Source organism: Panthera pardus, unplaced genomic scaffold, assembly GCF_024362965.1.
Source record: "Panthera pardus isolate Hobbes unplaced genomic scaffold, ASM2436296v1 HiC_scaffold_13, whole genome shotgun sequence".
Taxonomy (NCBI): domain Eukaryota; kingdom Metazoa; phylum Chordata; class Mammalia; order Carnivora; family Felidae; genus Panthera; species Panthera pardus.
The window spans coordinates 148,705,189-148,777,277 of record NW_026526688.1 but is presented as its reverse complement, the minus strand read 5'-3'; the positions used below and the strand labels follow the sequence as shown (position 1 = coordinate 148,777,277).

The 72,089-nt window shown below is 36.9% G+C and overlaps 2 protein-coding genes across 6 annotated transcripts in view; both read right to left on the bottom strand.

The window, feature by feature from the left end:
• Positions 1–11,776: 11,776 nt before the first annotated feature.
• On the bottom strand, positions 11,777–64,121 carry LOC109278146 (sulfotransferase 1 family member D1-like). 4 transcript variants are annotated; one of them, XM_019468208.2, is made up of 8 exons: positions 63,747–64,121; positions 42,007–42,164; positions 32,197–32,322; positions 31,292–31,389; positions 19,244–19,370; positions 17,783–17,877; positions 16,048–16,228; positions 11,777–12,607 (listed from the first exon to the last, which is right to left on the bottom strand). In XM_019468208.2, exons 2-8 carry the CDS (start codon positions 42,152–42,154, stop codon positions 12,495–12,497), a joined length of 888 nt encoding a protein of 295 aa, XP_019323753.1. In that variant the 5' UTR covers positions 42,155–42,164; positions 63,747–64,121; the 3' UTR covers positions 11,777–12,494. The 4 variants fall into 4 exon arrangements, with proteins under 4 accessions (XP_019323753.1, XP_019323745.1, XP_019323735.1 ...); XM_019468200.2 differs by lacking the exon at positions 63,747–64,121 and adding an exon at positions 53,694–53,819; XM_019468190.2 differs by lacking the exon at positions 63,747–64,121 and adding an exon at positions 50,235–50,885.
• Positions 64,122–68,323: 4,202 nt separating this feature from the next.
• LOC109278135 (sulfotransferase 1E1) overlaps positions 68,324–72,089 on the bottom strand; it is a 22,746-nt gene continuing 18,980 nt past the window's right edge. For both annotated transcript variants that reach the window (XM_019468167.2, XM_019468175.2), the window contains 2 exons: positions 71,123–71,303; positions 68,324–69,199 (listed from right to left, as the gene is read on the bottom strand). In XM_019468167.2, the coding sequence (XP_019323712.1) occupies positions 69,087–69,199; positions 71,123–71,303 (294 nt within the window). In that variant the 3' untranslated portion in view covers positions 68,324–69,086. The remainder of the gene's footprint in view (positions 69,200–71,122; positions 71,304–72,089) is intronic.

Genomic DNA, 72,089 nt, shown 5'->3' with positions numbered 1-72,089 from the left:
TCATGAAATTATATATATATATATTTCTTTTATAGGGTGTAATAATGACATTTTCATTTCACTTTTGATAAAATTAAAGTGATCTTATACGTTGTAGTTATTGAACTTTCCAAAGATCAGATTAGCTTGAGATCTGGGAGACCCTTTTGGGTTTGTATATATCTAAAGAAATAAAGAGCTTAATGTCATGTTATCTGGATATACAGTATTTTAATTGACATAGAAAGTTGAATATACACCCTATAAATATCTGAATGTACTCAGAAAATAAAGACATTCCATCAAGAAGTAAATATGGAATGGTGATTCAAATTTCGGTAAATATAGGTGGCTCGTGTATTTGCTCTTCTTGGTATCATTTTTAACTTTTCCTGAAGAGCTGTAACTCTCTGGGACAGCCAGACTACACCAAATATCTGTGAAGGGGAGAAGTATAGAAAGTGTAGATTGGTGAATTACAACTCAAACCCTCACCTTATGCACATTGTCTGTGTGTCCTTTGTCCAGGATGTAATTACCTCTGTTTTGTTGTATCATGACTTTAGTTTTAAATCCCCTTCACTATCTGGTCTGCACCATTTTCAGCCAATCATGTTAGAGATTTAGGGCTGAAAGTCAGAAGTGAAGATACTTTCTAACCTAGTCTCTGCCCCTTTCTATCAGGAGAGCCTGGAAGCATTTTTAATTTTTCCAGTGCCAATTTTATAATTTATGAAGCACTAACTTTGGTTAGGATGAGGTAGGGTTGTGTAGCAAAGCAGAATTGACTAGATTCAAATACCAGTTCTATTGGACATTGGGGAAGCTACATACTATCTTTGTATTTCAGTCATGTCTTATGTAAAAAGGGGATAATACTGAGCTAAATTCATAAAGACGATGTGCAAATTTCAAAAAGCATTTGTGAAACACTTAGTACCATGCTCCAGTGGTAGTCAGCACTAATGCAAGTATGAACTTATTATTTCTCCTGTGTTCACTTCCTAATACAATAGCAGGATAGGCTGGAGCAATGAATATGGCCTCTGAGCAGTGCCTAGACAGAAATGAGCTATTTTACTGAATTTTTAATAAACCAGATGCAGTTATGCTCAGTTTTGTCCACAACAGGAATAACTTTATTCCCATGGAACTGCCAACCATAGCTGGCTTCCCCCTCAATGATGCTACATCTCCTTTGCTTTAGAGGACAGTTCCTAGAAATTATGTTTTATGTTTTCCATTGTGTTGTCTCAGAAAGCTCCGTGGGACACCCAGTATTGCTACTATGTACCTATATTTGCAACTAAAGTGTCAGTGTGTGTTTGAATTCTTCCCCTTCTCTGGTTTTCTTATTGTCTTCTTTCTTAAAAAAAAAAAAATTTTTTTAACATTTAGTTATTTTTGAGACAGAGAGAGACAGAGCATGAACGGGGGGAGGGCCAGAGAGAGAGGGAGACACAGAATCCGAAGCAGCTCCAGGCTCTGAGCTGTCAGCACAGAAACTGATGCGGGGCTCCAACTCACCAAGCGCGAGATCATGACCTGAGCCGAAGTCTGACACTCAACCGACTGAGCCCCCCAGGCGCCCCTTTACTGTCTTCTTTTATCAGCCCAACCCCCAAAACTCACACGCCATAGGCATCCACAGGAACCATTGCTCCCTACGCTGTTCACATTTGCTCTTACCAAATTTGTTCCCAGGAATTTTGAAACCCCCATAGTGCTTGGGACATAGAAACTCTTAGTAAAGACACTGCTATAAAAACTGTAACTTCTGTTTTATAGATAATTCATTTGCTCTCCGAAGAAAAATCTACCATGGATTGCTGAGTTAAAATATGGTCTTGATTTATCAGGTCTGTTAAAACCTTTCACAGATCTCTGACAAGGTGATGTAAGTGGAGCATGCTTATCAATGCAAGTTATTTGACCCTCAGAACTATACAGGTTCTATACAAGTATACAAGAATACAAGAATACAAGTATACAGGTTCTATACAGAACTATACAAGAATAACAGATGTTATTCTTTTTGGACATTGTCTTAAATGAGGAGTGTTTGTGGTCTGAAAGTGGAACAGAGCATATGGCATCATAATTATTAGTAAGAATTCATACTCGTTAGAACTTGGGCTTAATATAAAACCGTTTCTTTTCTTTTCCCAGTTTCGTTCCCATTGCATACTAATGGAGTGTGGTTTCATGGACACATTTTTGGGAGTGTTGTTTGCTGTAAAAGAACCACCACAATCCACCACCAAACTCCACAGTGCCGAAGCCACGGCTGCTTCACATCGCACTTCTAAAGTTTTGCATGGTCCCTGTTTTTCAGTTTTTTGGCCAAGAATGCATAAAATCTTTTACTTGGTGCCATTTTGTAGTAGCCTCCAGTCACCAGCAGCTGTTTGGAATCAGAAGGAGAAAATGAAAACACAAACCAGGGTTTTTAACTGTGGCAAAAGAATGTTCAAAGAACCCTCTCTATGATAAAACAGAATTTATTGCTACAAGTATTGCAGAGCTAATGAAATCAGGAAAACCCCACAATGAAAGATGTTTCTCTCTGGTAAGACTGTGAGTTGATAATGTTAATAACACCCCATTAGAATTTGTTACCATAAGCCTTCACCATGTGGGTCTGTGATCAAATGTGCATGATCTATATAGACCTGCAAAGTATTAAAGCTGCAATAATATTATCCCAAGTTAGTAGTGGCCACTGATGCCTGAGAAATGCAAATACAAATATTCTCTGATGAATACTGTTCTAAATATGGGTCTTTCAGGATTGCAATATATAAAGTTCACACAATTATTACCTCCCAATAAAATTCCACAGTACAGGAGGAAATAATCCACTACGAAAAAGAGATTGTGGAAACAAAGTTAATGGGATATAGGTTTTTCAACATATTAAGGGTTGGTTTTATCACAGAGAGTTTAAATTAACTATGATAAAATATTTTAAGAAATAAAATAGCAATGCAAATTAAACTATCAAAATGATTATGCAGCTATAAGAAAATACTAAACAAAATTTAAAAAATTAAAATCATAGAAATAAAAAAATCAATAGATGGGCAAGCAACAAAAGAGTAAAACTGAACAACACTAAAAAAGTGAACAGGTCTAAAAAAGAACCAAAGCAAGAGACAATGCGAAAGGAAAGAGGAAGAGAACACATATGTAGAAAATAAGATAAAATGGGAAATTCTAGCATATGTGTAATAAAAGTTCAAGAATGAGAAAACAGAAAGAATAGGGGAGATCAGTTCTTTAAAGAAATTATGGATGAGAATTTCTAGAAATGATGAAATACGTGACTTCCCAGGTTCAAGATACACAACATATTGCATTTTTTTAAAAATTCCAATTATAAAGCTGCAAATATCAAAATAAAGAAAATATCTTAATTTTATTAATGTTTATTTGTTTTTGAGAGAGACAGAGTGCCAGTGAGGGAGGGGCAGAGTGAGGGAGACACAGAATCGGAAGCAGGCTCCGGGCTCCAAGCTGTCAGCACGGAGCCCAATGGAACCCGAGATCATGACCTGAGAGGAAGTGGAATGCTTAAGCGACTGAGCCAGGCAGGCGCCCTGAAGAAAATATCTTAAAAGCAAGAAAAGAGATGATGTGTAAAGAAATAACAATTGGAATGCCAGTCAAATTCACGAGCAACAATAAAAACTCGAGGCTGTAGAATAATATGCTGAAGCACTATGAGAAAATATTTGTGCAATTTGAATTGTGCGTGACAAAATAATTCTTTAGGAGCAAAGCCAAATTAAAAACATTTTATGTCTTTAATTAAAAGCTAAGACTTTACCACCAGTGGAACTTCACTACAAGAAAAGAATAAAAGAAAAAAAATATATATATAAGAAAAAGAATTAAAGAATAAAATTCGAGAAGAAAGAAAGCAATCCTGGTAGAAAGTTCTGAGGTTCAAGAAGGAATGTTGAGAAAGCATGATAGTAAATATAAACAAATTCTAATTGTATAAAACTAAAAAAAATGTGAATCATAGGATTAATAATATATGGGACAACTTAAATACAAAATTAGCATATTACTTGAAGAGATGAGTAGACTGTTATATAGGATTCTAAGTTCCTTCTATTAATCAGAATTCAAGTTTTTGATTATTTTTTATATCTTGTTAATTAAACATGAAAAATTTTGTGAGAAGTTAGTAAAATAATAATAATGATAATAAAGCTTCTAAGCCAGTAGAAGTGGAAGCAAGAATAGGGAAAAATCAACCCAAAAGGAGCAAGAAATGAGGAAAAAAGAGAAAGGAGACAGGGAGGGAGGAGGAGAAAGAGGATAAATATAAAGTATAAAATAAAATAGCAGAAATAAATCCAAATGTATCTGCAACTGTAGTAAAAAAAAAAGGATTAAATTTATCATCAAAATACAGATGATACTTGTCATGTTGAGAACTGGGAATTATATATAAGTAATGAATCACTAAATTCTACTCCTGGAAACAATATTACACTATATGTTAACAATCTAGAATTTGAATAAAAATTTGAAGAAGAAAAAATAATAAATAATAAAATAGTGAAAAAAACAGATTACTAGATCAGGAAAAAAAATTCAGTAAAAGTCTTTTCCAAGAAAATACCTAAAACATAAAGAAAGAGTAAGACTAAAAGTAAAAGGAAGCTAAAGATATACTTGCAAAATGCTAATCAGAAAAAAAAAATTTAGGCACCTTAAGATCAGCTAAAACAGACTTTAAGACCCCTACCATTTCTAAAGAAAAGCAAGTCATTGAATAGTGATATAAATTTTATTTTAAAATTGCAAGTTACTGGACACAGACCTTACTCCCTCTACAAAAATTAACTCAAAATGGATCACAGATCTAAATGTAAAATGCAAAATGGTAAAACTGCTAGAATATAGCATGGGAGTAAATCTAGATGACCTTAGGCATGGTGACAATTTTTAGGTATGACACCAAAGGCACAATCCATGAAAGAAAGAATTGATAAACTAAAATTTACTAAAATTAAAAATAGAACTACCCTACAACCCAGCAATAGCACTAGCAGGAATTTATCCAAAGGATTCAGGAGTGCTGATTCATGCGGACACATGTACCCCAACGTTTATAGCAGCGCTTTCAACAACAGCCAAATTATGGAAAGAGCCTAACTGTCCATCAACTGATGGATGGATAAAGAAAAATGTGGTTTATATATACAATGGAATACTACTTAGCAATGAGAAAGAATGAAATCATGTCATTTGCAGCAACGTAGATGGAACTGTAAGGTATTATGCTAAGTGAAATAAGTCAGTCAGAGAAGGACAGATACCATATGTTTTCACTCATATATGGAACTTGAGAAACTTAACAGAAGACCATGGGGGAGGGGAAGGGGGAAAATTACAAATAGTTACAAATAGAGAAGGAGGGAGGCAAACCATGATACTCTTAAACACAGAGAATAAACTCAGGGTTAATGGGAGGTAGGGGGGAGAGGGGAAAATGAGTGATGGGAATTGAGGAGGGTGCTTGTTAGGATGAGCCCTGGGTATTGTATGTAAGCAATGAATCATGGGAATCTACTCCCAAAACCAAGAACACACTGTATACACTGTATGTTAGCCAGTTTGACATTAAATTATATTTTAAAAAATTTTAAAAATTTTGCTCTTTGAAATACTGTCAAAAGAATGAAAAGACAAACCACACACTGGAAGAAAATATTTACAAAAGACACATCTAATAAAGGACTATTCTCCAAAATATACCAAAAATCTCTTAAAACTCAAAAATAAGTAAACAAACAACACACACACACAAAAATGGGCCAAAGGCCTTAGCATACACCTCACCAAAGAAATTATACAAGTAGCAAATAAGTATATGAAAAGATGCTCCACATCCTATGTCATCAGGGAAATACAACTTAAAACATCAGTGAGATGCCACTAAAAATGATTAGAATGACCAAAATCTGGAACATTAAGACGTCAAATCCTGGCAACAGGAACTCTTGTTCATTGCTGGTGAGAATGTAAAACAGCACAGCCACTCTAGAAGACAACTTGGCAGTTACTTAGAAACCTAAACATACTCTTATTATATGACCCACTAATCCACCCTCCATGGCATTTTCCCAAAAAAAGTTGAATATTTATGCCTTCACAAAAACATGCACAGGGATGTTTATAGCAGCTTTATTCATAATAACCCAAAGTTGGAAACAACTAAGATATCCTTTGGTAGGTGAATGGATAATTAAACTCTAAACAATAGAATATTATTCATCCATCAAAAGAAATGGGCTACCAAGCCACAGAAAGACATGGAGGAAAATTAAATGCTTATTACCTAGTGAAGCGAGGTAATCAGAAAAGGCTACATACCATATGATTCTAATAATATGACGTTCTGAAAATGGTAAAATTATTGAGACAGTAAAAAGATTGGTGGTTGGCAGAGGTTAGTGGGGAAGAAGGGATGAATAGGCAAAACAGGATATTTAGGGTAGCAAAACTACTCTCTGTGATAATGGATACATTAATATGTGTTTACATATAACTATATACATCAATTATGTATGTTTATATATTTTATATATAAATATTATACCAAGTTTGTATATAAAATACAGTCCATTTTTTCTTATCTTAAAAAAGTAAATCTGGCTGTGATTATATTCGTTAAAAATTTTCAGGAATTCTCCCATACATTTTGTTGAAGTTATAAACCCTTTTATTATAAATGGGGTCTTTCTTATAGTCCTTGGTTGAGATAAAAAATTTAATATTTTTCCACTTTCTTCAGCATACTATCTGTGGGTTTTTTTTTTTTCCATTTTGAAAAATAGAAACACAGGACATACTAATGGACAGGATTCATAAGGTTAGTTTATTTTTGGTTTAAACTGTTCAAGGAGTCACATGTAATTCTATACTTGCTCAAAAGATAAAACATTTTACCTCCCTAAAGAATTGGAAGCAATGAAAGATAAGTTTCCATTTCCCTCTTTGGATGCCGTAGTCTTGGCATATATAAAATGGAATTCTCTCTCTCTCTCTCTTCCTCTCTCCTTCTCTTCCTAGCTTACTAATTTTTAAAAACTATCTTAACCATTTCTTTCTTTGTCTTATTTAATGTTTAATATGGAAATTCTGATCTACATCTATTACTGTTTGATTCTAAGAATTCTCGCCACATCTTCCTGGTCCGTATCTTTTGACATATAGACCAGTGATAGTTAATTGTTTAGAGAGTTGTAACTTATAAAATTCTAAAGAAAAATGCCCCTCTTGGGGCACCTGGATGGGTCAGTCCATTAAACCTCCAACTTCAGCTCTGGTCATCACCTCTCTGCTTGTGAGTTCAAGCCCCAAGTGGGGCTCTGTGCTGACAGCATACAGCCTGGAGTCTGCTTCAAATTCTGTGTCTCCCTCCCTCTCTGCCCCTCACCCACTTGTACTCTGTCTCTCCCTGTCTCAAAAATAAACAAACATTAAAAAATATTTTTAAAAAAGAAAAATGCACCTCTTTCCTTCTAGAGATGAAAACAGTGCTGACAGGCAATATGTACTCTGTCTCTCACAGCTGAAAGAAATATCTTATCAGAATTTCTGAGATATTTAATGTCTGAACAAGACAATGTAACACTTAATATGCAGTCCCATGTCTCTCTTTGATTTATTCAGTTGTAAGCTCCCCAAAGACAAGAGCCATGTGCTCAGCATTTGTTTGTTTCTAACATGAATAGTGTAGTGATAGAAACATAGATCCATGTGTTCATGAATTGGTTGATGGAAACCAGGGAAAACCAAGCATAGGAAAGTGTGGTTTAAAGAAATAGTCCCATTTAATGATTCCTTAAAGTTCTGTTTATATATATGGTTTTAATTTTTCTGAATATTGCCATTCTGAATAAAATATGTATGAATTTAAATCATATATGTTTTTATTTATATTCTCCTTCAATGGGAACAGCTCCACTTTTTCCCTTTATTTCTTTGGGCTCTGCATAAGCAATAAACATCCTAAAATATTACCTAGGTTGGTACACACACATATTATTATAACATTGCATAATATAATAATATGGCATTATACTTTTATAGTTAATATAATTATTAACATTATTATATCATAGTATAATATATAATATTATATGGTTACTGAATTTATAAAACAGTTCACACTTTATAAAATTATTTAATCAACTAGAATAGGTCTGTTTATAATTACGTATCAGGAGGTTATTAGTTTGCTAAATTAATAGCATAAGGAAAGTGACTACATCTTTCACTGCAACATAAAAGCAACCACCCACAGTCTTAGTCTTGAGTATGTATTCTTTTTCATTTTACTTTTAAAAGTGTCATGTGAGTGTGTCTAGAATAGTATCAGAGCAACTGTCTTATTTGTTTCAGGTGAATGTAAGATACTCAAAGTATAAATACCACATTTAAAAAAAAATTTATTCACTTATTTTGAGAGAAAGAAAGAGCACAAGCATGAGCAGGGGAGGGGCAGAGAGAGAGGGGCAGAGAGAAGCCCAAGCAGGCTCTGCACTGTCAGCTCAGAGCCCAACATGGGGCTCAAACCCCATGAACTGTGAGGTCATGCCCTGACCTGAAGTCAAGAGTCAGATGCTTAATCGACTGAGCCACTCAGGCACCCCACTACCACATTTTAAAATAAAACCTAGGAACGTGCATGCCAAGTTCAATTACTCAACTGCTAATTTCAATAAATTGAGATCTCCTCTCTTCAAATTAGAGCTCTTGAGAGTTATTATAATATAGAATAATTGAGAGTTGAAAAGGACCTGGTTGATGAAATTATAGTATAGTATTTATCAATAAGAAAACGCTTCACATCATTTGAAGATAAAATGGTTTACATCAAATGTAGATTTTAGGTAAGTGCATTTGAACTCTTCCATTTCAATTGAGTGCTAAAGATAGACAGTATTTACTACCTTTATGCCCAAAGTGTTATTTTTATACTAAGTCAAGAATTACAAGTGCACTGCTAATGTTTTCTGAATCAAAATACTGGCAACGTGGTCTGAAAATTCCCTGTATATCCATGACAAAAAGCAGGCAAAGTATCTGAAATGAGAGACATTATGAAAATTCAGCTTATGTAGTTACTGTAGTTCATGGCGTGGTTTTCCTTATCAGAGCATTCATGCCATGTTTATAGTTTCAGTGCTGCACTGAATAGGAATTATGTTTTGTCTACATTTGCATATCGACTATATTTTTTAGAAATCTGAAGTGTGTCCGATTCTCTGCTGTTTTTCTCCAAAAATAAAATGAAACAAAATTCCGTGGATGCCAATGTATTTTTATTTTTCTTAATGTTTTATTTATTTTTGAGAAAGAGAGAAGGTGAGCAGGGAGGGGCAGAAAGAGAGGGGGACACAGACTATGAAGCAGGCTCCAGGTTCCAGGCTATCAGCACAAAGCCTGATGTGGGGCTCGAACTCACAAACTGTGAGATCACGACCTGAGCCAAAGTTGGACGCCTAACCAACTGAGCTACCCAGGCGCCCCTGGATGCTAACATATTTTAAGCCAAAGATAATATCTTGATTCATTCAAAATACAATTTTAAATCTTCATTGAATAAAGGGAGCACAGAACATAGAGGATATTGGCAGAAATTTGAAATGACCACTTGTTCATTTCAATGACATGTATTGGAAAACCGATGTTGGTCATTTGTATTATAGAACAAATCTCATTACTTCTTAAATGTGTGATTTGGGGAAAATCATTTAAATTCTTTGTGATTTTCTCTATCTTTAAAATAGTCATAATTGGGGCCCCTGGGTGGCTCAGTTGGTTAAGCGGCCGACTTCAGCTCAGGTCACGATCTTGTGGTCCGTGAGTTCGAGCCCCGTGTCGGGCTCTGGGCTGATGGCTCAGAGCCTGGAGCCTGCTTCCGATTCTGTGTCTCCCTCTCTCTCTGCCCTCCCCCGTTCATGCTCTGTCTCTCTCTGTCACAAAAAGAAATAACCGTTAAAAAAAAATAAAAAAAATAAAATAGTCATAATTATTAAGACTATAATGTGAAGAAAGGTGAGAGGCACTTCAAGATCTAAGGTAAGTCAAAATAGAAAATAAATATGGATTAAAAGAAGTTTGAAACCTCAGTTTGTGGCATCTAAAACATATTATTTATTATTAAATCGCTACTATGTGTATATATCACAGTAAAAAAAGTTAAAAATAAAATCCAAGAATAGCTATTACTTATTCCTACTTGAGGTTTTTTGAAGCAACGCAGTTTTTCTTATTGTTTCACAATGCATGAAATTTGAGAACTTCTGTTATTTTCCTCATCAGAGAAGATATTCAGTGATCTTGGTAAGTTTACATCTGAAATAGCTGGTAGTCATGAAGTGTGATTAACACACAATGGCAGGGATTTGAAAACATGAAAGAGGGAGAATACAGAATAAGTCAGAGAGGAATGTGAGGATAAGAGTTAATAAAAAAGGATCAGAAACCAAACTGGCCTTTCTTTATGCCTTCACAGAATATTTGTTATGTGTGTACTGATAGTTTACTGACTATGAAAATTGGGAAAAATTAGAATACCTATTTTAAAGAATTGAATGAAGATCAATATGTAAGTGATGAATCATTAAATTCTATTCCTGAAACTAATATTACACTATATGTTATCTAACTATAATTTAGATAAAAACTTGAAACAAAAAATTAAATTAAATAACAATAAAAAATAAAGAATTGAATGAAGATCAGTTAAAGTATAGCCACGTAAATTGTATAGCACAGTGCTTGTTACGTAGTAAGCTGTCAGTAAATATCAACTACTGGTATTGTAGCTATTTCTTATGTTCTTACAATTATTTCTCTGTATTTCCTTCCTTTTTTAATGTTAATTTTCTTATTTATTTATTTATTTATTTATTTTTAATTTACACTCAAGTTAGTTAGCATATAGTGCAATAATGATTTCAGGAGTGGAATTCAGTGATTCATCTCCTACACATAACACCCAGTGTTCATCCCAACAAGTGTCTTCCTGTGGCCCCTTGTCCCATCTCCCCACCTACAACCCCTCCAGCAACGCTTAGCTTGTTCTTTATATTTGAGTCTCTTATTTTGTCCCTCTCCCTGTTTTCATATTATTTTTGCTTCCCTTCCCTTATGTTCATCTGTTTTGTACCTTAAATTCCACATATGTGTGAAGTTATATGATATTTGTCTTTGACTAATTTTGCTTAACAAAATAACCTCTAGTTCCATCCACCTTGTTGCAAATGGCAAGATTTCATTCTTTTTGATTTCCAAGTAATATTCCATTGTGTGTGTGTGTATGTGTGTGTGTATGTATATGTATATACACATCTTCTTTATCCATTCATCAGTTGATAGACATTTGGACTCTTTCCATATTTTGGCTATTGTCAATAGTGCTTCTATAAACATTGGGGTGCATGTGGCCCCTTTGAAAAAGCACACCCGTATCCCTTGGATAAATACCTAGTGGTGCAATTGCTGGGTCGTAGGGTGGTTCTATTTTTAATTTTTTGAGGAACCTTCATACTGTTTTCCAGAGTGGCTGAACCAGTTTGCATTCCCACCAGTAGTGCAGAAGGGTTCCTCTTTCTCTGCATCCTCACCAACATCTGTTGTTGCCTAAGTTGTCAACTTTAGCCATTCTGACCGGTGTGAGGTCATACCTCATCGTGTATTTTTTTCTTAGTGCTAATCTGGCTTAAATTTCTTTGAACTCATATAAACTATAACAGGAGACTACTACTGATTGATATACTATCCAAAATTTAATCCATAGTAAACCATTTTAGAGTAATACATTTCAGTGAACTCTCTGCACAAAAATGTCATTAAGCTTATATTACACTGGTATCATTCTAAGCATGTAACAAAGAGAAATTAAAGCCTTTTTAAGGTGAATATTTTGGTTCTAATCCATCCATCTTGAAGACTGTCCTAAATATCTTCTTTGCAAGTCCAATGACCCAGAACTTGAATTAAAAAAAAAGCAATGAGGCATCACCCAGGTCAGTCAGTTAGCACCCAACTCTTGATTGCAACTCAAGTCATGATTGTACAGTTCATGAGTTCAAGCCCCCCATCAGGCTCTGTGCTGACAGTATGGAGCTTTCTTGGGATTCTCTGTCTCCTTCTGTCTCTGCCCCTCCCTGTTTGCTATCTATTTCTCTCTCTCTCAAAATAAATAAATAAACTTAAAAAAATAAAGCAGGTATGTTTATAGGTTTAAACTTCATTTTATTATTTTGTCTTTAAGAGTAGTAAGAACATTAATTAATTAAATCATAGAGACTATTGATTTTTTATATGTAGACTCCAAAATTCTTTGAATATTCTATTACAAAACACTATTAGTAAGTAAAGAAATATTTCATGCAGAATTTTTTTCACTAAATGTTTGAAGGGATTTTTTTTTCTAATTTAAGGGTTAGGTAAAGGAGTTGGAGAAAGAACAGTATTTCTTAAATCTCTGAACGAAACGACAGTGTAGACCCTTTCATTTTCTTATCATATTCTTTTTCAAATCTCTCATACTGGGCTACAGTGAAGTGATTTTTCCAATCTCCCAAAATACCTGAAAAGAAAGATAAAATGACAAATTTGAGACATCTATAAAATTTCCTTCTTAGATCAGTTTTAATTTGAATTACCATATATATATATATATATATATATATATATATATATATATATATTTAATTTAAATTCAAGTTAGTTAGCATATAGTGTAATAGTTATTTCAGGAGTTAAATTCAGTGATTCATCACTTTCATATAACACCCAGTACTAGTCCCAACAAGTGCTCCCCTCAAAGTCCATCACCCATTTAGCCAATAACCCCACCCACCTCCCTTCCAGAAACCCTCAGTTTGTTCTCTGCATTTAAGAGTCTCTGATGGTTTTCCTCTCTCTGTTTTTATCTTATTTTTCTTTCCTTCCCCTATGTTCATATTTTTTGTTTCTTAAATTCCAAATATGAGTGAAATCATGTGATATTTGTCTTTCTCTGATTTATTTCACTTATTTCACTTATTGCACTCTTTTGTATCCTTTGGATAAATATCTGGTAGTGAAGTTGCTGGGTCATAAGCTAGTTTTATTTTTATTTTTGAGGACCCTCCATACTGTTTTCCAGAGTGGCTGCACAGTTTGCATTCCCACCAACAGCATAAGAGTGTTCCCTTTCTTCACATCCTTGTCAACATCTGCTGTTTCCCGAGTTGTTCATTTTAGCCATTCTGACAGGGCTGGTTTTGATTTGTATTTCCCTGATGGTGAGTGATGTTGAGGATCTTTTCATGTGTCTGTTAGCCATCTGGATGTCTTCTTTAGGAAAGGATCTATTCATGTCTTCTGCCTATTTCTTCACTGGATTATTTCTTTTTTGGGTGTTGAGTTTAAGAAGTTGTTTACAGATTTTGGATACTAATCCTTAATCAGATATGTCATTTGCAAATATATTTTCACATTATGTGGGTCGCCTTTTAGTTTTGTTGATTGTTTCTTTCACTGTGCAGAAGCTTTTTATCTTGACGAAGTCCTAATAGGTCATTTTTGCTTTTGTTTCCCTTGCCTATGGCGACATGTCGAGAAGAAGTGGCTCTGGCTGCGGTCAAAGATGTTTCTGCCTATTTTCTCCTCTAAGAATTTGATGGTTTCCTGTCTCACATATAGGTCTTTCATCCATTTTGAATTAAGTTTTGTGTATGGTGTAAGAAAGTGGTCCAGTTTCATTCTTCTGCATGTCACTGTCCAGTTTTCCCAACACCATTTGCTAAAGAGACTGTCTTTCTTCCATCGGATATTCTTTATGGCTTTGTTGAAGATTAGTTGGCCATATATTTGTGGGTCCATCTTTGGGTTCTCTGTTCTATTACATTGACCTATGTTTTTGTACCAATACCATATTGTCTTGATAATTACAGCTTTGTAATACAGCTTAAAGTTCAGAATTGTGATGCCTCCAGCATTCAGGGTCTTTTGTGGTTCCATACAAATTTGAGAATTGTTTGTTCTAGCTCTGTGAGGAATGTCGGTGTTATTTTCAAAAGGATTGCATTGAATGTGCATATTGCTTTAGGTAGTATCGACATTTTAACAATATTTATTCTTCTGATCCAGGAGTATAGAATGTTTTTCCATTTCTTTGTGTCTTCTTCAATTTCTTTCATAAGCTTTCTATAGTTTTCAGTGTAAAAAGCTTTTACCTCTTTGGTTAGGTTTATTCCTAGGTATTTCATGTGGTTTTTTGATGCAATTGTAAATGTAATCAATTCCTTGATTTCTCTTTCTGCTGCTTCATTACTGGTGTATAGAAATGCAACAGATTTCTGTATGTGGATTTTGTACCCTGAGACTTTGCTGAATTCATATGCCAGGTTCCAGCAGTTTTTTGGTGGAGTTTTTCAAGGTTCTCCACATAGAGTATCATGTCGTCTGCAAAGAGTGAAAGTTTGACTTCTTCCTTGCCAATGTAGATGCCTTTTTTATATGTCTTTTTGTTGCCCGATTTCTGAGGCTAGGACTTCCAATACTATGTTGAACAACAGTGGTCAGAGTGGACACCCCTGTCATGTTCCTAACCTTAGGGTGAAAGCTCTCAGTTTTTCCCCATAGAGGATAATATTAGCTCTGGGTCTTTTGTATATGGCCTTTATGATGTTGAGGTATGTTCCTTCTATCTCTACTTGGTTGAGGGTTTTTATCAAGAAAGGATGCTGTATTTTGTCAAATGATTTTTCTGCATCTATTGAGAGAATCATATGATTCTTATCCTTTCTTTTATTAATTTGGTGTATCAGGTTGATTTATTTGCAAATATTGAACCAGCCCTGCAGCCCAGGAATAAATACCACTTGGTCACAGTGAATAATTCTCTTAATGGACTGCTGAATTTGATTTGCTACTATCTTGTTGAGAATTTTTACATCCATTTCATTAGGGATATTGGCTTCTAATTCTCCTTTTCAGTGGGGTCTTTGTCTGGTTTTGTAATCAAGACAATTGGTTTCACAGAATGAGTTTGGAAGTTTTCTTTCTACATCTATTTTTTGGAATTGTTTGAGGAAAATATATACTATTTCTTCTTAAATGTCTGGTGGAATTTTCCTAGGAAGCCATTGGCCCAGGATTCTCGTTTGTTGGGAGATTTTTGATTACTGATTCAATGTCTTTGCTGGTTATGGGTCTGTTCAAATTTTCTATTTCTTCTTATTTCAATTTTGGCAGTTTCTATATTTCTAGGAATTTGTCCATATCTTCCAAATTGCCCAGTTTGTTGGCATATAATTTTTCATATTATTATTCTCACAATTGTATTCTGTGGTGTTGGTTGCAATCTCTCCTCTTTAATTCATGATATATCTATTTGGGTCCTTTCTCTTTTCTTCTGGATAAGTCTAGCCAGGATGTTATCAATTTTGTTAATTCTACCACACTTGTATTTTTAAATCTTTAATTTTAGAACTCCATAACTCCATCCCTCACTCCCAAACTCCCAGGCCTCCTTAGTTTTCCAAAATACCTATGGGTTTTTCCAGTATCTTATATAAAGAAATAATCTCTCAAATAGCTTCAAGAAATGTCACTGAAAGAAAATTCAATGTCTCACAATCTTTATTCTTTGCCCTCAAGAGCTTTGTTAACAAAAAATGATGTCTAACATCATTTAAGCTGGCTACTGACCACAGAAAAAATTGTAAGGCATGTGAAAAATATCTAGAGAGTTCACACAAATGAAAGGCATTCTTCTGACATAGCAATGGATGCCAAGACTCATGTTTATCAATGTATAGGCTCTTGAGTAACCATTTCTCATTAGAAGGTCTGTCTTACATGATAGGCTTACAGGAATTACAGAGTTTATTTGCCACGTATTTCCCCTAAGTTTTTGTTGCTGTTGTTCCTAATTTTTTTCTTGTCAGCATACTCAATCTCTTTCCATCTCCTACAGTATTGCTCTTAGCTCTCCACCTATCTATAATGTAATTAGCAAACTAGTATATGATTTCTCACCCTTTCTCATGAAGGGAGAAATGGAATGATCCATACGAACTCCTGCTACAGTGGTATAATTTGTAAATGGATTCTGCTTCATCACATCAAAAGAGCTGTAATAGAGGATTTTATCCACAGTTTCTTCTGGCAGATCTTTGTCTAGAAACTTTAATAATTTCTGAATTTCACGCTTTGGATCCTAAAAAATTATAAAATAAAAGAATTATCTCAGGTAGACATAGTCATGCAATAGGCAATGTATTTAATATGGTTCTACATATCTCAATGCGATCGAGAAAATGATTTTACATTTTTATGTGTATGGTTTACTTTGCTTTCCAAAGTACATGTCCTATTCTTGGTTATGCCAGGCAATCACCCGCTACAAAGAAGATTAAATTCTGTTTCAAAAAATGCAAAAAAATTTGGGTTAATATTCAACCTTTCACACTCAAAAATAAAATTAACCAGTAGAATAACAAATGGTAATAAAGCAAGCTACTATTATCCTAAGGTATAATTTTCAAAATTTTGATCTCCTTTTTTAAAGTGTATCTAACATCAAGAATAGATTGCCTATCAAAAATTTAGAGAAGAATTAATATCTATCCTTCTCAAACTCTTCCAAAAAAGTAGAAGAGGGAGTAACACTTCCAAACCAATTTCACAAGGTTAGCATCACCCAAATGCCAAAAAAAGATAAGAACAGCACAGGAAAATAACAGACTAACATCTCTGGTGAATATCAATGCAAAAATACTGAACAAAATACTAGCAAACAAAATTCAAAAGCACATTGAAAGGTTTGTATACCATGATCAAGTGGATTTATTGCAGTGATGGAAAAGTAGTTTGACATTAGCAAATCAATGTGATACACCACATTAACAAAATGAAAGATAAAAATCATATGATCATTTAAAAAGATATGGTAGTAGATGCTATGAAAAAAATCAACAGCAAAAGAGACTTTTTAAAAGTTTATTTATTTATTTTAAAAGAGAGAGGGAGCAAACATGCAGAGTAGAGAGAGAGAGAGGCAGAGACAGAATCCCATGCAGGCTCCATGCTGTTAGCACAGAGCCCAACACAGGGCTCAATCCCATGAACCGTGAAATCATGACCTGAACTGAAATCAAGAGTCAGACACTTAACCGACTAAGCCATCCAGGTGCCCTGCAAAAGAGACTTTAATAGATAAGACAAGGTGAAGTATTTGACATTATGGACATGAAAGAACTCTCTGGAGAGTTAACATTTAACTTAAGACATGAAGAATGAGGAAAAGTTAATTTGAAAATAGTGAGGAAAAATATTTCAGGCAAGCTCACTTAGTAAGAAAAACAAAGGTGATACCAGAAGAGGTTGGAGAGAGATAGGGACTAAATAATGCTGAACTCAAAATTATCTTAATGATTTTGTATTTCATGTAAGGACAGAAACCACTGAGAGATTTGAAGAAGGGAGTGGGCATACTCTGAGTTTTCAAGAGGATCATTTTCTCTCGGTGGACAATAGAAGCAAAATGAGGTACTCCAAATAAGTCAATATAGTTGTCTGATCTAGCGCAGGAGGCAGTAGTGGTAGAAAAATAGGGGATTGAGTAAAATATCAATTTTCAAGGTATAATTAATAGGATAGTGGATTGATCATATTTATAGATCAAGAAGAAAGGAAAATATGATATAAAAAAAGATGAACCTTAGTTTTCGTTAAAAAGTAAAAGAGAAATTGTACTGTAGTTGCCTCTCACCTCTTTCATGTCTTCATAGAATAGGTAAAGAATACGATAATCATTCCTCTTCTCCCACCAGCCCTTCACGTGATCATACCACGCACCAAAAGCCACTAAATTGAAAGATACAATGTTTGGAAAATTAAAACCATTTGCATAGAGAACTGTTACATATTATTCCAAGTCATCATTATCAATACAAAAGCACTTATCAGTTCAAGAAATTGGGCTAATAGGGTAATTACTTCTGTTTTCACTAAATTTACAATTTACTTGGAAAGGAGTGGCAGGGAACTTTATAGAAGAAGAGAGGGAGAGAAAATGATAGGGGTGGAGAGGTTAAGAAAGGGCTCTGGAGAAAGAAGAATGTATTTGGATCTAAGAGGAAAAATTGGGCTTTGATAATAGTAAGAATGAGTAGACATTATATGGACAGAGAATCATCCAAGCAGTAGCAGGAGTAAAAATTTGCAAGACACCATTGAGATGGACTTGCCTTGAAAAGAGAGTTTTTATAGAAGAATGTTTGTATGAGAACTATATGTAGAGCTACTATTATTGGCATAAGTATGTTTCCCTGAAAGACGATACACAGGTAGAGAAACAGAGCCTTAAGGATAAAATCTTTACTCAAGAATTTTCAGTCTAGGTAATAAAAATAAGGGACTGGTAGAGAAAAGAGAGCCTAAGAAATACGTGTAAAATTGAAACAATACAATGGCTGCACAGCAAGGGATGAAAACACTTAATCGTCACTAAGCACTAATGAAACAAGACTAATAACTGAAAAATCTGTGTTACATATTCCCTAAAAGTTCTTAAAGGGAAGAGATGACTATGTATTCGGCTTCTTCTATAGTCTTTCTAATTCATTAGTAGAGTGCTGGGCACATATTAGGTTTATAATAACAGATTTATATTTGAACTTTCTATCTTCTTGCAAAAAGACTTTTCACTATGGGGAGCCTGGGTGACTCAGTCAGTTGAGCCTCTGACTTCGGCTCAGGTCATGATTTCACGGCTCGACAGTTCAAGCCCCCAGTCGGGCTCTGTGCTGACAGCTCGGAGCCTGAACCCTGCTTCAGATTCTGTGTTTCCCTCTTTCCCTACACCTCCCTTGCTCACACTCTGTCTCTCTCTCTCTCTCTCTTAAAAATAAACATTAAAGGGGCCCCTGGGTGGCTCAGTCGGTTGGGCATCCGACTTCAGTTCGGGTCATGATCTCACAGTTTGTGAGTTCGAGCCCCGTGTCGGGCTCTGTACTGACAGCTTGGAGCCTGGAGTCTGCTTTGGATTCTGTGTCTTCCTCTCTGTTCCTCCTCCACTCACACTCTGTCTCTCTATCTTTCTCTCAAAAATAATAAAGATTTAAAAAAATTAAAAAATGAATAAAAAATAAACATTAAAAAAATTATTAAAAAAAAAAAAAAAAGACTTTTCACTATAGAACACCTTGAGTAAAGTAAGAGTTGAACCCACCCTTTCCAGTCATGAATTTATCCAGGAACTCTTCCCAGGTGCCAGGCTCTGGATGCAGTTTTGCCATCTGGTAGAAATAATAGTAAGACACAGCCACATCTTTAGCGTTTCGTGCCACGTAGACCATCTGTGGAGAGATATGGCAAATCATCATTTCACTTATATTTTTTAATATTTTGTAAACTTGCTTGTCTTGCGAGAATGCTTATTTTCTCCTATCAATGTCCTGATCTCAGCATTTATATATATATCCTGACATGGAATATTCACAACTATGTATTGTTTAACACAAAGATTTGGGCCTTCACACCCTGTTTCTCCTTAGCTTTTGAAAAGAACATCTCTTAAAACATAGAAAATCAAATATAATAAGAATTATAGTAAATGTTATATTAGCAAAAATGAGCTAATATTGTTCTCAAATTTAAAATATTATTCTATATCACTTACTAAAACATGTAAAAAGAAACAGAAATTATAAAACTTATAGAAAGCTAAAGTAAAATTTTTAAAACTGAAAAAATGCCCTATTTTTAATTGAAAATAAATTTTTTATAAGGATACATTTAATCAATAATGATTAAACATTCTTCATTTTGTTCGTGACCATGGATACATAACAATTATTGCTGTTTATAGTGATTTGCTGTGAGATTAAAATTTATTTTATGTATAGAGTCCTAAAGTCTACTTGAAAAAAGAAATTTTGAACATATTCTCCAAAAGAAATGACATTATTACGTCTCAGTGTTAATTGGATTTTCAGGGAAGTCCACTGAAATCCATAATCCTACTTTTCCCCTGAAGTACATCTAACAATCCTGAGGTCCCAGCCACCCATGCAGTAAACATAACTCTAAGGGAAAATGCATTCAGGAAGAAATCTCATTTTCTCTAATTAGAATCAGCTTCCTTCTTCTCTTCCAATTGATAGGAAAAAGAAATGGGAAGTTTTATAATCCCAAGTCACTGATAGTAGTTCTCATATTCTGGGGCAAGGAGAGAGAGAGAGTAAAAAGAGGTTTTTCAAAAGATTGAGTATAGAGTTCTAAGAGTTGAGACTATTGCTGATCCAATTTCTTGAGATAAACATTTCCAATAACTTCCTATTTCAATAGCAGGAGTATATGGTAACAAATCAATCATTTTATTCTATCATCATGTAAGTTCTTTTTTTTTTTCTTTTTTTTTTTCTTTTTTATTTTTTTTATTTTTTTTTTATTTTTTAATATATGAAATTTACTGTCAAATTGGTTTCCATACAACACCCAGTGCTCATCCCAAAAGGTGCCCTCCTCAATACCCATCACCCACCCTGCCCTCCCTCCCACCCTGCCCTCCCTCCCACCCCCCATCAACCCTCAATTTGTTCTCAGTTTTTAACAGTCTCTTATGCTTTGGCTCTCTCCCACTCTAACCTCTTTTTTTTTTTTTTTTTTTTTTCCTTCCCCTCCCCCATGGGTTTCTGTTATGTTTCTCAGGATCCACATAAGAGTGAAACCATATGGTATCTGTCTTTCTCTGTATGGCTTATTTCACTTAGCATCACACTCTCCAGTTCCATCCATGTTGCTACAAAAGGCCATATTTCATTTTTTCTCATTGCCACGTAGTATTCCATTGTGTATATAAACCACAATTTCTTTATCCATTCATCAGTTGATGGACATTTAGGCTCTTTCTATAATTTGGCTATTGTTGAGAGTGCCGCTATAAACATTGGGGTACAGGTGCCCCTATGCATCAGTACTCCTGTATCCCTTGGATAAATTCCTAGCAGTGCTATTGCTGGGTCATAGGGTAGGTCTATTTTTAATTTTCTGAGGAACCTCCACACTGCTTTCCAGAGCGGCTGCACCAATTTGCATTCCCACCAACAGTGCAAGAGGGTTCCTGTTTCTCCACATCCTCTCCAGCATCTATAGTCTCCTGATTTCTTCATTTTGGCCACTCTGACTGGCATGAGGTGATATCTGAGTGTGGTTTTGATTTGTATTTCCCTGATAAGGAGCGACGTTGAACATCTTTTCATGTGCCTGTTGGCCATCCGGATGTCTTCTTTAGAGAAGTGTCTATTCATGTTTTCTGCCCATTTCTTCACTGGGTTATTTGTTTTTCGGGTGTGGAGTTTGATGAGCTCTTTATAGATTTTGGATACTAGCCCTTTGTCCGATGTGTCATTTGCAAATATCTTTTCCCATTCCGTTGGTTGCCTTTTAGTTTTGTTGGTTGTTTCCTTTGCTGTGCAGAAGCTTTTTATCTTCATAAGGTCCCAGTAATTCACTTTTGCTTTTAATTCCCTTGCCTTTGGGGATGTGCCGAGTAAGAGATTGCTACGGCTGAGGTCAGAGAGGTCTTTTCCTGCTTTCTCCTCTAAGGTTTTGATGGTTTCCTGTCTCACATTCAGGTCCTTTATCCATTTTGAGTTTATTTTTGTGAATGGTGTGAGAAAGTGGTCTAGTTTCAACCTTCTGCATGTTGCTGTCCAGTTCTCCCAGCACCATTTGTTAAAGAGACTGTCTTTTTTCCATTGGATGTTCTTTCCTGCTTTGTCAAAGATGAGTTGGCCATACGTTTGTGGGTCTAGTTCTGGGGTTTCTATTCTATTCCATTGGTCTATGTGTCTGTTTTTATGCCAATACCATGCTGACTTGATGATGACAGCTTTGTAGTAGAGGCTAAAGTCTGGGATTGTGATGCCTCCTGCTTTGGTCTTCTTCTTCAAAATTACTTTGGCTATTCGGGGCCTTTTGTGGTTCCATATGAATTTTAGGATTGCTTGTTCTAGTTTCGAGAAGAATGCTGGTGCAATTTTGATTGGGATTGCATTGAATGTGTAGATAGCTTTGGGTAGTATTGACATTTTGACAATATTTATTCTTCCAATCCATGAGCACGGAATGTCTTTCCATTTCTTTATATCTTCTTCAATTACCTGCATAAGCTTTCTATAGTTTTCAGCATACAGATCTTTTACATCTTTGGTTAGATTTATTCCTAGGTATTTTATGCTTCTTGGTGCAATTGTGAATGGGATCAGTTTCTTCATTTGTCTTTCTGTTGCTTCATTGTTAGTGTATAAGAATGCAACTGATTTCTGCACATTGATTTTGTATCCTGCAACTTTGCTGAATTCATGTATCAGTTCTAGCAGACTTTTGGTGGAGTCTATCGGATTTTCCATGTATAATATCATGTCATCTGCAAAAAGCGAAAGCTTGACTTCATCTTTGCCAATTTTGATGCCTTTGATTTCCTTTTGTTGTCTGATTGCTGATGCTAGAACTTCCAGCACTATATTAAACAACAGCGGTGACAGTGGGCATCCCTGTCGTGTTCCTGATCTCAGGGAAAAAGCTCTCAGTTTTTCGCCGTTGAGGATGATGTTAGCTGTGGGCTTTTCATAAATGGCCTTTATGATCTTTAAGTATGTTCCTTCTATCCCGACTTTCTCAAGGGTTTTTATTAAGAAAGGGTGCTGGATTTTGTCAAAGGCCTTTTCTGCATCGATTGACAGGATCATATGGTTCTTCTCTTTTTTTTTGTTAATGTGATGTATCACGTTGATCGATTTGCGAATGTTGAACCAGCCCTGCATCCCAGGAATGAATCCCACTTGATCATGGTGAATAATTCTTTTTATATGCTGTTGAATTCGATTTGCTAGTATCTTATTAAGAATTTTTGCATCCATATTCATCAGGGATATTGGCCTGTAGTTCTCTTTTTTTACTGGGTCTCTGTCTGGTTTAGGAATCAAAGTAATACTGGCTTCATAGAATGAGTCTGGAAGTTTTCCTTCCCTTTCTATTTCTTGGAATAGCTTGAGAAGGATAGGTATTATCTCTGCTTTAAATGTCTGGTAGAACTCCCCTGGGAAGCCATCTGGTCCTGGACTCTTATTTGTTGGGAGATTTTTGATAACCGATTCAATTTCTTCGCTGGTTATGGGTCTGTTCAAGCTTTCTATTTCCTCCTGATTGAGTTTTGGAAGAGTGTGGGTGTTTAGAAATTTGTCCATTTCTTCCAGGTTGTCCAATTTGCTGGCATATAATTTTTCATAGTATTCCCTGATAATTGTTTGTATCTCTGAGGGATTGGTTGTAATCATTCCATTTTCATTCATGATTTTATCTATTTGGGTCATCTCCCTTTTCTTTTTGAGAAGCCTGGCTAGAGGTTTGTCAATTTTGTTTATTTTTTCAAAAAACCAACTCTTGGTTTCGTTGATCTGCTCTACAGTTTTTTTAGATTCTATATTGTTTATTTCTGCTCTGATCTTTATGATTTCTCTTCTTCTGCTGGGTTTAGGCTGCCTTTGCTGTTCTGCTTCTATTTCCTTTAGGTGTGCTGTTAGATTTTGTATTTGGGATTTTTCTTGTTTCTTGAGATAGGCCTGGATTGCAATGTATTTTCCTCTCAGGACTGCCTTCGCTGCATCCCAAAGCGTTTGGATTGTTGTATTTTCATTTTCGTTTGTTTCCATGTATATTTTAATTTCTTCTCTAATTGCCTGGTTGACCCACTCATTCGTTAGTAGGGTGTTCTTTAACCTCCATGCTTTTGGAGGTTTTCCAGACTTTTTCCTGTGGTTGATTTCAAGCTTCATAGCATTGTGGTCTGAAAGTATGCATGGTATAATTTCAATTCTTGTAAACTTATGAAGGGCTGTTTTGTGACCCAGTATATGATCTATCTTGGAGACTGTTCCATGTGCACTCGAGAAGAAAGTCTATTCTGTTGCTTTGGGATGCAGAGTTCTAAATATATCTGTCAAGTCCATCTGATCCAATGTATCATTCAGGGCCCTTGTTTCTTTATTGACTGTGTGTCTAGATGATCTATCCATTTCTGTAAGTGGGGTGTTAAAGTCCCCTGCAATGACCACATTCTTATCCATAAGGTTGCTTATGTTTATGAGTAATTGTTTTATATATCTGGGGGCTCGGGTATTTGGCGCATAGACATTTATAATAGTTAGCTCTTCCTGGTGGATAGACCCTGTGATTATTATATAATGCCCTTCTTCATCTCTTGTTACAGCCTTTAATTTAAAGTCTAGTTTGTCTGATATAAGTATGGCTACTCCAGCTTTCTTTTGGCTTCCAGGAGCATGATAAATAGTTCTCCATCCCCTCACTCTCAATCTAAAGGTGTCCTCAGATCTAAAATGAGTCTCTTGTAGACAGCAAATAGATGGGTCTTATTTTTTTATCCATTCTGATACCCTATGTCTTTTAGTTGGCGCATTTAATCCATTTACATTCAGTGTTATTATAGAAAGATATGGGTTTAGAGTCATTGTGATGTCTGTATGTTTTATGCTTGTAGTGATGTCTCTGGTACTTTGTCTCACAGGATCCCCCTTAGGATCTCTTGTAGGGCTGGTTTCGTGGTGACAAATTCCTTCAGTTTTTGTTTGTTTGGGAAGACCTTTATCTCTCCTTCTATTCTAAATGACAGACTTGCTGGATAAAGGATTCTCGGCTGCATATTTTTTCTGTTTAGCACACTGTAGATATCGTGCCAAGCCTTTCTGGCCTGCCAAGTTTCAAAGGAGAGATCAGTCACGAGTCTTATAGGTCTCCCTTTATATGTGAGGGCACGTTTATCCCTTGCTGCTTTCAGAATTTTCTCTTTATCCTTGTATTTTGCCAGTTTCACTATGATATGTCGTGCAGAAGATCGATTCAAGTTATGTCTGAAGGGAGTTCTCTGTGCCTCTTGGATTTCAATGCCTTTTTCCTTCCCCAGTTCAGGGAAGTTCTCAGCTATAATTTGTTCAAGTACCCCTTCAGCACCTTTCCCTCTCTCTTCCTCCTCTGGGATACCAATTATGCGTATATTATTTTTTTTTTAGTGTATCACTTAGTTCTCTAATTTTCCCCTCATACTCCTGGATTTTTTTATCTCTCTTTCTTTCAGCTTCCTCTTTCTCCATAACTTTATCTTCTAGTTCACCTATTCTCTCCTCTGCCTCTTCAAGCCGAGCCACCGTGGATTCCATTTTGTTTTGCATTTCATTTAAAGCGTTTTTCAACTCCTCGTGACTGTTCCTTAGTCCCTCGATCTTTGTGGCAAGAGATTCTCTGCTGTCCTGTATACTGTTTTCAAGCCCAGCGATTAATTTTATGACTATTATTCTAAATTCACTTTCTGTTATATTATTTAAATCCTTTTTGATCAGTTCATTAGCTGTTGTTATTTCCTGGAGATTCTTCTGAGGGGAATTCTTCCGTTTGGTCATTTTGGAGAGTCCCTTGCATGGTGAGGACCTGCAGTGCACTTCCCCTGTGCTGTGGTGTATAACTGGAGTTAGTGGGCGGGGCCGCAGTCCGACCCGATGTCTGCCCCCAGCCCACTGCTGGGGCCACAGTCAGACTGGTGTGTGCCTTCTCTTCCCCTCTCCTAGGGGCGGGATTCACTGTGGGGTGGCGTGTCCCGTCTGGGCTACTTGCACACTGCCAGGCTTGTGTTGCTGGGGATCTGGCGTATTAGCTGGGGTGGGTAGGCAAGGTGCACGGGGGGTGGAGGGGCAGGCTTAGCTCGCTTCTCCTTAGGTGATCCACTTCAGGAGGAGCCCTGTGGCAGCGGGAGGGAGTCAGATCCGCTGCCGGAGGTTTGGCTCCGCAGAAGCACAGAGTTGGGTGTTTGCGCGGAGCGAGCAAGTTCCCTGGCAGGAACTGGTTCCCTTTGGGATTTTGGCTGGGGGATGGGCGGGGGAGATGGCGCTGGTGAGCGCCTTTGTTCCCTGCCAAGCTGAGCTCTGCCGTCCGGGGGCTCAGCAGCTCTCCCTCCCTTTGTCCTCCAGCCTTCCCGCTTTCCGAGCAGAGCTGTTAACTTATGACCTCCCAGAGGCTAAGTCGCGCTTGCTATCGGAACACAGTCTGTCCGGCCCCTCCACTTTTGCCAGCCAGACTCGGGGGCTCTGCTTGGCCGGCGAGCCGCCCCTCCGCCCCGGCTCCCTCCCGCCAGTCCGTGGAGCGCGCACCGCCTCGCCGCCCTTCCTACCCTCTTCTGTGGGCCTCTAGTCTGCGCTTGACTCCGGAGACTCCCTTCTGCTAATCCTCTGGCGGTTTTCTGGGTTCTTTAGGCAGGTGTAGGTGGAATCTAAGTGATCGGCAGGACGCGTTGTGAGCCCCGCGTCCTCCTACGCCGCCATCTTCCGGAACCTCTACACTTATTTTTAATGTGAAGTATCTTTGCACTCGAGATCTCAGCAGAGGGTCCAGTAGCGTCACCTGCGTCCAAGTGCCGACCTGGCGTCTTCGGCTGCTGTCTCCAAGTCTGCCTCACTGTCAAACTGCTTAGGAAGGGCTTTGGTGCCCTTTATTCGAGGTGAAACGATCCACTGAAGACAGGAGGCCTACACCTGCCGCACAGCACAGACTGGTCATCATGTAAGTTCTTTAGTGCGGACTGTTTCCACTTCCCACAGTGTAGATACAAGGCTATCCTGAAGATATGCCCCAATTCTCTTAATAGCAAGACCATGTGTTTCTGGGAACATCTAAGGATTTTTACCTTTGGAATTAAGATGATAAACTATATCCTTGCTTTCTTATCATTTTTTGTTTTAATTAGAGTTTGAATAAAAAAGAAAGTCACACATAAGTGCATGTACAGACTTATTTGTATAAGCTCAATAGTATTCATAAGAATTAAACAAAATATCATGCTCTTAGATGGCAGAGAATGTCTTATTTGTGTTTGCATTTATAATGACAATTACAATATTGGTACATACACAGTAGCACTTCCATAAATGTTTACTGATTATATGCTTATTGAAGAATTTTGCTTACAGGTAGCTGAATCAGAACTGCAAGGAGAAATTAAAAATTTATAGTCAGATTTCAACATCCTTCTCTCTATAACTGATAGAAAAATATGAAAAGATGAGAAATGTGATTCTACATATATTAAAAGAATGTTAAAGGAATATCATGAGCAACTTCATTACAAAAATTTGACAGCTTATTTTTAAAAATTTTTTTGAAGTTTATTTATTTATTTTGAGAGACATAGAGAGCTAGTTGGAGAGGGGCAGAGAGAGAGGGAGAGAGAGAATCCCAAGAAGACTCTGCACTGTCAATGCAGAGCCCAACACGGGGCTCGAATCCATAAACTGTGAGATCAAGACCTGAGCCAAAACCAAGAGTTGGACACTTAACCAACTGAGCTACACAGGTGCCCCCCAAATTTGACAGTTTAAATGACATGGACCAATTCCTTACAATGCATAAACTACCAAAGATCATGTAAAGAAAAGTATATAATCTGAATAATACTAAATCTATGAAATACATTCAATTTGCAGTTAAAAATCCTTCCAGAAGAAGAAAATTCCAGGCTTAGATCGCTTCACTGGTGAATTGTACAAAATATTAAGAATGAAATAGTACCAATTCCAACCAAACACTTCCAGTAAATTGGAAAAGAATAAATACCTTTCAATTCATCTTATTAGTCCCTATAGTACCAAAGGAAGGGGTTATTCCCTAATGATAAAGACATTACAATGCAAAGGAAAGTAGAGTTCAATTATCTCCCAAAGATACAAATTATTTTTTAAAAATTAGTAAGTTGTACTCAATAATATGACAACACCAAATTAATACATATCATAAATGAATACAATCAATAATTAAATATAAGATATGCAAGGTTGTTTTAACATTTAAAAAATCAATTGGTGTAATTAATCACAGTAACAGACTAAAATAATGGAAAACTGTATGATTGGTCTTTTTTTTATGTTTATTTTTGAAAGAGATAGACACAGTATGAGCAGGGGAGTGGAAGAGAGAGAGGAAGACAAAGAATCCAAGGCAGGCTCCAGGATCTGAGCTGTCAGCACAGAGACCTACACAGGGCTCGAACCCATGAACCAGGAGATCATGACCTGACTGAAGCTGGATGCTTAACCAACTGAGCCACCCAGGTGCCCTCATATGATTTGTCTTAATGGGTACAGAAAAAAATCATTAGACAAAATCTAGCATGCATTCCTGATAAAAACTCAGCAAAGTAAATAGAACAGAACTTCCTCAGCCAGGTAAAGGGCGTATACAAAAGAACCTACAGGTGACGTCATCATACTTCGAAATGAATTTTCTCTAAGATCAAGAGCAAGACAAGTGCATCTGCTCTCACCACTCCTATTCAGTATTGTATTAGAGGTTCTATCCAGTTCAATAAGGCAAAATTAATAATAATAATAATAATAATAAGCAAAAAGCATTCATAAAGAAGAAGTAAGAATATTTTGTATTTTTTATTTACTAACAGCATGAGCATCTACATAGAACAATGAATGGGATCTACAAAAAAATCTATTAGATCTATTAAGTGAATTTAATAAGGTTTCAGGATAAAGGATTTATGCCCATATACCAGTAACAAACATTCATAAAATAATGCTAGTGTGTGTTTGTGTGTGTGTGCATGAGGAAGACAGAGAGAGAGAGAGAGAATTACTTTTATATGAGAAAATTTTAAAAAGAACATCTTTCTTATAGGTATTAGATATTTAGGTCTAAATGTGATAACTGAAACAATAAAGCCAATACAATTAAACAGAAGAGAAAATATCTTCATAACTTTGGGGAAGGCATTCTCTTAAACAAATATACACACAACAAAAAATAAAAAATAAAGAAAAAAACTGATATATTGACCAACGTCAAAATTAAGAACTTCTTTAAGACATTATTAAGGAAAGAAAAAAAATAGAGTGAATTAGGATATAAAAAAATTCAATGATCTCATCCAAGGACTTGTATCCAGAATATATGGAGAATTTCTACTTTAATAACAAAAAAAAAGAAGCACTTATCGGAAGAAAAAGGCCAAGGAACTTGAACAGATACCTCAGGAAAGAAGATATTTAAGCTATGTAAAGGTGTTTCACCTAATTAGTCATTAGGGAAATATGAATAAAACCACAATGAGATGCCACCATACATCTACTAGTAGGGCTAAAATTAAATATTTTTAGGTATATTTTAGGTTGGTGAGGATGTAGAGTAACTTTAACTCTTGCACTACTGGTCAAAGTGTGGATTGGTCCATATGTTTGAAAATATCTATTGAAGCTGGTTACATGTATACACTAGATCCAGCAATTCCATCCCAAGATATAACACCAAGGAGAAATGTGTACACACATGTGTAATGAAAACTTTTGTAAGAATGTGAATTGAAGCGTGCCTGGGGGGCTCGGTAGGTTAAGCATTGGACGTCAGCTCAGGTCATAATCTCCCAGTGAATGAGTTTGAGCTCCGCGTTGAGATCTCTGCTAACAGCTTAGAGCCTGGGGCCTGCTTTGGGTTTGGTGTCTCCCTCTCTCTGCCCTTCCCCTGCTTGCACTCTGTCTCATTCTCTCTCAAAAATAAATAAACATTAAAAAATAATAATAATCTGCATTGAAGGAGTGACTGAGTCTTGATTTTGGCTCAGGTCATGATCTCCCCAGTTGTGAGTTCAAGCCCCATGTTGGGCTCTGTGCTGACAGCGTGGAGCCTGCTTGGGATTCTCTCTGTCTCTCTGCTCCACCCCCCACTTGCTCACTTTCTCTCAATAAATAAATAAATAAACAAACTTTAAAAAAAAAGGATGTGCATTGAAGTACTATTTAATTACTGACAACTAACAACCACCAATAATACTGTGGGTAAGTAGGTTGTGAAATACTCACATAGATGTAATGGAATGCCTTATATCAGTGGTTCTCAAACATTAGCATGACTCTAATTCACCTGGAAGTCTTATTAAAACTCATATTTCTAGACCTCATCCCTATAGTCTTTGATTCAGTAGGTCTGAATTGGGCCTGAGATTTGCTTCTCTAACACGTTCCTTTTGTTCAAGGTACCACATTTTGTGACATATGATATAGCAGGCTACATTAAAGAAAACAAAACAAAAACAAGATAACAAGCATGATAAGAATTGAACTCACAAATATGGTGTTAAATGAAATAAGTTAAATATTCAAGATTACATACTTTCTTATTACAGACAAAACAGGCAAACTAATTTATGGTGAAAACATTTAGGATAGTAGTTATCGTTGAATACAGGGATTGTTGCCCAGAATGTCAAGAAACAGAGTTTTTGGGGTGTTAGTAATGTTCAATTTCTTGATTTGGATGCTGGTTTCATGGATATGCTCACTTTGTAAAAATTCATCAAGCAGTATGCCTAGGATTTATGTACTTTTCTAAATGTTATAATTGAGGGGTGCCTGGGTGGCTCAGTTGGTTAGGCTTCCGACTTCAGCTCAGGTCATGATCTCACAGTCCGTGAGTTTGAGCCCCGTGTCAGGCTCTGTGCTGACAGCTCAGAGCCTGGAGCCTGCTTAGGATTCTGTGTTTCCCACTCTCCCTGCCCCTCCCCTGCTCATGCTCTGTCTCACTCTGTCTCAAAAGTAAATAAAAACATTAAAAAAAATTTTTTTTAATGTTATACTTGAATTTAAAATGTTATACTTGAATTTAAAAAAGGAAGTTTAACTGAATCCACATCCATATATGTGTGTGTGTATGTATATATATATATATATATATATATATATATACATATATAAGTATATATGTGTGTATATATATAATTATAAATCCATATTTGTAAATTATAATTATATTGAATTCATGAATAAGCAGTTATTGGGTTATTTAAATATTTAAATATTAAATAGTTGTTTGAGTATTTACATATTAGATATTTATTTTAAGTATTTATTTAAATACTTAAATATAAAATATTTAAAAGTAGGTAGTGAGTGAAGGGATTTAGACAGAAAAACAGGCATTTTAGAGAACAGAAAACCTGAGAGAGTCTCAGTGCTTGGGCGCTAAGTCTACATCTATTTATCTATGGCACTGGTGTCCTCTGGTGTCTTTTTCAATCTTTGGGGTATAGGGATCACATTATTATTTTTGCAATTATTTATCCAGAGATTGCAATCGCCCACCGTAATTTCTGCATGATTAGTAAAAGAAATTTCAACACAAATAAGGATTTGTTTTCTTTAAAATTTGCTACCTTGCAGTTATTCTTCCAAAATGAAGAAGGGAGAAGTTGAACAGGTAGGTGTGTTTTCACTAATCGAGGAGACTGCTTTTTTTTCAAATCCTCCACACCTACAAGCACAAAAGTTAAACTATATTATAAATGTGGAATCATAAAGGTTAATGGCAATGTAATCTAAGATTTTGTAGACATTAACCCCACTCACTATATGGCTTGAAATGATCATATGGCTATATGACTTCATATAAAATCTATAATGAGATCAAAACTGATAAATTCTGGCTACTTATGTGTTTTATTTCACATGTATTACAGTCAATAACTGTCTGTAATATCCTCAGATACAGTACCTTGATGAGGTGGAAACAGCAACAGGTCCATGTCAAGATATCCAAATTTTTCCTTCATTTATCTTTCTCTTTTTCTTATTTACAATATGGGGAAATGGAACTAGAAGATTTCAAATTCCTTTTCCAGCTTTCTTATATTCAAATTATAAGATTAAATTGAACCTTGAGGCTCATAACTAACACAATTTTAATAATGCATTACCATCCATTGTTCTGTTCCTTGAATCTGTAAACATCAGCTAACAAGAAGTAGACATGATTTTATATTGAATCAAACACTGAATTTTCTGTATATAATGATTGTACAACATTTAAACGTTGAAGACTTCCACCTGTGCTATTAAGAAAAAAGTATTCTCATCAAAATCTCCTCTAATACAGATATTATCTTTGGGTGCAAGAGGAGTATAATATTGGTATAGCCGCATTCTTACTCTTCTATTATAGACACTTATGAGTCAACTGTCCAAGTTCTGTCTATATCCATTCTATCATGACTCCTTCAGACACCACAAAACAATAGGGGGATTTATTGCTATGGGGAAAAGAAACATTAAGGGAAAATACCATTATCCAGTCCAGGAATTATCAATTCCATGAACGGCACTCGTTTGTATATTGCGTTCTGCTTGCATTTCTCCACATCCCCATTATTATAGATCAAATCCAATATTTCACTGATCCAGGTTGTCCCTAAGGGGGAAAAAAATCAAACAACTTTACACTTTTCTGTCAAAAACAGTATAAGAGAGTCAATAGAGGTAGAGGAAACAGAAAGGTGCTCTTCATTCCCATTCCCTTTCTCTCTTCTCCCTTTTATAGGAGACAGCACCATCTACTTGAACATATGTATATGTATTGTGTATATGTGTGTGTGATGTGTGAGAGAGAGTAAATATGACTAAAATAATTATAAAGTAAGTCATGAAAAGTAAGTAAAACATGGATAATGCAAAAGACAGGAGGTAAGTTATGTAGCAAACCCTCCTGAGTGGAATGGAGAGGGAAGTGGCCAATTTCGATTTGTACGTTTCTTATTAATATCAAAAGATATTACTAGGCTTTGGGACTGAAGAATACTTGAGGTAAAAATGTTCAACATTTGGTGGAGGTGTGAAGAGAGGATACAAAGAGAACTTTGTGAATTGTGTCTGTGGTGACTAGTGTGCTACTCATAAATAGAAGACAATACATCTTCACTGAGCAGAGTAGATCGAGTCACTCAGATCTTTATGAGACTACAGATGGTCCCCTACTTATCATGGTTTGACTTATGATTTTTTTTTTTTTTTAGTTTATGATGGTGTGAAACTCAGAGGCATTCAGTAGAAACCCAACATTGAATTTAAAATTTTGATCTCCTGGTCTAGTGGTCAGCAATACGATGCTCTCAGATATCTACAGATACTGTCCAGATGCTGGACAGTGCAGCTTCAACTCCCAGTCTGAATGGGGGTAAAAAACAGATTCCCTTACAACCAGTCTGTACCTAGGCAACCATTCCATTTTTCACTTCCGGTACAGTACTCAATAGATTACATGAGAAATTCAGCACTTTATTACAAAGTAGGTCTTGTGTTGGATGATTTTGTCCAGTTGCGGGCTTTGTAAGTGTTCTGAGCACATTTTTTTTTATTTTATTTTATTTTATTTTATGGACAGAGAGAGACAGAGCATGAACTGGGGAGGGGCAGAGAGAGAGGGAGACACAGAATCGGAAACAGGCTCCAGGCTCCGAGCCATCAGCCCAGAGCCTGACGCGGGGCTCGAACTCACGGACCGCGAGATCGTGACCTGGCTGAAGTCGGACGCTTAACCGACTGCGCCACCCAAGCGCCCCTGTTCTGAGCACATTTAATGTAGGCTAGGGTAAGCTATGATGTTTAGTGGTTTAGGGGTTTAAAATACATTTTCAACTTATGATGCATTTATAGGAAGGTAAAATTATCACAAGTCTGTATGTAAGGATATTTAATCATCTAAAGCATTCAATGATCAGTTTCTTGAGGCTGTGCTAAAAAAGCAAATACGGAGCACCTGCGTAGCTCAGTCAGTTAAGCGTTGGATTCTTAATTTTGGCTCAGGTCATGATCTCATGGTTCATGAGATCAAGCACTGGATCAAGCTCTGCATTGACAGCCTGGAGCCTGCTTGAGATTCTCCCTCTCTCTCTCTCTCTCTCTCTCTCTCTCTCTGTCTCTCTTTGTCCCTCCCCTGCTCATGCACACATGCTCTCTCTTAAAATAAATACATTTTTTTAGAAAGTAAATATAAGTTTGGAGAAAAATATCTTCTTAACTGTTCTCATCCCTTTCCTCTTTACCAAATGTGCAATAAATGATAGTCTTTAAATTGAATAATCATGGTTAGAAACTAAAAATTACATTAAATGATCTATGCACTGCATAGACATTGGAAGTTTGACCTGCGCTGTAGCAGGATTCTCAGACAGAGAATCGTGACACCGAGGCATTTCTTTCCAGGAAGCAACTTTATTCGTGCCCGCATGGCTCAGTTGGGTTTGTACCCAAAGAACTGAGCCCCCAAATGCCACGTGGTGTAGTGTTTTGTATATTTTTTGCTTCTTTGTCTCCCATATATGGTAACACACTAACATACAGTCTGATGAAGTGATCTCATGCTACAAGGTTGTGAGCGATGTTGTCACCTACGTGTATAGTCAGGTTGTCTTCAGTTTTTTGTTTTTTTTTTTCTTTCTTTCCTTAGGTAGGGAACCCTACCACATTCCCCCCTTTGATGCTCAGATCCCTCTATTTTGGGTCAAAGAGCATCACCTTGGTTTAGAGGTTTATATTTCCGTAACATCATTACATGAGTGGCCGTCTTTTTTAAAATCGTGGCCTCAGTGAGACGGGAGACAGACTGTACAACCAGAGGAGTTAAGCAAGGTAGGAGTAAGCAACTTCCCAGAATTAAGACGATAATTTTTATGAGAGTTTTGAATCCCTGGAAGTTGAAAACCATCCTCCAAATAACTCCCTGGAATTTTAACTGTTCTGGGTCTGGATGGGGACATGAGCCATCCTTCTCATTTGATTTGTGATCTCCTCTATGACTTTTTCCTCCTTATCTGTCTGTAGGCAGCAGATGCTTAGGTCAAACTTTTTACAAACACCTCCCTCAGAAGCAAGCAGGTAATTTAAGTCCGAGCAATATTTGATAGATAACATTGCACATTTTGGTTTGCTGCTTGGCTAGTAAGTTAAGAGCTCTGGGAGTTTTACTGGTTATAATTTTTATAACTGCCTGTAGTCTGATTATGTGGTTTGGCATGTAAATGGGAGGGCAGTAGCCCCAGGACACATCCTCTCCCTAGTGGCACGGCCATAATAGTGGATTATTGCTTGGGAGGCATTTATTATATTTTTAATCGCCTATTTGTAAGGCACACCACTTCATTTGAGTCGCCCTGTCCCCATACACTTTGACCCCCAAATGTTTCCCTCTGGCAAGTGGGAGCAGGAAGAAAGATGGATGAATAGTTTCCAGCACATATGACCATGCCCAGATTGAGGGAAGTACTATATATAGGCTGTCCTTCCACATATCTAGTATAGTCCACCTGGGGCCCACCATTTGATGGCTGCATGACATTGTCCCAGGTCTCTCAGAGATAAGAGAAGTTAGACAAGGGGTGGGGATCTGGCTCAAGGTGATCTGGGGCCCCCCACTACTGGGTTTTTCAGGCAGTTGAGTTATAAAAGCTTTGGCCTAGGCATGTGAAGTATTGAACAGAGATGACGATGAACTTTTTCCCCACTAAGCAAGACAGTTTTTTTTTTCCCAATAATTGAGCTTTTGAAGAGCCAAACCCCGACAGTAGGACTGGGGTATTTTGTTTTACTCTAAGGTTTGTGGGGATCTACTTTTCTAGTCTCTTATGGCCATTGTTTTCCCATGTTGGTACCAAAAAAGTATCTTAAGCACAAAAGGAAGGTGAGTGCTAACAGAAACTCTCACCACATTTCCAGCCAGCCACACCAGACTCAGCTGATCCTACAGCACAGAGTAGAGCAAGAATCACAATAATAGTGAGAAAGCATGACAGTGCATCAGAGTAAGGAAACAGATATAGAAAATAAGGACAGTCTTTTGTTCCACTGGACTGTCAATTCCTCAAGCTTCTGCCATGTGTAGATTAGTCAGCTTCCAGAGTGCCTAAGCAGGGCTGCAGTCTCCCAGAGCCTCTGGAGTTGCAGATTGCTTCTTCTGTATGGTCAGCTTGCATGCCATTGATGGATCAGGAATGCACTCCCAGTTTCGAGATGCTGGCTTCACTCTGCTGCAGTGAATGCAGAGACCCACTTTGGCCACCTTTACTGCAGTAGGGGTGGACAAAATGACAGTGAACGGGACCCTCCAGGGAGCTTTTAGGGGGTGGACAGTTTATTTCTTTATCTATATTGCATCTCCCGGTTTAAAGGGGTGAGCGTCTGTGGTCAGATTCACAGGTAATCGCTCCCTGACCCAGTGGAGTAAGGTGGTTAGGGTACAGCCAAGGGCTCGCAACTGTTGCCTTAGATTGGGTTAGATTGTCTACCTCATTTAGATCCCTCTGTATGCACTGGATAATGGGGAGAGGGTGCCCATAAGGGATTTTATAAGGGGAAAACCCCATCTGGTTCTTCAGCCTCCCATTTGTAGCTGCAGTCTGCCTCCTGAACGTCCCTTATCTCTCCCTGCCTAATGTTAACCCTTTCCCTATTTATTTCTTCCCTGGAATAGGGCCTGTAACTGGTGTTAGAAAATAAGGATGATGACTGCTCTGGCTTCTTCAAGCTGATAAGGGATGGTTTAGGGGTTCAGCAGTTAGAGTCTACCCAAGGGTCAGTCGATTGGCCCACAGTATAGTTCTACAGGAAGGATGGCAGGCATGAGGTGGCATAAACATTAGTAGACATAACGAGAAAAACACGCAGTAAAGATTATACTGACCTACAAAATGACATCTTAAGATAATGTCCCCAGTTCCAAAACCTGTCAAACAATGTAGGAGAGACCCTGACTTTGTAAACAATTTATGTCAGGGAATATCTTATAACCCAGGTGATGGAAAAGCAGGAGCAGTAAGTGATCAATGGTGGATCTATTTCCAAGAGTTTGGTCCTAATTTACTCAAAATATTTTTTTAAAGCATCTAATGCTTGTGAGGTGTTATTTAGAGTTTTGCCACGTATAAGCAGACAGTTTGCTTTACTTTGAGGTGTAAAACTTTTCCAAGATCCAGAAGTTCTACTAGAGAAAGAGTCAAGGCCACCATTTACCATTATTAATTTACAAATGTTTAGGTAAGCCAAACCTGGGTATTATTTACAAAGCAGAATTTTTATTACTTTTTGTGCCTTTTTTCTCCTGCAGGGGAAGGCCTTTACCCAGTTAGTAAAAATATCAACCCTTACCAACAGATGTAGGAATTCCTTTGACCTTGGCAATGAGTGAAACCTAATTGTCAGTGTTTTGTGGATAGCCTCCAGTTCCTTGATTGCCTGGGAGAGCAAGTTTGTGGTTGAGAGGATTGTTTGTAAGACATACTTCACAGGCTGATACTACTTGGTAAACTGTCCTTTACAAATTTTTTCCAGCAAATATCCTTTGGGCCTTTTGATAAGTCCCTCCCTCACTGAAAGGCCTGGTGCTGTGTTTAGCTCTGTGAGCTGCCCTGCTCTGTTTGTAACCATTCCAAGGGCTGGAGACAGTGTCTATGATTCAGACCCCATTTTATTTTCTTGGGAGAGTCGGTAGGGTTGAGTCTCCTTTAATAATTGATATAGCATGCAACCTATTTTCCTGTCCCCTGGTGTCTATAGCCTACAATATCCAGTAATTCCCCAAAACTCACATAACTGTTTATGTGTTCTGAAGTTAGTACACTATAGTCTGTAGTTTAGTTATAAACTTCAGCAAGGGAGTTCCAAGCAAGGGAGTAAGGCTCTCTGGTATTATCAAGAAAGAATGAAAAAAAAATTAGTTTTCCCCATATGTATCCCAGAGGCTGAGAGAAAATTTTAGTTATGTTTTCTGGAGATGCCTCTAATCATCATGGTGCATTTGGATAGTGGGCCTGGAGTGGAAAGGAGGACAGAAGAGGTAGCTTTGGTGTCAAGAAGGAAATCGAGGGGCACCTGGGTGGCGCAGTCGGTTAAGCGTCCGACTTCAGCCAGGTCACGATCTCGCGGTCCGTGAGTTCGAGCCCTGCGTCGGGCTCTGGGCTGATGGCTCGGAGCCTGGAGCCTGTTTCCGATTCTGTGTCTCCCTCTCCCTCTGCCCCTCCCCCGTTCATGCTCTGTCTCTCTCTGTCCCCAAAATGAATTAAAAATGTTGAAAAAAAAAATTTAAAAAAAAAAAAAAAAAAGAAGGAAATCGACTAGTTTTCCTTCTATATTCAGAGTTACCCAACATTCTGGGTTTCTGATAGACAGTTGGTTTAGGGGAGCCACCATGAAGAGCCCCAGGCCCCATCAGTCCCTTCCAGGGACATTGGTTATGTGAGCCCTCATAGATAGAGGTCCCCGAGAGAATTCAGATCTCCAGTGATTGTCCCACATAAGGGGCATGGCTTATGGGGTTTTCGTTTTGATTGTCCCCTCTGAGGACATTCTCATTTTCAGTGCTCTGAACAGCCATATAAATGGCACTTGGTGCCAGGACCTCGGGAAGTTCAGTCTGACATAGTATGTAAGGCCACAACTAAGGCCTGGGATTGGTGTTTTCTGTTCTGTTTTGTTTTGTTTTAAGCCTCTTTTTCTGTTTTTTTATTCTCCTCTTGATCTTGGTTGTAATGTGCCCAATTGGCAGCTCATAAGAGCTCCTCCAGGGTGCCTTCCTGATCAACAGTCAGTTTCTGCAGTTTTCTCCGAATATCTGGGGCCAATCTAGTGACAAATTTGTCTTTTAGAAACGTCTCAGTCTCCGCGGTGTTAGAGCCTCCCTTAACCCTTCCAGGAAGGCCACCAGGGTTTTATTTTGTGTCTGTAAGATAGTGGCTAATTTATCATAATTTAAAGGTTTAACCTTAGACCTCCCAACCAAAAAAAAATTTTTTTTTAAGATTTTTTCTTCACAAACCTTTTACAACTGTCCTTTGCTTTTAGATTTTGACCTAAGCCCTTTTCTTTCCAAACCACCAGTCTCATTTAACAAAATTACTTTTTTTTTTACCTTCAACAAAAAATGTATTTTTATTCTTTATATATTTTTATACATCTATTCTTTTACATATAGAGTTGTCTTCCTTATTTTCATCAGCCTTAACTACATTTAGTAGAATTTTAACTCTTAGAAGCCTTATTCACCAGTGAAAACTAAGTAGTAACCAGTAATGCAGGCTGCCCCCCAGATGGTACAGAAACAGGAGGGGGATGTGGTGGGAAGGCAGAAGAGGTGAGGGGCTAGCAGAAGGCAGAAAAAGAAAATTCCTAGATTTAAATCTTGTCAGCTCAGACAAGGGAGCAGCCTCCAGGTTTCTTTTGTTTTCCACCAGTGGAATTAGGCAGTCAATGTCAGTACGAGAAGACAGGGAATTTCCCCAAAACAAAGGAGTTTTGGCAGCTGCCTGGGAATATTTCTTAAAGTCCCCGTTCTAAGTAGAATAACCAGAGACTGTTGGCTCTAATTATCATAGTCATTGACCCAGGAAACGAAGGAGACACAAGTCCCCATACATAGTCACATGGTGACTCCAACCTGCCGCCCCAGCACCCAAAGCCTTAGAGTTGGAGCTTCATTCCTCCTCCCTTGCGGAACTACTAGGGCAAGTCTGGGAGGTGATCAGGCTCCCTTTCTGCCTCTTAGGGGCCGGTCTGCCAAAATGAACCCCAGGTTCTTACCAGTCTGATGGGTAGAGTTCCCCCAACTGGTTCCTGGACCTCACGGGTTCGGTTGTGCTCACACGGGGTCCTCGCCCTGGAGCGCCCGGCTAGGTTAATCTCCTGTGGATCGAGGTGCTCGCTGATGCCAGGCGAGCTCACCTCTCCTGGCGCTCCAAGATTAGCATCCTGGGCAGCAAGGGAGGTGGAAATGCACCCTCTCCGAATCCCAGATGAGAGCCCCCAAGAAATGTAGCAGGGTTCTCGCACAGAGAGTCTTGACGCTGAGGCTTTTCTTTCCAGGAAGCAACTTTATTAGTGCCTGAATGGCTCAGTTGGGTTCTTACACGAAGAACAGCCCCCAAACGCCACGTGGGGTAGTTTTTTGTATATTTTTTACTTCTTTGTCTGCCATATATGGTAACACACTAACATGCAGTCTGATTAAGTGGTATCCTGTTACAAGGTCGGGAGGGATTCTTGTCATGTACTCCTATAGCCAGGTTGCCTTCAGGTTTTTTTGTTTTGTTTTTTCTTTCCTTAGGGAGGGGACCCTACCACAGCACAAGGATGCACCTTTGGGTTGGTTCCATAATTGAGAGTACTTTCGGCCTCCTTTTTAGTTCTTTCTTATAGACAATTCTTTCTGCTTCTTGTCCCTGAATCATGGGTATGAGACTATCTCTCTCATCCTTCTAACATAGACAATTACAGTGTTAAGAAAAATGTGAGTCAAATTAATACTATCCTTGAAAATTTTGTTGCCTGATCTGGGTTAGGCTTAAGCAAAGATTCATGGGGAAGAAGAGACCTGAATTCCAAAATATAACACATTTTATTTCCTGTCAATGGATGATTCAAACTGTGGCCATTGAGATCTGATGGAAAGTACCATTTTTGCTATGCTTAAAATTGGAAATGTTTATTTTCCATATATTTTTTTTAAAGCACATGATTTGCCTCATGTAAGGAATAAGTTAGCTCGGCTTCTCAAAATTTACAGGGAACTGATATATTAATAACATTAAGACACATTTTCAACAGCTTGTAAAGGGAAAAAAAATCAAAGACAAAACGTGACCACAGAGTATTCAATTACTTTACATGTAGCCAGCTAGCCACCTAGCTTTCACTACGTCAAAAGAAATCCAGCTTCAAAAAGCACTTTCACAAATGAAGCACTGTATAATGGTGCTTTCCAAAGATCATCCGAATGGTTTTCTGCTTGTGAATATATTTTTTTAAATAGCAAAAACAAAAGATCATGTACATTTTTAGTAATTGCCCTACCTTTTCTAAACTTGCGCCTCAACCAGGAAATGCAAAGTAGTTTTCGTTCCAAACAATTTGGGTCTGCTAAATTGCTTAGAGAGCAATGTAAGTAGTAAGAAGAAAGAAAAAACTAGCTTTTGCCAAAATAGGCTTGTTTTCTATTCCTACAAAGGTCTGTATTGTACATTTGTTTGTTTTCTGATAAGAGCTCCTTGTTCTCATGCAGTGTTTATAATTTTGGCATTAGAATCTCCAAAAACTCAGGTGTTTCCTCCCAGGCTTTTTTATATAGGCCTATGAAGTAATTTCAACATTTATAAAATAAAAAGAGAATTAGTAGTCAATGTAATTATTAAAACCTTCTCTTTCTCAATTCCTTTCAGAAATGAAGCAGAAAGGGGTGCCAGGGTGGCTCAGTCAGTTAAGCAACTAACTCTTGATTTGGGCTTAGGTCATGATCTCACAGTTTGTGGGTTCAAGCCCTGTGTCAGACTCTGTGCTGACATCAGCAAAGAGCCTGCTTGGGATTCTCTCTCTGCTCCTCCCTCACAAAAAAATAAATAGATAAAGTTATATAAAAAAAAAAAGAAATGGAGCAGAAATATAAAGGAAAGTTGACATTAGAGAATTTAGCAATTGGAACACTTGATTGATTATGGGCTCAAGTAAATTAAGTGGATAAAAGGCAATAAAAACTCATTCTCTGATATTTCTCTGTATATCTATCACTGGATGAATTGGAAGACTGTCATAAAAACATCTGGAGAAATAAAAATTAGTGATTCTTATTGAGTCATCTTAAGTTCTTTTTTCTGAGATCAGAGAAGGTCAGCAGCTTTTAACGCTGAGGTCAGCAGCTGTTTAACATTATAGCAAAACATTTCTAAATGTGTTTAAAATAATAATAAAGTGTTTAAAATAATAAAATATTTTACCAAATATGTTTAAAATACTACAATGAATAATATAAACATTAAAATGCATAGAAGGAATATAAATATGTAAATAATCTAATGTACCTAAATCATTCTAGATACGCAGTTTTCATCATTTTTGTTTGGATTTAAAAAGGAAAATAAGACAATGGCATTAATTTTCCCTCAGATTAGCCCCTACTCAGTGGCAGATCTTTTAGAATCGAAAGTGAGTTTTCTCTGATTTCAGACAAAACTGTCCCAGCAACTGCTGCTGTGTTCCCTTCACTAGTGATGAGATCAGTGGGCTTACACATACAGATCGATAACCAATCAGTGAGTACAAACAAATAAAAAGATCTTACCGGATTTGGGGTAGGTTGCGATCAGAAGGTCATCTGGTCTGGCCTCAAATGACTCCACCTGGGACCACTCCTCAGCAATGCTCCAGAAGAGGGGGACACCCTGAACATCCACTAACTCCCTCCTAAAGACATCCAGCTCCTTGTCCATTTTTCAGAAACTAGATTTTAAACAAAAAGGAGCATGTTAAGAAGTATTTGTTTTAATAGCGGTAATCAAAGTAAAATAAATTGATATTTGATTAAATAAATTAGTATTTCATTACTATAGATCCAGCAGCTTTAGATCGCATTACTGTGCCTTATGAATCAGTGGAAGAAACAAAGTATTATAAAAACTCATAGGTCTTACACTATGTATCTCATATGTGCTGTTTATACATTAAATACCATCAACATGTCCATTGGACAATTGAGGCCGAGATCTGTGGGATAGATAGTAAAAGTACTGGGCTTTGGAGTAAAGGGGGGAGAGTAACCACACCACCCACAGGACTCTGACCTGAACTGAAATCAAGAGTCCGATGCTTAATTGACTGAGCCACCCAGGCTGTAAACTAGAAACTGAAGAGTGGCCTTAGGTAGTACTTCCCTCCTTTAAATTACTAGATGAGACTGGCAAATGATTCCATCTAAATTATATTTAACAGACCACAAGAATGAAAGTATGTATAGAGGGAGGGCAGGGAAGAAGAAGGGAATGATAACAAAAGACTGGGTGAAAGAAACAAGCTTGGGGTAGGTGTAGCACTGGAGATACATCGCTCCAATGCACTTTGTAACACCAGTGACATCATGTATAGTTTTATATTCTCAGCATGGTTCTAATAAAAGTACTTTTATCTCTCTTTAGCTATCATATATAAGTGGAAGAGCTTGAAATATATCCTAAGCACTACTCTGAAACACATTGTTGTTTCCCCAATTTAGCATGAGCCTAAGGGGTTATTTTTCTTTGTTTAAAGTGCTAGAAAAACAGAGACTATGTAACAAGCGTGGGTTTATCAGGCTTCCTGAGCCCTCGGGCAGCTGCTGAACTTCTCTTCAAGAATTAAAATCAGAAGTCTCCGGACCCTGAGTCAAAGGATATAATTAAACCTGTTCCTTTTCTCATGTGCAATTTCTTATCTTTTTTTCCTTTTCAAATCCTCCTCACTCCACCCCTACCCTGCCTCATGCAAATACTTTTTATTTTAAAAGATTATAAAGTTATAGAGTACAAAGTCAATATATAAAACACTTTTGTGTTTCTATATGCTAACAAACTATCAAAAACAAATTAAGAAGACAATCCGTTTATAATTGCATCAAAAATAATAAAATATCTAGGAATAAATTTAACCGAAGAGTAAAAGAACTGTACACTGAAAACTATTAGACATTAATGAAATAAATTTAAGAAGACACAAATAAATGGAAAGATATTTTGTGTTCATGGATTGTAAAAGTTAATATTGTTAAAATGTCCATACTACCCAGAGTAATCCCAGCTATGTTCTCCACTCTGTCAAAGTGTAACAAAGGACAAAGTGTACAAGTTCTTGCTTGGCTAGCTACCAGGTTTTTGTTTGATTTCTAGAACAAAGTGTTATTATTTTGTTACTTGTTTTATTTTGATTTTCACTACCCTTGTACATACTAACATAAAGGACAATGTTGAGAGAGCAAAATTAATTAATTCAAAAGTATCAATTGGATATTATTGTTTAATATCTGGGACACACTGCACTGGAGAATCTAACTACTATAAAAACTTTCAGCTATCTTCATGGTGCTTCGAAGAGAGTGGGAAAGAAAGATACTGATCAAACAATCATACCAATAAATTGAAATTTTCGTTGATGGTAAGTGCTATGAAGCAGAGATATATTCCATAAATAGAGGGAAACTGACAGAATCAAGCTGCTTAGAAATGTTTCCCCTGAGAAAGGAGCAAGTGTTAATTTTGAGAAGAGAACTTTCCAACCAGGAAAGAGCACGTCGTGCAAAGACCCTAAAATGGGAGAGAGAAGGCTAGAGTGTTAATGAGGTTGGAGTGTGTAAATACTTTGCCAAATTATGTTGTAAGAAACTAGAGACTTCAGTATTTTTTCTGCGTGATTGTGTCTGGGATATAACTGCGTTTCTGTCTGTTCTCCACCAGAATAGGAGAATCCACTGAGCCACCATTATGCACAGAGTTAACAATAGTTCTGACCTAGTTTGAAAGGATGGTAATGTGTTAGTGGTTCTGAGATGTTCCTGAGCATCATGGGGGAGGAGTATATATTTAAATATTATTATTATTATTTTAAATGCTTATCTTTGAGAGAAAGAAAGAGAGTGAGAACTGGGGAGGGGGACAGAGGATCCAAAGTGGGCTCTGTGTTAAGAGTAAGTAAACATTATTATTTTTTTATTATTATTTTGCTTTTACCAAAAGTCTTAGGATTTATAAATACCCTAAAGTTCCAATACAATAGATAGTATTAAGTTGATTCTTGTGTTTGCTATACCTCAAAAGTAAATTTATGACAGCACTGGGTTATGATTTGATGGTATTGGTACTACTATATTTCCTGTCATTATTTGCAAATTTTTGTGGATATCTGCCCATGAAAAGAAAGAATAAGAAATGTAAAGTTTTAAAAGTTCATAGTTAGTCATTGTCCACCCTCCTCTGTTGCTAAATAACAAATTCTGATTTTTAAAAAAATAGTATCTGCTGGGAAGTACTGGGTACCTTTGGTACTATTTATAGTCAAGGGCCAGGGCAGAGAAAATGCTATGTGTTCACAATACTTTTACCTCTTTCCAAGCACAGAGAGTATTTTTTAGTCTCCCTTGAAGTTAGATTGGGAAGATGTGACTAAGTTTTGGTTACTGGGCTGTGGGTGACGTAAAACTTTTCCTTGACTCTCCAGTCCTTTCTTCCATGGCCAAGGAGCCTTTCTAGTCTGTGTGTTCAGATGCCTAGTCCTGCCATGATTGAGGTGACCTTCCCACCTTTCTTTAGACCATGACAGGAAAAAATAATTCTTCATTATGTTAAGCCATTGATATTTTAGTGTTGTGGGTTTTTGTTTTGTTTTGTTTTGTTATGGTTGTTGTTGTTTTCCTATAGTATTTTAGCAGGAATCTCATACAGAGAGTCATGACACCCAGGGTTTTCTTTCCAGGAAGCAACTTTATTCCTGCCGGCACCACTCAGTTGGGTTCCATACCCAAAGAACTGAGCCCAGAATGCTAGGTGGCATAGTTTTTTGTGTATTTTTTACTTTTTTGTCTCCCATATATGGTAACACACAAACTTGTAGTCTGATTAAGTGATCTCATGTTACAAGGTCGTGAGGGATGTTGTCAGGTAACAAGGTTGCCTTGAGGATTTTTTTTCCTTTCCTTAGGGAGGGGACCCTACCACAGTCCCCCCTTTGGTGCTCAGACCCCTCTATTTAGGGTCAAAGGGCATCATCTTGGTTTAGAGGTTTATATACACTGTCCTCCCACATATCTAGTATAGTCCCCCTGGGGCCTGCCATTTGATAGCTGTGTTGACATTGTCCCAGGTCTCTCAGAGATGAGAGAAGTTAGACAAAGGTTGGGGAATCTGGCTCAAGGTGATCTGGGATCTCCCACTATTGGGTTTTTCGGGCAGTTGATTTATAAAAGCTTTGGCTTAGGCATGTTAAGTATTGAACAGAGACAATGATGAACTTTTTCCCCACTAGGCAAGACAGTTTTTTTCCCCAATAATTGAGCTTTTAAGAAGCCAAACCCCGACAGTAGGACTGGGGTATTTTGTTTTACTCTAAGGTTTGTGGGGATCTACTTTTCTAGTCTCTTATGGCCATTGTTTTCCCATGTTGGTCCAACCAACAAAGTATCCTATCCACAAAAGGAAGGTGAGTGTTCACGGAAATCTCTCATCACATTTTTAGCCAGGCCGGGTCAGCCTCTGCTGATCCTATGGCAAAGAACAGAGCAAGAATCATAATAAAGAAACTAGGTGTGACAGTGCATCACAGTAAGGAAACATATAGAAAATAAGGACAGTCTTTTGTTCCACTGGACTGTCAATTCCTCAAGCTTCTGCCATGTGTAGATTAGTCAGCTTCCAGAGTGACTAAAGCAGGGCTGCAGTCTCCCAGAGCCTCTGGAGTTGCAGATTGCTTCTTCTGTATGGTCAGCTTGCATGGCATTGATGGATCAGGAATGCACTCCCAGTTTCGAGATGCTGGCTTCACTCTGCTGTAGTGAATGCAGAGACCCACTTTGCCTACCTTACTGCAGTAAGGGTGGACAAAATGACAGTGAACGGGACCCTCCAGGGAGCTTTTAGGGGGTGGACAGTTTATTTCTTTATCTATATTGCATCTCCCGGTTTAAAGGGGTGAGCGTCTGTGGTCAGATTCACAGGTAATCGCTCCCTGACCCAGTGGAGTAAGGTGGTTAGGGTACAGCCAAGGGCTCCCAACTGTTGCCTTAGATTGGGTTAGATTGTCTACCTCATTTAGATCCCTCCGTATGCACTGGATAATGGGGAGAGGGTGCCTATAAGGGATTTTATAAGGGGAAAACCCCATCTGGTTCTTCGCCTCCCATTTGTAGCTGCAGTCTGCCTCCTGAACGTCCCTTATCTCTCCCTGCCTAATGTTAACCCTTTCCCTATTTATTTCTTCCCTGGAATAGGGCCTGTAACTGCTGTTAGAAAATAGGGATGATGACTGCTCTGGCTTCTTCAAGCTGATAAGGGATGGTGTAGGGGTTCAGCAGTTAGAGTCTACTCAAGGGTCGGTTGAGTGGCCCACAGCATGGTTTTACAGGAAGGCTGACAGGCATGAGGTGGCAAAAACATTAGTAGACATAACGAGAAAAACACACAGTAAAGATTATACTGACCTACAAAATGGCATCTTAAGATAATGTCCCCAGTTCCCACACCTGTCAAATAATCTAGGAGAGACCCTGACTTTGTAAACAACATATGACAGGGAATCAATCTCTTAACCCAGGTGATGGAGAAGTGGTGGCAGTAAGTAATCAATGGTGGCTCTATTTCTAAGAGTTTGGCCCTAACTTAATTTAAAAAAATTTAAGGCATCTAATGCTTATCAGGTGTTATTAAGAGTTTTGCTGAGTATAAGCAGACAGTCTGCTTTATTTTGATGTGTAAAACTTCTTTAAAACCCAGGAGTTCTACTAGAGAAAGAGTCAAGGCAGCCATTTACCATTATTAATTTGTAAATTTTTAGATAAGCTAAACCTGGGTATTATTTTATAAAGCAGAATTTTTATTACTTTATGTGCCTTTTCTGTCTTGTAGGGGAAGGCCTTTACCCAGTTAGTAAAAACATTAACCCGCACAAACAGATGTTGGAATTTTTTTTTTTTTTTTTTTTTTTTTACTTTGGCAGATGAGTGAAACCTAATTGTTAGTCTTTACTGGATAGTCTCCAGTTCCTTGATTTTCTGGGAAAGCAAGTTTGTGGTTGAGAGTTTGTTTTTAAGACATACTTTACAGCCTGATAGTACTTGCAGAACTGTCCTTGACAATTTTTCTTTTCGTAAACATTCTTTGGGCCATTTGATAAGTTTTGTCCCTCCCGAAATGAAAGTCCTGATGCTGTGTTTTAATAATCTTTCAGCTCTGTGAGCTTGGTAATAGTAATTGCCCTGCTCTGTTTGTAACCACTCCAAGGGCTGGAGACAGTGTCTGGAAGTCAGACCCCAGTTTATTTTTGTGGGGGAGACTAGTAGGATTGAGTCCCCTTTAATAACTGATATAGCAGGAAACCATTTTTTTGAACCCTGGGATCTACAGCCTACAATATCCAGTAATTTTCAAAAATTCACATAATTGTTTATCTGTCCTGGAGTTAGTAGCACATAGTCTATGATTTAGTTATAATGTCCCTTTCTAGCAAGGGAGTGAGGCTCTCTGGCATTATCAGTAAAGAATGAGAAAAAATTAGGTTTCCCCATATACATCCCAGGGGTGAGAGAAAAATTTAGTTAGAAGTTTTTCAAAGATGCCTCTAATTATCATGCTGCCTTTGGATAGCTGGCCTGGAGTGGAAAGGAGGACAGAAGAGGCAGCTTTGGTGTCAGGAAGGAAATCAATCAGTTTTCCTTCTATATTCAGAGTTACCCAATGTTCTGGGTTTCTGATAGACAGTTGGTTTAGGGGAGCCACCGTGAAGAGCTCCAGGAACTGGTTAGTTCATTCCAGGGACATTGGTTATCTGAGCCCTCATAGATAGAGGTCCCTGAGGGCACTCAGATCTCCAGTGATTGTTTCCATACAAGGGGCATGGCTTATGGGGTTTTCATTTTGGTTGTCCCCTCTGAGGATGTTCCCATTTTAGTGTTCTGAAAGGCCGTATAAACGGCACTTGGTGCCAGGACCTCGGGAAGTTCAGTCTGACATAGTATGTAAGGCCACAACTAAGGCTTCATATTTCTTTTCTTTTCTTTTTTTTTTAAAGTTTCCTTTTCTGTTTTGTTTGTAATATGCCCAATTGGCAGCTCATAAGAGCTCCTTCAGGGTCCCTTCAAGGCCAACAGCTAATTTTTGCATTTTCTCGGAATATCTAGGGCTGATTGAGTGACAAATTTGTCCTTTAAAATCATCTCAGCCTTAGGGGTGTCGGGGGGATTCCCATATATTTAATGAGAGTCTCCCTCAACCTCTGTAGGAAGGCCATTGGTCTTCCCATTTTATGTTTGTAAAATAGTGGCTAATTTAGCATAATTTAAGGGCTAAGTCTTAGATTTCCTTTTTTTTTTTTTTTTTTTTCCCAAACCATCTGTCTCATTAAGAGTCTGATTTAACAAAAGCATTATATCTTTCCAGGTCAACTCAAAAACATATGTAATATTCTGAAAAGCCTTTATATACTTACTCAATCAGAAAGTTTACCTAGATCTCCTTTTATCTGTCTTAAACCTTGTAATGTAAAGGGTTTCCGCCCCACCCCACCCCCCACCCTATTTCCTGCCTGTAGGACCTTGGGCATATGGACTGTGACCAAGCAAGCTTTTCTTGGTTGTCATAGGGTGCATTAATTCTATTATGGCCCAACAATAACTTACATATCGATTATTGCCGTTGAGGGAGGGGCTTAAAGAGCCAAAGTCAAGGTCTATTCCCCTGCCTTTTCCAACAATGCCCACGTAAATATGCTTCAGCCATGTGGATATCCATTTTTGGCATACAGTGGGCTAAGTTTAGTAAAATGGCTCCCATGTATCTTAGTAAAAGCCCTTTATATATTATCCATCCCTCATATGGCAGAGGCATCCATTCCTCTGCTAAACAGAAACAACACAAATGTGGAGGATTTGGAGGCTGGCACCAAGAGTATTGCCATTATTTCCCCATTCTTTGGATCAAAGGAAGAATTTTAATCTTAACCCTGTGTACTTTTAAAATCCATTTATTTTAACCTTAGTCCATCCTGACCACACATAAAATTTCTTTTTAAAGATTTTCCTTCACGAGCCTTCTACAACTTTTCTTTGCATTTAGATTTTGTCCCAAGCCATTTTTATCCAAATAGCCAGTCTCATGTAGGACAAAATTACTTTCTTTTACCTTCAAAAAAATATATTTTCATTTTTTATATCTTTCTTTTACATCTCTTACTTGTCTACATAGAGTTGCTTGTCTTATTTTTACCAGTTTTAACTACATGTAGCAGAATTTTAACTTCTAGAAACCTTGGTACCAGTGAACTAAGTACTGACCAATTGTGAACTCTATGTTACATCAGAACTTTTTTTTAGATGGCAAACTTATGAATCCATTAAGTAGAAAGCATGCTTTTCAATAGTTCCGAATATCCTTAGTTTTTTTTTTCTGCAACAAGTCAGAAGCACAAACCTACATCTGGTAATTAGTGCTTCCACCTCTTATCTCATTAGGTATCCAATAAACTCAATCTCAATTTATCATGCAAGCAAAGCTTTAAAGTTTTAGGTTACCAAAGACTTTGAAAGCTATCTTAACAATTACCCATGAAAACTTTGAGACAGACAAAATTAACCATCACTTTAAATCATCCTTTTGTTAACAAATTGGAACAGAGATAACATGAGCTTATTTGACCTACAGCAAATCTAGGTAGAATAATTTTTTTTAATGTTGTTAAACATTGTCTATCTCAAATCAACAAACTTAAATTAACTTAAACACTGAATATGCTTTACTTGAGTCCACTTAAGACAATTTGTTCCCCATGGTTAATTTTTACCTGGAATGTTAGTGGGGAAATCTGTCTTCGGTGGTCTTCACTTCTCAACATCTAGGGTAGGAAGAGGAGTTGATGGTGCCTGAGGCATTGAGGAGCCAGTTATGTAGGCCTCCCCCCAGGTGGTGCAGAAGCAGGAGGGAGGGAAGGGAAGGCAGAAGAGACAAGGTGCCAGCACAAGGCAGAGAAAGAGAATTCCCACTTTTAAATCTTGTCAACTCAGACAGAGGAGCAGACTCCAGGTTTCTTTTGTTTTGTTTCCCACCAGTAGAATTAGGCAGTCCATGTCAGTCCGGAGAAGACAGGGAACTTCCCCAAAACAAAAGGAGTTTCAGCAGCTGCTTGGGAATATTTCTTAAAGTCTCCGTTCTGAGGTAGACTAACCAGAGACTGTTGGCTCTAATTATCATAGTCATTGACACAGGAAATGAAGGAGACACAAGTCCCCATACACAGTCACATGGTGACTCCAACCTGAGGTCCAACACCCAAAGCCTTAGATTTGCAGCTTCATTCCTCCTCCCTTGTGGAACTACTAGGGCAAGTCTGGGAGGTGATCAGGCTCCCCTTCTGCCTCTTAGGGGCAGGTCTGACAAAATGAACCCGGGTTCCTACCAGTGTGACGGGTATTCTCTGAACTGGTTCCTGGGCTTCAAGGGTTCCATTGGCACACACAGAGTTCTGGCCTCCGTGCGCTGTAAGGGCTAGTCTCCTGCGGATCGAGCAGTCCACTGGTGCCTGGTGAACCACCTCTCCAGGCGCCCTGAGGTTCGCATCCCTAGTGGCAAAGGAGGTGGAAACGCACCATCTCCAAATCCTGGATGAGAGCCCCCAAGTAATGGAGCAGGATTCTCGCACAGAGTGTCATAACACTGAGGCTTTTCTTTCCGGGAAGCAACTTTATTCCTGCCAGCACCACTCAGCTGGGTTCGTACCCAAAGAACTGAGCCCAGAATGCCACGTGGTGTAGTTTTTTTTTTATATCTTTTTTGCTTCTTTGTCTCCCGTATATGGAAACACACAAACTTGTAGTCTGATTAAGTGATCTCATGTTACAAGGTCTTGAGGGAGGTTGTCAAGTAGCAAGGTTGCCTTGAGGTTTTTTTTTTTTTTTTCTTTCCTTAGGGAGGGGACCCTACCACAGTATAGTCTGTATTGTACTATCCAACATATTGTGGATACTACAGGAACATTCTCAATGAAATATCTACTCTTATGGAGCCAATGTGGAGTTAGATAAAATAAGAATAGACATACTATATGGAGATAAGTACCATGAGGAAATATAGAACATGGTAAAGTGATAAGGAATGAAGAATTAAGTAGTAAGAGAAAAATGATAACTAGAATTCATACATAAAGGACAGATAAATGAGTGGTCACACCTTAAATGTGATAACTTCAAATCTAGTGTCAGCATTCTTATCTACTCTGTAAACACCCTCGATATGTGACTTACATGTATTAGTGTCAACATCACCAGGCTGACAAAGACTTATATATTCTGAACATTTCTATGAATGTCTTGACTGTTTGACAAATTCAAAACGTTTAAATCTGAGGCCATTTCTTTCCTCCTAAATATGTTTTCCCTACTGTGTTATCTAGGCCCTACCTTAACTATAAATCTTTTTAGAAAACTCACACATAACAACATGAGAAAGCTCCTCTCTACTTGCTATAGATGGGATGCTGCCCAATTCATGAATCATTTAACAAATTAGATCTTAAAATTTACTCGGTTGAACTTTGTTTCCTAACCGATTTGGTGGTAGCATTGGGATCAAAGTGAACTTCTTATTTTTTAGTGTTTAGTTTTAGTTTTGTAATTGTTTCATGTGTATTTATTTATTTTGAGAGAGAGAAAGAGACAGAACATGAACAGGGGAGGGGCAGACAGAGAGAGAGGGAGAGAATCCAAAGCAGGCTATGCACTGTTAGCACATAGTCCGATGTGGGGCTCACACCCACGAACCATGAGATCACGACATGAGCGGAAATCAAGAGTCAGATGCTTAACTGACTGAGCCACTCAGGCTCCCCATGGGATCCAGAGTGAACTTTTGATGGCATTTGGGGGGCAAAAAGAAACATAGGTATGATGCCCCACAAGCCCTTTGAGTCTTTGAGTCCACTGTTTTTCTTGTCCTTTCTGAGGGCTCCTGGTAAGTCTTGGTTTTAGCTCTGTTCTTATATTCAAGCTACTGATCTAACTGGCTTTCTGACAGGAGGCTCTAACAGAGCAGAACACCAGTTCTTAGCCCTTGGTTTAGTCCACAAGTCCATGTTGGAATCCCTTCCCCAGTTCCAGTCCAAGGCCCTTATTTATTGGAGTTTGCTGGTTGAATCCTTTCCCAATTTCCTGTCCAAAGTCTCCTGAAGGGCATCTGCTGGTTAAGCCCACGTTGGGGTTTGCTTGTGGTATGCACGGGGCCTTCTCTTGACCAGTCCAGAATGACATTTTTTGGTTGCTGCAGGTGTATTAAGGTGGACATGTTTTTTTGTCTTGTTTTATGTAAATAAAAGTTATTGGTAGCATGGATCTTGGAGGCCAAAAAGCTGCAAAACTTAGTGGGCATAGGTTGAGCATTTAAGAGCTGTTAGAGCACTCACTGCCTAACTCAAAGACTCTGTGTTAGGATAAATTTGTCACAGAATGAGTTAGGTTGACACTAGGTCACCAACCAACCTCAAGAAAGTTTCCATGCAATAAGGCACACTGCAAAACACCTCACTAAATCCCAACCCCTTGACAAGTCCCTCTTAAGTATTAGTTTGGCTCCAAGAAACCCAAAACCTAGCTGAAAGAAATGGGATCCTCTGTATATAGAGAATTGAGTGTGCTTCCTTCTGGCTTACCTGCTTATTTTATGTCTAAGAACTATAGTTCCAGAATGTTCCAGATGTCTAGCAAGATGGAAAAATGTTACTAAAGACAATGTGGAAGTAAAGTGGCCATACGTGGATCGTTCCGATCAGATAAGATGACTTAAGAAGCTCACTTGAAAGTAAGGGTTCTCAAACAGAACTGAATACCTCTTTTAATTGGCAAGCAGAAGCCTCCACAAGGCTAAAAAAGTTCAAAATAGTTTCATTAAAAGATTACAAAAGGCTAACAATAAATTAAAGATGCAAGAAGTGCCTGAAACAAAAGATTCTATGACTGACTTAACTCCTGCTGCTCCCCCAGTGTGATCCTCTGTCTGAATTGTTTCTCCTGAAGAGACTACATAACTGTAAACAAAAATCTCAGTGGATGGCCTTACAGACACCCCTAGATCTGCCTCCAAAGGATGGCTCCTATATGGGCCTCTCCTAGACAGGACAAAACTGAGAGATTTTTCAGGTAAATGGTTACTTTATTCCTTGAAACAACTAAGGGAAAACTCTGGCAAATACCAGAGCCAATAGAGAGGATCTTTGAAAAACCAGAAGAAGCCCACCAAAGGTAAAAATTCTTACCAAAATCAGTTCTCCCGAGTCTCTGTAGTGCCCACTAGAGATTGCAAAATGCAATGTTACATTGACCCTTCCTTTCGAAATCCAAACCCATTGCTTTTTGAACCTTTCTGTCCCAGGGACAGCCTTGGCCTTCTCACTGGTCTCATTTTGCATAACTGTGCTTGGCTTTCTGCCTGCCTGTTACATGCAAGGTTTTGTTTTGCTTTGCTTTGCTTTTTTCTTATTTTATAAGTGACTCTGGATTTTGAGAAAGTAATATTTTTTTTCATTCTCTTTAGGGACCCATCTGACACCTGATGGAGGTTATTCAATATTGCCAGAAATATTTAAAATTAAAACTATGTACGCAGAGGGAAAGAAGCAAATTGAAGATAATATAATTGGATAGGTGAATCAATCCATAATGTCAATTAAGTTACCACCCAATTCTTCGAGGAATTGAGAAAAATTATCCTTAACTCACAAATCCTTTTGCAAAACAAAAGTCAGCTGTGCAGGCAATTCAGAATTCACCTATTCCTTTACCATTGGAAAACTTTCCCTGTTCCTAAGGCTTCTGAGTCCCAGCCCCGGGTTTCTAGTCCTCCCTCATCCTGCAGGGACCTTCCATGACCCTCCAGGTACCTGACTTGAGGTTGAGTGTTGCTGCTTTTACTGCTGCACCAATGCCCTCAGCCGGCCCCTGAACACCTTTGTGCTCTGTTTGCTGAAGGTGGGAGACGACTTGGCAGCTTGGCTGGACTCACCAGCCTGGGTGTTCCCACCTGCCCTGCTGCCCAGTTGTGGCTGTAGCCACAGATAAAAACCTTGTTTCCCAGGAAAAAACAAAACAAAACAAAACAAAAACCTTCCCCTTTTTATCTCTAAAGGCTTGTAAAGCATTGGCCTTAAGAAATTAAAGTGCTTCTTGGAAGAATGTCAGTTCTTTCTCTGTCTTTTGAAGTTATACATCTTATTATGTGTTTAAAATGTAATGGATGGGTTAAATGGGGAACCAGCATTAAGGAGGGTACTTTTCAGGATGAGCACTGGGTGTCCTATGTAAGAGATGAATCACTGGGTTCTACTCCTAAAGCCAAGACTACACTGTACATTAAGTAACTTGAGAATAAAAAAGAAATAAGGTCTATATGTCTGTGTGTTTGGGTGTATGTCCACGCGTATATGTTGTAAATATGTGATATGTTTCTACCTCTGGATGGTATTGCTAAAACTAATTTCTGAAAGAGTTCTATTTAGTTGAAGACAAGTGCTTATAAGGATTTGGTTTTCTAAACCTCTCAGAAAGATAGAAACTAACCTACATGTTTTTTTAAGTTCACATGGTCTAGGAAAATATTTGATATAAAAGTTAGTTTAATGTTGATGTTTTAATTGAAACAGACATGTCTTTAGACGTTTCAGCATTAGATATAAAACTTTCATTCCACCTGGGTTCACTAGTGAAATAAGTTCATATTGTCTCTTACAAGGTCTGTCAACTACACCAAAAGAATAGACTGGAATAATGGCTGACTTTGTCTAATGTTTAATGAAGTTTTTGTAGATAATTCAAATGTAATTATTAATTTTAAATGTTTATTTTTGAGAGAGAGAGAGAGGAAGAGAGGGAGACAGAGCGTGAGTGGGGGAGGGGCAGAGGGAGAAGGAGACACAAAATGTCAAGCAGGTTTCAGGCTCTGAGCTGTCAGCAGAGGGTCCTACTCGGGGCTCAAACCCAGGAGCCCTGAGATCATGACCTGAGCTGAAGTCAGACGTTTAACTGACTGAGCCACCCAGGCATACTCTTTTTAAAAAAAATTTTAAATCAAATATAATTATTAATAACAAGTAAATTAAATAGATGTAAACAAAATGTCCCTTGAAATATAACTTCCTCTGGAAGATAATTATAAGTCCTCGGAAACTACTTAATATTCTTCACACTGATAAAAGTCAATGTTAGTCTGTGTTAACCTAAACCAAACATTGGCTTTCATGCCTATTAATGAGTTAAAATAATGAAATATTGTACCTAAGGATATGATGTGTCTTAATCACAAAAAAGTTAATATTAAAATCACAATAATCAATACGTTATTCCCCTAGAAAGTGATAATATTTTGATATTCAGATTCTTTTTTAAAAGGTATTTATTCTGAGACAGGGAGAGTGGAAACAGAGGAGATGGAAAGAGGGAGAGAGAGAGGGAGAGAGAGAGAGTATCCCAAGCTGGCTCCACACTCAATGTGGAGCCCAACATGGGGTGGAACTCAGCAAACGTGAGATCATGACCTGAGCTGAAATCGAGAGTTGGACGCTTAACCAACTGAGTCACCCAGGTGCCCCGATATTCAACACACCTAAACAGGACAGATTTTATGAACTCCTTTTTAAATGTGTAAAGACTAAACTATTTTAGCAATAGAAATGCTGTATTTGTTGGGCTTTTCAAAGCACAGCATTGGGAATCTGAGGTGTGGCATTTGAACTGTTTCACAAACCAACCGTATAAACCTGAGTTACTTACCTCCTATTTCTGAGCCAGGTTTTACCTGTCTAAAAAATATGGGAAATACACAAAATGGTCACTCTGGTTTGTTTCACCCCTAACATTCTCCAATTCTAAATAAAATGAATATTCTCTGGTTACCAACTATATGTTTAAAAAAAATTTTTTTTTTATGTTTTTATTTTAGTTATGAGAGAGACAGAGTCGAGCAGGGGAGGGGCAGAGAGAGAGAGAGGGAGACACAGAATCTGAAGCAGGCTCCAGGCTCTCAGCTGTCAGCACAGAGCCTGACGTGGGGCTTGAATTCACAGGCAGTGAGATCATGACCTGAGCTGAATGAAGTCGGAGGCTTAATCTACTGAGCCACCCAGTGCCCCCCAACTATATGTTTTAGGTCATAACAGTAGAAACAAGAAAGGAACATGTTTACCACAACACTCCTCTATTGCTGAAAAATTCTGTTAGGATACTGCTAGTTAAAATGCTGCTTTGCTTTTATCAAACTTCAAAGTGTACATTTATAAAAGCTTCTTATTTATAAAATCTCAAAAGTAATACAAACAATATTCTGTATTTTTCACATGACTTTTGGCAGTTTATGTCTGTAATAAATTATCCAATTATGTGCCTTTTGACTGTTGTCTTTTGTTTGTTTGCTGTCTACATAGAAATGAACCTATGTTCTTTTCCCACACACTGTATCCTATAAATGATCTTAGTTTATGTTATCAAATTTAGTTGGCTAAGATAGCATGGATTAAGGCTAATACATGAAAGGCATAATACATGAAAAATACTAATATTTATGAGTGTTTATAATCATTATAATTTTCATATTATATATCTACACCTGACTTAATAATAGCTTTGAAATTGATATTATCATTGGAAATTTTCAGAGTTTATGCAACCTGCCCTATAACACAAAACTTCTAAATGGTAAAACCAGATTTCACATCCTGGAAATTAACTCATCCAACAGTGAAAGCTCTCAGCTTTGTTGCTGGAAAGGCCACTGCTAGAAAAATCTAGAACTTACCAACTAAGTAGCTTTGGGCAAGTGAACTTTTTTGGGCATAGAATTCTTCATCTGACCAGATAGCATCCATTTCATAGAATCATTGTCATTGTGTTAACGTCATTGTCATAAGCTCATAAATGAAACTAACTGGAATTTAAATAAAAACTTGAAAAAATATCATAAATGAAATAATGTGTATGAAAATGCATCATGCTACTGGGTGTTCTATGTAAATGGTGAATCTCCAAATTTTACTCCTGAAACCAATAGTACACTATAGGTTAACTAACTTCAATTTAAATAAAAACTTGGAAGAAAAGAAAAAGAAAAAGAAAATGCAGCACACTGTCAGGCATGTATTTCTAAAAGTGTTATCATATGGTCACCATTTATACCATCATAATCTCAAAATTCACGCTTTTTAAAAAAATTTTTTTTTTTTAACATTTATTTAGTTTTGAGACAGAGAGAGACAGAGCATGAATGGGGGAGGGTCAGAGAGAGAGGGAGACACAGAATCCGAAACAGGCTCCAGGCTCTGAGCAGTCAGCACAGAGCCCGACGCGGGGCTCGAACTCACATACCGCGAGATTGTGACCTGAGCCGAAGTCGGAGGCCCAGCTGACTGAGCCACCCAGGGGCCCCTCAAAATTCACGCTTTTTAAAAATTTTAACATTGTCTCAAATCAGAAAAAAAATACATTCTCTTTCATCTAGAGAACTATTCTCTATCTTTGATTTAGTCCCACAGAAAGAGATAAAGGTCTAAGTTTTTATATTTAATCTCTGCTTTATAATCTCTCTCTCTTTTTAAATGTTTGTTTGTTTGTTTGTTTATTTATTTATTTTTGAGAGCTGGAGCTGGGGAAGAGTAGGGAGAGAGGGAGAGAGAGAGAACCCCAAGCAGACTCCATGCTGTCAGCACAGAACCCAACGTGGAGGTCCAACTCAAACCGTGAGATCATGACCTGAGCTGAAGCCAAGACTCAGATGCTTAACTGACTAGGCAACTCAGATGCCACTATAATTTGTCTTAAGCAAGCCATTAGCTTTAAAAGTGCTTAACAACTTTAGTATTTAAGTGGAGATAATTGCAATTACTGTTTCCTCCATCTCATACAGATATTCACAAGATGAATGTACCCTATTATTTCATATCCTCAGGCAATTCTTTGTACATAGGAAGTAATGGATGCCATTTGCTACCAGGCACTCTTATTGTCAGGGTCTTTTAACATAGGTATTTTATGGTAAAGAGTTAATTATATTCTTCATCTGGCATCCCCAGGGCCTTGTTAAATCCAGAAAACAGCTCTCTAATACCATAGCAATGGAAGAGATTGGTGAGATCACTATCTCAGTTCCTGAAAGTATATACAACTCTGCTTTATAATAGGGCCTTCTTGTTTGTAAGTGTAAATGATATACATGTTAGGAATAGGATAACAAGCATGTATCTTCATTGAAAATAGAATTGTGTATGTCTGTGTTTGTATGTGGGTTGTTTTTTTCTTTAACTTGATTTTGTCTTTCTTTCTTTGAAATGTGGCTTTTCTGTCACCATGATGCTGTATGATTTCACCTAAAAAGTAGGAGCTTTGGATTTCTCCTGCAGAGAAATAGGCAATATTTGGCAGAGTTGGTTAGAAGGTTGAGCAAATGTTTCCTGTTTTGTACGATCAAAAGTAGGCAAAGACAGATGGAAGAAGGTGGAGAAATAAACATTTATGGAGCACCCACAATGGATTGGAGCCAGTTTTCAAAAGGCCCTTTCAAGTGTGATTCTGAATAATTTTTGTAAATTTTTTGACTATATTGTCTTCAACTGTAAAATGGGAATTATTTTATGTCTCATCACATTGGATACTTGTAAGAATTAAATGAGTAAAGTACTTGGAACAATGCTTGACACAGAGTAAAGATCAATAAAATATTAACCACAAAAAATTATAATAATAATTTACCTTTCTAGCAATATATGAGATAGATATTATTTACCCCTATTTTCCAGAAAAGGGAACCAAGGGTTGGAGATGTTATGAGAAATTCCCAAAGTCAAACAACATGTACATAACGAAGTGAAGGATCATAACCCCAGGCAGTATTTCTCTGACATCAGCCATGGTAACATTTTTCTAGATGTATCTCCTTAGGCAAGGAAAACAAATGCAAAAATAAACTATTGGAACAGCATCAAAATAAAAAGTGTTTGCTCAGTAAAGGAAACCATCAAGAAAACAAAAAGGCAACCTATGGAATGGGAGAAGATATTTGCAAATGATATATTCAATAAGGGGTTAATATCCAAAATATTTAAAGAATTTATACAACTTAATACTTAAAAAACAAACCAACTGATTAAAAAATGGGCAGAGGACCTGAATGTTTTTCCCAAGAGGACATACAGATGGCCAACAGACACATGAAAGGATACTCAACCTCACTAATCATCAGGGAAATGCAAATCAAAACCACAAGAGCTATTACTTCACACCAATTAGAATGGTTAAAGCCAAAATGGCAAGAAACAACAAGTGTTGGTGAGGATGTGGAGAAAAAAGAACCCTTGTGCACTGTTGGTGAGAATGCAAACTCGTGCATCCATTGTGGAAAACCATATGGAGTTTCTTCAAAAAATTAAAAATGATCCAATAATTCCACTACTGAGTCTTTTACCAAAGAAAATGAAAACACTAGTTTGAAAAGACATATGCTTATCCCCTATGTTTATTGCAACATTATTTACAACAGCCAACATATGGAAGCAATCTGTGTCCATCAATAGAAAATGGAATATTTCTAAGCCATAAATAAGGATGAGATTGTGCCATTTGAGACAATATGGATGGACCATAGAGTGTTCTATGCTAAGTGAAATATGTCAGAGAAAGACAAATATCATATGATTATACTCAAAAGTGGAATCTAAAATAAAAAAGAAGAAGAAACAACAAAAAGCAGAATCAGATCTATAAATACAGAGAACTGATGGTTGCCAGAGGGGAGAGAGATGCAGGGTTGGGCAAAACAGGGAAGGGGGAATGAATATATCATGGGAGTAAAAGGCACGGCATAAAGAAAACAGGCAATGACATTTTAATAGAGATGTGATGTGACAGATGGCAGCTACACATGGTGAACATAGCATAATGTGCAAGTTTGTCAAATCACTGAGTTGTACACCTGTGTATAAATTAATGTAACACTGTGTGTCATCTATACTCAAAAAAATCATACATAGATTTATGGATTCTGGACACCATCCTGTTCTTTGTTTTTTGGTGTTTTTTTTTTTCAGTTGAATAATTAATTGTCTTTAATTTAATATGAAAACATTTAAGGATTTTTAAATAACTTTTTAAATGTTTATTTATTTTGAGAGAGAGAGAGAGAAAGTGAGGGAGAGAGAGAGAGTGGGGGAGGGGCATAGATAGAGAGGGAGAGAGAGAATCTTAAGCAGGCTCCATGCTGTCAGCACAGAGCCCGATATGGGGTTCAGTCTCACAAACCAAGAGATCATTACCTGAGCTGAAATCAAGAGTTAGTTGCTTAACCAACTGAGCCACTCAGGCACCCCAAAACATTTAAGGCTTTGAATTTGTCACTGGTTAGTTTTGGCCAAAGCCAAGAGGCTCAAATATTTCCAGTTTTCATTATTTACTAAATAATTTGTATTTAATTATATGATTACTAACCCAATCGATTATTATGAAGAAAATGTATTTGATTTGGCTTTAATTTGCAAATTTAACTTGTCTCATTTTAAAATTTTTAATTAGATTCTCTATGTTAATTTGCTGGTTTAGAGAATTCAAACATCATAAATTTTATATTTTACATTTGATTGTGACCAAAATGATCAAAATGATCATTTTGTGGCAAGTTGTATTATCTATTGGTAGTATAAGATATATCTATTGGTATATCTGTTGGTGCCCATATTTAGTGTATATATGTGTATGTATAAATCTGTATATATATGTAAATGTATATATTTATATATGCATATATACAAATGTATTCAATGTCAATATATTTTTGAATCTTCAAAATATTTTAATATAATCTCTCAGATAGATTAATGTTGTGTAAGATTTACCTCTGCATATCTATTTCTATCAATTTCTCTCAAAACTTTTAACATACACAGTAAATGGGTTTTTCTTCTTACTCTGAAATTATGCTCTCTGAACTATAAAATTGTGATTGTGTTCATTATGGAATATAATATTTATTAACATAGATTTAGCTAACTCTTGATCTTTTTTGTTTTGAATCTATCTTATTAGACAATAACATTACTTTTTCTTAGCCTATATTTTTTTTCTGTTTCTCGATTCATCCTTTTAAAAATCCATATATGCGTGTGTATATATATATATATATATAAAGATATGTGTATATATATACACACACACACATATGTTTATTCCCTTTTAATGTTTAAACCAATTTGAGCACTTTTGTTAACGAAAGTATTTCATTACTCTCCTTTAAAATATGTTTCTTTCTTTCTTGTCCATCTATAATTTCTATGGGTACTGTAACTTTTAGCACAACCTTCTTTGGAGAATAAGATACAAAATTCAATGTCTTTGAGAAATAATGATATTTATATAGGCTGAAAACATTGATTTCTGCTAACCTGACAAAACTGGAGTTAGATTAAGCCTTAAACCCACATTGACAAAGGCAAAGTGGCCTATAGTGGGATGAATCAGACCTAAAGAAAATTACCTGGGCAATGTCAGATCTCTTATCACCAAACCTTTTCCAAAACAAAGAATTACTCTTTTCTAGGAAAGATTAGTGTTATTCCACTGTTCTCCTCTCTAAAATCTATTCTCAGGATGTGGTGCTATGAGATGCAATGAGATGAATGTACCTGTGTATGTTTTGCCAAAGCGAGCGCTAGATGTGTGCGTTGTGAAGTTTCATAAAGCTTTAATTTTTCCTAGAAGGAGATGACTTTAACTCAGGTGTGCATCTTCAACTGCGACATCTTAGATTCTGCCCGGACACACACCCTTGAAAGTATTCTTCAAACTTTTAAAGGCTTTGGATAGCTACTTCCTATTGACTTTTGAAATCAGTTCCAAACTCTTTCAAGTTTATTTCTGTCAAGTTTCAGAACACAACAGGAAGTTGTTCTTAGATGCAATGAAGAAGGATACACTTGCCAACATTCCAGAGAAAACAAAGGGTCTAATTGTTGCTGAAAATACCCTCTGCATACTCTGAGCCATCATGAAACACTAAATGAGTCATGTGGCCCCAAATGAATTTTTTTTTTTACCATATAAAATACCTCTTCTAGTATATCTGGAAATTTAGGTATCATATGATCATACAGCCTTCAACTATATTATCCCCATTTTCAGTCGGGAATATAGTGATTTTAAAGTTCAGTATAGCTTTATTCATGCTGATAGCTAATAAATCTATTTTAATGGTTTAAAATAAAATATAATTTTGGAACATTTTCAGAACATTGGCTTCTAATTTTCACATCTTGAAGAAAATATTTATATCTTTCTTTTTAAAAAAACGTGATTGTAAACATTTATGCGTTGAAAAAACCTGTATTGACTGGTCATAGGCATTAGCCCAAATAAATTAATCTGACTTACTAGAATCATTCTAATTTCAAATATTTAGGTTTAAAATGTATTAAGTTCTTTTCATCAGTTGTTAAAATACAATGCTAAATAATCTCATTACTACAATAAACATTTAGTGATATCAAGTGACTCTTCATTTATTAAGGTTTTCTGTACTAATGTGGGGTTTTTAGAATATTGCTTAAATAATAAATCTAAGGTAAAAGTCAAAGGGATATAGAAGAGACCATTCTGAAGTAGTTTTTCATTAAAGTGACAGTAGGAGAGTGCGCATGAAAAAATAATCTTGTTTCAAAACCTTTAGGAGAGTAATAAATTTGTAGAAACTGAAGAACACATTACTGTAGTGGTTCTCTAATTTAAAGATAAAAAAGATCATATATGCATTGTAGTGAAAAACATGCCATATAGTCAAATTATTTTTGAAAAAGGAAATAAAGCAGTCATCAATGGAAAATGCATTTATCTAACATCTATACAATACAATTCTTTGGTAATTTCAAGAAGTACAAAAAAGCAGACTTGTATCTTTACCTAGATCGGATTTCCATATTCTTACACACAGATTTTTAAAGAACTCAACCAAGTAGTTGAGATATTCCTTTGAGATAAATATTCCTTCGAGATAAACAGAAATTCTGAGGTGGAAGATTAATAACCTTTAAAATTAGTTTTAGCTTTACAAAGTTAAAATTAGTAGAGCAGACTACCTCTTCAGACAATACAATTTTAAATATGAAAAATAATGCTTTGAATTTATGATAGAAAATCTGGACCTAAGAATCCCCAGATAGTTCCCATTTCACAGCAAAACATCCATACGAGAATTCTCCATTTCTTGTTCTCTAATTTTTCAGTTGTTAAACTTAGTTTTATACAAAATATTGATACTTTAAAGAGAGAGTTGATAAATCACTTACCAGATGCTTGTCTTGAGGAACTAGAGGCCCAGAGTTTGTTTCTACAGAAATTGGTTACTGGAAATTTCCCTCTATATATTGTTCAGTCAACCAAGATAATCTGTCTTATGCATTAGGAAGAAAAGATGAAATCTGTAGGGCTATATGAGGTTGATAATTAGCTGTACAAAGTCTATTTATTACCAGTTTAAGTATTAAATGCTTAAGGGAAGGCTTTTTGTTGTTACATGTGGTGGTAGATAGATGGAAACAAAGAGCCTGTGGAAATCCATGGAATCTGGAATGAACACTATCCAATAATTATGCGTAGTAAATGGAGGCTCTTTTACTTTCGCTTTTAATTTCAACCATAAAAGCATAACACAGATGCTATTTCATGGCTCCAGTGCTTTTATTAGAAACTCTCACTTAAAGGTGATTTATTTGTACCTCTAGAACTCCATGGGCAAATTAGACCAGCAGGAACATGTTGCCTGTGTCAGAGCAAAGGGAAAAGAACATGAAGCCAAGAAAAGTTGGAATATCTTCTGTTCCTTAAATGAAGCCTCTACCATCCAGAGCCAGATCTATATCACTTTTTTAAGCCCTGGGCCAATAGTGGTGACTGTGATAAAAATTCTGTTTCCAAATAGAAAAAACTGACTTGAAACTCTTGTCATTTTCCACATGATCACCTATATATGACAGGCTTCCTTTTTGTTTCTAGGTCTTGAAATCATGCTGTTAACACAGGGCAAAGTTATTTAGAGCTGTGAGTTTATCAAACTGTACAGAAATGGAATTTGAAATTGCAACCTCTCATTCAACAAAGTATAAAGATGTTTTTTAAATGTTTATTTAGTTTAGAGGGGTGGGGGGAAGCACAAGCAGAAGAGGGACAGAGAGAGAGAGAGAGGGTGAGAGAGAGAATCCTAGGCAAGATCCACACTGTCAGCACAGAGCCTGACCCGGGACTCCAAACCATGAACCATAACACCATGACCTGAGCTGAAGTCAAGAGTCAGATGCTTACCCGACAGAGCCACTCTGGTGCCCCAAGCTATAATTATTCTATATTATCATCCTCTGTGAACATCCAACCGTTCCTTTGGCTCCAGTTGGAAAATCTTGATTAAGGATTTTATCTTGTAGTCTGCTTCAGGGAAGAAACTAAGAAACAACCTGAATATCACACTGCTACAGAATTACAGGAAGGCAACACATCTGGAGAAAATTAGATACCATTTATAGATTAGTCTGAAAAGCAGGGGAAAATATTTCCAGTTTGCCTCTCCACAGGTCTTGCAGCTAGAATATGATGCTCAGGCTCTTCTCATGCCTCCCTTGCATGAGATTGAAGATTTATGTTCCAGAAAAATTGCAACTTATGGATTCAGGACCTAGTGTTACTAGATATAGCTGAAGAAAGCATGCCATTAATGAAAACAAGGGAATTCAGGGATGAGACTTTTCAGGTTAGTTTGATTGAAGGATGCATCCCACTTAATTTGACCTCATGAGAAAGGTCCAGGGAAATAATCCGCTTAACTTTATTCTCCTCTCTTCTTCAGATCTCCTGCCAAATAGAAGCCAGAGAGCCCAAAATCCTGTTAATGTAATCCATACACTTCAACCTCCCAAGGCAGAAAACACGATGGAACCTGGAGGGGTAAATGAAAGGTATCCAGCCTAGTAAACTTGCCCCATTACTCAAAGGGTTTACTTTCCCAAGCCCTAATTATTATTGGTCTAAAAAGCATTGTCAAGTTGATTGCTGAAACAGTATTTTAAATATTCTTTTCTGTAGGGATACATTTTATAAATAAATATTGTTTAGAAATAAGTTTTAAAAGTTTGCATGATATTGTGCATATATATATATATATATATATGCCTCCAAATGTATGTGTATATCTATCTATCTATCTATCTATCTATCTATCATCTATCTATCTATCTGTATATATGAGAGAAAGATATAGAGAGAGACATACATTAAAGATGAATTATATATAGAATGAGACTATAAGTGTTTGAGGGTTGGCAGCAACACATCAGTAGATTTCATCAATACTACCCTGATCAGATAAGACTGAAACTTAGGGCAAGATATCTCAAAACATAAATCTCTAGTTTCTTATAACTATGTTACTATGTATGTAGTATGTGCTCTGAATGATCATTTAGGTATAGATCAGTTCAATGTTTTTGTCACTGTCAAGGTGTCGCCAACAATTCTGACACTTCAGCCCAAACATTGGGACTCTCACAGGCCTTCCTGTGAGATGAGAATGAATAACTGACTGAGTTTTAGGTTATGGCACGGAGTTAAGAGCAAAATTGGGAGTTCTTGAGCTCTTCATCATACAATTCTTCCTGCAGGATTTCAAATCAATGCCAACAGTTTTGATAATAAAGGGCTGTAAAAAGTTGAGAGAAGGCCATGGAAGTTGATTATATTAATGTGGGCAAATATTCACTGTCCTGTACTTTGCCTTTGAAAGCAGTATATTTTCCTGCCCAATAACTTTGGACTTAAGCCGTGATCTCTGACCAATTACATGTGAGTAGAAGTGAGAAGATGCCAATGATGCTTTAAGAGACATTGTATTTTACCATGGATCTCTTGTTCTTTTTTTGTCTACCTTGAGAGTGAACATGTCCCCTAAAGGAACTGCTCCTTCAGCCTGGGCCCCAAAATGAAAAACACATATGTCAAAGTCTCAGCCTGTCTAAAGCCTGGAACCATGTGGCACTCAAAAGCAACACAAACAAGGAATAACCCTTTGTTGTAGTTAACAAGAAGTCTGAGATTGTTTCATTTCTTAGTAAAGCTGACTAATACAATTTCTTTTCATAAAACTTCCCTAAATGGTGGCTAAGTTGGAGACTAGTTTAATATTTTCCCCATAAGCAGTTGCTCTAAAGTGTCTATAATAAATGTGGCCCTTTGTAGACAACTTTGGTTTTGATATTCACAGATTTGGACAAAAGTACTAGAAGTTTTAGTTAATGTTCAATGGTTTCAAGAGTTGACATAAATGAAAAAAATATTTTCATTGGCAAATGAGTAAGGAGTTTCTTTTTTCAAACTCTTGCTAATAACAAATATATATATATGTGCCTAGGTAGACATAAGATGCTTGACTTGCATGGTTGTTGGCAGGATACCTCAGCTCCATTGTAGCCAAAGACAGATGATCTCTTTTTTTTTTGGCCATAAGGGTCTGCCCATGGAGCTGAGTATATTTATGTCATGGCAGCTTTTTTTCTTAATTAATTTTTTTATTTCCAGATACTAAAAAGACTTTTTTTGAAAATTGAAATATATTTGACATATAACATTATATTAGTTTTAGGTGTACAACATGATGATTTGATATTTGTGTATATTACAAAATGATCACCACAATAAGCCTACTTAACATCTGTCACCATGCAGAGTTACAAACACAGTTACATACAAAATTTTTTCTTGCGATGAATACTTTTAAATAACTTTGAAATATGCAATACAGTATTATAGTCACCATGTTGTACACTACATCCCCATGACTATATTATAAATGGAAGTTTATACCTTTTGACTACCTTCACCCATTTTGATTACCCCCAGCTCTGCCTCTGGTAATCAGTCTGTTCCCTGTATCTATGACCTTTTGTTTTTGTTTGTTTATTTTTTTATTTTATTTTTTTAGGTTTCACATATAACTGAGATCATATGGTATTTGTCTCTGTCTGACTTCCTTAGCATAATGCCTTTAAATTTCATCCATGTTGTCACAAATGGCAAAATTTCATTTATTGATGAAAAAAATCATCAACAAAATACAGAAAAATAAGATACAAGCCAAGACAACATTGTTTATTTTATTTATTTCATTTTTTTTAAGTTTTATTTATTTTTGAGACAGAGAGAGACAGAGCATGAACGGGAGAGGGGCAGAGAGAGAGGGAGACACAGAATCGGAAGTAGGCTCCAGGCTCTGAGCCATCAGTCCAGAACCCGACGGGAGGCTCGAACTCACGGACCAAGAGATCGTGACCTGAGCTGAAGTCTGATGCTTAAGCGACTGAGCCACCCAGGCGCCCCAAGACAACATTGTTTAAATAGCAAATAACAATTCTTCTTCTCTTACTTTTGTTTTTGTTTTGTTTTACTGGCAAATATCACATTCTTTAGGAGTTTTAAAGAGTACAGAGCTTACATTCATTGCATTGTATATATAGGGCAGAAAGACCTCTAGAGCATAAATATTTCAAATTAGCTAAAGACATTCAAGCATAAATAATACTCATTGGGATTATTTATAGACATCTAGAAATCAGTCCAGTTCTTCCCAAAACTTATATTAGACTAAGATAAATTCCAAAGTAGGCCATTTTTCAGAAAATAAAAGAAAATACAAAAGGTATAGTTATGCCTCCAAATGTATTTATTCTTTAATTTTTTCTCCCAAGGTCTTCAAAGTCCATGCACAGTTATTAACATATATTTATGCATATATGTATATAGAAGCATATGCACATACTAAATATACTACTAAATGAAAAAAAAGTAGCCATAAAGAATTTGAACTGTCTTTGTTTTTTGATATTTAACTACTTTTATTTTTTGGGGTTTTTTAAAAAATTTATATATTGTTTAATTTACATCCAAGTTAGTTAGCATATAGTGTAACAATGATTTCAGGAGTAGATTCCTTAATGTCCCTTACCCATTTAGCCCCCCCCCCTCAACCCCTCCGGCAACCTTCTGTTTGTTCTCTATATTTAAGAGTCTTTTATGTTTTGTCCCCTTCCCTGTTTTTATATTCTTTTTGCTTCCTTTCCCTTATGGTCATCTGTTTAGTATCTTAAATTCCTCATATGAGTAAAGTCATATGATATTTGTCTTTCTCTGGCTGACTAATTTCACTTAGCAGAATACCCTCTAGTTCCATCCACATAGTTGCAAATGGCAAGATTTCATTCTTTTTTATTGACGAGTAATATTACATTGTATATATATATACCACATCTTATTTATCCATTCATCCATTGATGGACATTTTTGGTTATTTTTAACTCGACAATTCAAACTGTGTGTTCCTACATCATACGCATAGATCATAGATTTGTAGTAATTTATAGGTTATATATTTGTGCAATATTTGTAAAAAAAAAAAAGGAAGAAAAAGAAAGAAAACGAAAAAGACCATAGCCTGGACAAAAATCTTGTTTTTATATGAACATTTCAATAATCATGTGAATCTAATCATGATCCTTCATATGATTCCTTCTCTACCAATCCAAAATTTGAAAAAAGTGAGGAACGATGAGAAGAAAGCTTTAACCTTAGATATATTAAGAAAACCCTTCTTAGATTTCAGTTCTTAACTTTAGAGTAGACCCTTTCATTTGCTGCTCATAATGTATATCAAATTTCTCATTCAGTGCTACTGTAAAGTGATTCTTCCAGTCTCCTGCAATCCCTGCAACAAAAGAGAAAACATAGTAAATATGTTGTCCAGCCAGAATCATGACATTCTCTAACATTTATTATATTCATTAACACCTAATCAAATTTTATTCTTATAATATTCAATTATAAAAATAAAATATATACCATAAATAGTATATATATAATATATATATATATATTATACACACACACACACACACACACACATTTGAGCAAAGAAATATTTGTCCTGATTATTAAAAAACAAACAAATAAAACCCAGCAAATTTCTTTCTCTGACTCTTCTCTCTTGTGCTACTTTACTTAATTTTTCTTCTACAGTTTCCTCTGAAATGTCAGTACTTCTAAGATGAGATCCATGTTTTACCCACTCCCAAGATATGAAATATCATCTTCAAACTAAAACTCAAATCCAGGCTTATGTCTCCATATCCAATTGCCTATCTGATATTGCCACTTGGATTCCATGTAAGTGTCTCCAATTCAACTAGTTCAAAATTAAATGCATTTTCTTCCCACAAAACTGTGTTTTCTTTGTGTAATTTTCCATAACCTGGTTAATGACAACACTAGGTATCCAAGGCATGAATTTGTAAGTTGTCCCTCAACTAATTCTAATTCTATACTCTTATTCAGAATTTTTTCATATCCTTTGCTTCCTCTCAATTTTTGCTCCTGCTGATAGTTAAGCTTCTCAACATTTCTCAGCCTTGTGTTATTGCAAGTCTAGCAGGCTCTTTTGTTTTCCATTACATCCAACCCTCCCCTGGGAGAAGGAGTATCTTAAATTAGTAGTTCCCTTGTCCCCTTAGCTCAAGGAGGTCTAAACTTTCATAATTAACCCAAAAAGATAGAAAATATGTGTCCTGAGAATTGAGTAGGGTCTGAGGTTATAGCAGTATGCAGCCCTCTACAAGCATGACTACTATTTTAAGTCCATCATTTTATCTTAAAAATACACATGGACACTATGAAAAAGAAGACTGAGATTATCTGAGAACTAAACAATGAAAATATAATCCATTTGTTAACTCTCTTTTCAGGGGCTCTCTACTGGTGCCAGTGGTGGGTTTGCTATTCCTATTATTTTAAAAATTCCTGACCCTCTCACTGAAAGTTTCCTTCAAAGAGCAAGATTTTCTCTATTCTGTTCTGCTTCATATATCAGCAAGACCGATGTCCCAATACTCTGCATATTCTATATGCCTTTGGATTTATAAACTGACCATATCTCATCAGATAATTCCTCCTCTCAATAGAATGTCACCTCATTGTATTTTGATATTTTTGGTTAAACAAAGCTGTATGTGCCACAAGTGTTTTGAAACTTAATCTTTTAAAACAACTTTAATGAGGTGAACTGATATACAAAGAACTATACACATTTATTGTGTACAATTTGAGGAGTTTGTATATTTGCCACTTGGTCTTGAAAAATGTTTACCACTTCGTGAAGGTAAAGCTCATCGTTCCAGGCTTGTTTCCTCATCTCAAAGTGAGGTAACAAAGAAGTTTTCTTGAGCGTCTAGTTTGAATTTAAAGAGAATTAGAATTTTAAAATCATATACATTTATATAATGTACATGGTGCAGCACCAAGGCCCACAGACTTTATAAAGGATTGCTAGTAGGGTCTGGTATTAATGCTGGTACTAAGGCTGGGGTGGCTGCTGGCCTTTCTTAATATGCTGCATATACTAAGCAATCAATAAGTAGTAGCAATTTAGTAGTAGTAGCAGCAGCAGCAGAAATGCCAATGTTTTAATGCCTCTATAGAACTGGTAACTCAATACAAAAATCACTCAAATGTAAAAGAGCTCTGAAGAAAACAAGCTGGGTCCACAGGCTAGAATAACTTCAACAGGTGTTTGCCGGTAACTATTTCAACTTGTGACTTCCTATAGCAATCGGGGCAAATTGCAGGATGAGATCACCCTTTCTCATGAAGGGAGAAACTTTTTGGTTCATGATTTCTTCTGGTAGTGTTGTATAATTGGTAGATGGGTTGTTCTTCATCTCCTGGAATGAAGTATGTTGTATAATCTTGTCCACAAGCTCTTCTGATGGCTTCCTTCCCAGAAATTGTATCACTTTTATCACCTCTTTTCTGATATCCTAGAGAAAAAAAAAATTTCGAAACTTTAATTACTAAAGTTAAATATATTGTTATTTGGGTTGAGAGAGAGAGGTAGAGAGAGAGAGAGAGAGAGAACCTCTTTTTCCCCACTGACATTGGCTTCAAATTAGGTTTCAAGTGAAAAAAAAAAAACAAAACACTTCTTGGAGAGGTGGAATTTGTTCTAACTTCTCTAGGCATTATTATTTTATCCATGATGTAGATATAAAAGATGCTTTAAAGATTGTTAGAATCAACTAAATTAGCTCATGTTTATAAAATATTTTTTATAGTTCTTGATGTTTATTTAGTACATGCTCAACAACTATTATCTAACAGTATGAATATACACGCTCAAAGACTATAGTCTCACCTATAACAGATTAACTTTTGGGCTAAAAATATGTACACAGTTTTCATTTTTCTCTAATTTATTGATGTACATACTGAGAAGCAAAGTAACCAAAAAGATTAAGAAAAATTATAAAAACTCAAATAGTCAAGATGGAACATCAGATGTATATGAACGAACCATAGCTATAAACATCCCCATTCCTATGTCACTCTTATAGTGTGCCCTACCATCCAGGAAAATCATCCAACGCAACTATTCGCAATACCAACTATAACGCTTATCTCTGGTGTATAGTTCCCTTTACAAAGAATGCAATTTTCAAATTCTCTGTTCTAAAAATTACAGCTTGCCTGTCAAGCTTCAGCTCAAGTATCACCTTCTTTGGGATAATTTCTTTGGACTAATCCAATTTGAGTGAGCTAACCCTATT

Bases quoted from the DNA above. Each gene is read 5' to 3' on its own strand.
- LOC109278146 (XM_019468208.2), bottom strand. From the start codon at position 42,154: ATGGACAAGGAGCTGGATGTCTTTAGGAGGGAGTTAGTGGATGTTCAG. The intron at 31,390-32,196 runs GTATTTTCCCTT...TTGTGCTTGTAG, and splicing joins AATTCCTGGACTGGATAATG to GTGTGGAGGATTTGAAAAAA. The intron at 16,229-17,782 runs GTGAGAGGCAAC...ATAATTTTTTAG, and splicing joins TCTATGAAGACATGAAAGAG to GATCCAAAGCGTGAAATTCA.